The sequence below is a fragment of the Sminthopsis crassicaudata genome, chromosome 2, assembly GCF_048593235.1.
Source record: "Sminthopsis crassicaudata isolate SCR6 chromosome 2, ASM4859323v1, whole genome shotgun sequence".
NCBI classification, from domain to species: Eukaryota; Metazoa; Chordata; class Mammalia; order Dasyuromorphia; family Dasyuridae; genus Sminthopsis; species Sminthopsis crassicaudata.
The window spans coordinates 311,169,913-311,224,985 of NC_133618.1; the positions used below are offsets into that span (position 1 = coordinate 311,169,913).

General features: G+C 42.0%; 1 protein-coding gene and 1 long non-coding RNA gene across 2 annotated transcripts; both read left to right on the forward strand.

Annotated features, from left to right (window-relative positions):
• Positions 1-13,871: 13,871 nt before the first annotated feature.
• LOC141556198 (uncharacterized) lies at positions 13,872-22,401 on the forward strand. The gene is made up of 2 exons (XR_012486459.1): positions 13,872-13,981; positions 21,993-22,401. It is a non-coding gene; the product is annotated as an uncharacterized LOC141556198 (long non-coding RNA).
• Positions 22,402-25,408: 3,007 nt separating this feature from the next.
• IRF2BPL (interferon regulatory factor 2 binding protein like) lies at positions 25,409-29,539 on the forward strand. Its single transcript, XM_074289929.1, has one exon. It carries the CDS (start codon positions 26,347-26,349, stop codon positions 28,657-28,659), a length of 2,313 nt encoding a protein of 770 aa, XP_074146030.1. The 5' UTR covers positions 25,409-26,346; the 3' UTR covers positions 28,660-29,539.
• Positions 29,540-55,073: the final 25,534 nt, after the last annotated feature.

Genomic DNA, 55,073 nt, shown 5'->3' on the forward strand with positions numbered 1-55,073 from the left:
TGAGGAAAACAACCTGTGACCCTATGATCTTCTGAATATTTAATACTTTTTAGGTCACTTATGAAAGCATCATTTAGATCTATGTGAATCACCAGCAGTGGCCATTAGTCATTCTCTTGGATGTTCTCAGTTATGTCTTGGATACACGCACTAGGAACAGACCTTTCTCTTTTCTAAAGTCAACAAATACCTGCTTAAAGAAACATCTCTGAGCGGGCCAGCTACCACCACTCTTATCTTATTTCTTTGACCTTTCCTACGTGTTCTCTTCCCTGCTAGCTTCAGCAGTTCTACTTTATGAATCCTTGAAGGACATGTAGTGAAGATTCCTCTTCGAAGGGTTGAGTACTGAATTCTCCTTCAGATGGAGTCTTTTTCCTCCTTAAGTTCAGGTTTTCTTTCTTCAGTTTATTCTCAAAATCTCCCTAACTTCTCTCCCAAATTCAATATCTGGTTTCCTTTTCAAGTCCAAACCCCTGTGAATCATCTTCACAATTTCCTTTTTTATGTCAGCTTAAGTCCTCTGTTCTTCTCTATCTTCTTTTAGCACAATAGATTTGACCATAGAGTTCTCTCACAACATATTGGTGGAAGATGAAAAAAAAAAGAGAAGGAGGAAGGGAAGAAAGAAAATGAAAGAAGGGAGAAGAGGAGAAGGAAGAGAAGGAAAAGAGGGAGATGAACATAATGACAAAAAATCATATGTAGTAAATGAATAAAATATACCCAAACCTAGTAAAATACTCTAGATATTTGATGGTTGCAAGGAAAATTATTTACGATTTAAATCAGGTTATTAATACAATAATGCCAAGAGCAATTGATATAATATATGGCAATATCCATGGAGAGAATTGATTACCAACATCTCTGAATAGAATTGAGGATTGTCATCCCATCTACCACTTCAATTGTCTCAAAGATGTTTCAGTTAAGTCCATAGTGAGCTCACATCCTGATACCCTTATTTAATTCCCAAAAGTAGTCATTTTATACACCTGTGTGGCAGTTGGCAGAACATTAACTATATAAGAATAATAGCAATATAAACAATTTGTCTTTGTACATTTCCATCCAAACAAATCAAAAAATAAGAGTATGAGATAATAATAATTGTTAGTATATGCAAAAATGTTTGTGGCAGCCCTTTTTGTAGTGGCAAAGAACTAGAAACTGAGTGGATGCCCATCAGTTGGATAATGGATAAACAAGTTATGGTATATGAAATTATGGAATATTATTGTTCTGTAAGAAATGATCAGCAGGATGATTTCAGAGAGGTCTGGAGAGACTTACATGAGCTCAGGGAAGTGATAGAACCCAGGAGATCATTATACATGGCAATAAGAAGATTATACAATGATCAATTCTGATGGACGTGGCTATTTTCTACAATGAGATGATTCAAACCAGTTCCAATTGTTCAGTGATGAAGAGAACCATCTATACCCAGAAAGAGAACAGTGGGTGAATGCTGACCACAACATAGTATTTTCACTTTTTTTGTTGTTGTTTGTGTGCATTTTGTCTTCTTTTTTGGAGCAGCATATTATTTGTGGAAATATGTATAAAGCAATTGCACATGTTCAACATATATTGGATCACTTACCAACCAGGGGAGAGGGTAGCAAAAGGGAGGGAAAATTAGAACACAGGGTTTTGTAGGGGTGAATGTCAAAAATTATCCATATACATATTTTGGAAATAAAAAAGCTTTAATTTAAAAAATATAATGAGACTTTCATAAGACATAAGATTCAATTAAAAACTTGTCTTTGATAAGATTGAAAAAATAATAATTAGTATTAATCTATATTGTATTACCTATGAGATTTCTGTAAAGATAAAATATAATAATGTAAGAGAGTATTTGTAAAGCAGCATAAAACTGTGAACTGCTGTTGTTGATGATCTCTGAATTCTTTTCAGCTCTAGCATTCTGTTTTATAATCAAGAGCACTGTTCCTCCTAGGTTAGGTTTATGAGATGGTCCCTTTAGAAGAGGAAATTTCTTCGATGCTAAAACCACGGAATCCAATTTTTTGAAAAAGACCTCAGAGCTCCTCTAGCAGAGCCCATCCCCAAGCAAGAATCTTCTCTACAATATCTCTGAAAAGTGATCATCCATCTTCTCTACTTAAGACCATCATTGATAGAGCTTCCACTAAGAACCATTCTCTAAAGGAATCAGTTTCACCTATGGATAATTCTAATTGTTGAGAAGGATATCTTTAGAAAGAGATGAAATCTACTCCTTTGCAAATTCACTCATTGTTCCTAATGCTGTCTTCTGGGTCAGATATGGACTTCCTATCTTCCAAGTGACAGATAATTGAAGCTAGCTATAATATTCCCTCTAATTGTCTTCTCTAGACTAAAGATCCCAAGCTCCTTCAATTCATTCTCCTTGGCAAATATAGTTCACACCTCCAGCTATTTTTGTGCCTGAGGAAACGTCAATGAGAAAATTTTCTTTATACCTCTGCAGTGATATAATGTACTTGTCATTCCTTGTAGAAACTCTCCAGAAACTTTAGACTCCCTTGAAGGGACATCTCTGGAGGTTAGGAAGAGAAAGCCTTCTTCTCTGGCTTTTCATTGGTTCCCCATGGCTCTCTCCCTAGTGAAAATGAGAATTTCTCTATTTGGAACATCTGCGGCAGGGTTCTTTAATTGGATGGCAGGGAAGAGGGTGGAGAGGGCAAGCTCTATTCTTAAAGAAGATAAAATTATAGAATTTCCAGGCTAGAGGAGATGTCATTCTAATGTATGGGGAAAGCATACCGGATTAGAGTCAGGAGTCCAGAATTTTAGTCTGCTTGTTAGTGATAGGACTTTGAATGAGTCCTACAGGCTTTCAATTTCCTCATTTGTAAAGTGACATGTTTGGTCTCCATTACTTGGAGAACACTTTTCTAAACTTTTTAAAAAGTTCTAATTCATTGAATGAGTGGGCTTATTAATGTGGCTACTCTCCAACAGAAAACAGTCTTTCCATGGCTTTTTATACTGAGTAATATATGTTCTTATCTTTCTGTAAATCTTCCAAAGAGGAAGTCAATCAATGAGCTGAAGGTCTTTCTGTTTTGTTTTTTTCTTTCGTATTGGTGAGGGTGGGGGTGACAGTGAAGCATATGGACAGTCCATCTGTCATCTCTCAATTTCACTAAATAAATTGCCTTCCTATTTTCTGACCATACATGTCTTTGGAAGCTTCTTTTATATACCGCTCCTCGAGTACAAACCATTGTTGGTGAAATAGTGTCCCACCATGTACCTTTCCTACTGTCCTTGGTATCCCCTACAATTTGTATTTTTATGAAATTGCAGTACTCTATTGCCATCCAACATCACTGGGAGGATATTAAAGATGGATTTTGGTGGTGGAAAGAAGCTTGAAATAATTAACAGTGCTTCATAACTCCCTAAATGTGATAAGCCTGATCTCTTCTTACTATTTAATTCTCTCAGTCATGATCTATCTTCATTCTATGTCCAAGATACATACATATGCATACACATATGTGCATGCATATAATACATATCTATACTGAGATACTCAATGAGCTAGCTATGCAAATAGGATCCAAGATTTTCAGAGCTAGATGGAACCTCAGAGGCTATTTCATCCCATTGGTAACTGGACAAGGCTCCTTTTATAGCATTTTTGAAAAGTGGTCATCGAGCTTTCATTGGAAGATCTCTAATGAGAGGAAAACAAGTGACTCCCAAGGGAGTCCTTTATACTTTTGGATAGTTCTATATAAGAAAATCTCAATTTAAGATTATATTTATATATAAATAAAAGAATGTATGGAATAATTTTACATATATTTATCTATTTGTGCCTAATAGTGGGCATCTCTAGGGTGGGGGGGGGGAGAAAAAAAAGAAATGTATATGCTAATTTTATTCTATATTTGAATTTGTGCATGGTGGGTTTGCAGTTTCATGTACAATCATCTTTTTTTATTGTACTATGCGATGGGAATGCCTTTTTTATTCCATAAATTAAAAATAAAATGTAATAAAGATTATATTTTTATATATTATATATACAACATAAGTTATATATTGATTATGGGATTTTAAGAAATTTTCCCCTGACATTTGCCTGTTTTAGCTTCCTACCAATTGTTCTTAGTGCTACTCTTTACCTAAGCAGAAAGAACATACCCTCTTTCACTTGACAATAACCCACTTGAAGAAATAATTGTGTATCCTTCCTCCTTCTAGGGCTTTTCTTCTCTGGGGGGAGATTGCCATTTCCTTTAACTAATCCTCATGACCCATGTATAAAACCAAATATAATAGTTCCTTTTATGTTATTCCCAAACTTTTAACTAAGGGGGTGCACACCTATTGGAGAATAACTATATAAAGTATGGTACTGGAATGTATTAGAAAATGGTTGTGCCATAAGAAATGGATAGTTTCAAAGGAAACTGGGAAGGTCTCTATTCGCTGATTAAAAACTTATTAACTTATTCAAAGCTAAGTAAACAAAAACAAGCTATTATATAATGACAATAGCTTTATAGAGAAACAACTTTGAAAGATTTTAGAGCTTGGATCTGTTCAATGACAAGCCACTATTGGTATAGGACCCAAAATAAAGCCTGCTACATAACTCCTGTCAGGAAGGTGATAGACTTAAAATGCAGAATGAGACATGCATTTTTGTGCATGGTCCATGATTCATATGTGCTATGAATTTTTTTCTTTTCTTTTTAGGAGTTGTGTTCAACTAAGAAGGAGGGGAAATAAAATGCTTGTTAATTTTTTTTTTAAATAATTGGCAGCTAGGAGGTACATTAGATAGTATGCTGGGCCTGGAGTCAGGAAAACTCATCTTCTTGAGTTCAAATCTGGCCTCAGACACTTATTATCTGGGTGACCCTGGGCAAGTCACTTAATCTTGTTTGTCTTACTTTCCTCATCTTTAAAATGAGCCAGAGAAGGAAATGTCAAAACACTCTAGTATTCTTGCCAAAAAAAAAAAAACACCAAATGGGCTCACAAAGAAGCAGACATGACTGAAATGATGAAACAATTAAAAATAATAAAATCCAATTTAAAATATTTTTATGTTAAGAGGCACTCATGTTATATTGTAGAGAATACAAAGCTGGGAGTCAGGATGAACTTAGATTTGAATCCTGCTTCCAACATCTTACTATGTGACCATGAGCCAAGTAACAATTTCTCTGAGCTTTAGTTTTCTTTTCTTACAGATGGGGCTGATGCCTGAAGGACTCACTCTCCTTAGTGTGCAAAATATTTTACAAACACCTTAAGAACTGAAATTAGTATCTAGTATATGCCATGCTTTTAAAGACCTTTCAATACCCTATCTATTTTCCTCTGAGTATTTTCTAGTTTATCACCACTCTTCCTAAAATGAAATGTCCAGAACTGGGGACAATAATCAATCTTTTTTTTCTTTTTTTATTAAAGCTTTTTATTTTCAAAATATATGCAAGGATAATTCACCACTGACCCTTGCAAAACCTTGTGTTCCAATTTCCCCCTTTCCCCTCACCTCCTCTTCTAGATGGCAAGTAATCCAATATACTTTAAACATAGTAAAATATATGTAAATCCAAAACAGGCATATATATTTGTATAATTATCTTGCTGCACAGATCAAAAAAGAACAAATTGAGAAAGAAAATAAAATTCAAGCAAACAGCAACAAAAGAAGTTAAAATGCTATGTTGTTTATCTTTATGTATTCTTGAAGTATTATTATTTTAGACTTTTTTTTAACAGATTATTAACTATAAACAGGAATAAATTTTGCTTTTTTACCTTTTGCCACATATATGTCAATGGACATACCCTGCATATATCATTTCAACTTTCCCACTTGATGGAAGTTGCACAAACTTTTCCTTTCTTTCTTGGAAAGATTCTGTATATTCGATATAATTTTATTTTGTATTTGATATAATTTTTAAAAGCTGTTGGGCCTGGGCAAAGATAAATGTGATTCATAAGTGCAGAAATACAAACCTGTGATTTTAAAATAAATCAAAGAAATGAAATGAGAAAAATAATGATTTGGCACTAGAATCATCAATAGAAAATATAGCACAGGATATTCCAAAGCACAGTCTAGACTGCAACTGCTGTACTAAGAGAGGTCAAAAGTGATCTCTACAAAACTCTCCAATTGATGTGGCAAGAAGCCAGTACTTCAAGGACTACTGCTGCAGTGAATTTTCCTAAGCATTATTTTATAAGTGAGCTAATGTGTCATTCTTTTACTCTGTTAAAGATAATGAAAACTTAAAGAGGAACTAGTATAAGTTCTTCAAAAGGGGTGTGTGTGTGTGTGTGTGTGTGTGTGTGTGTGTGTGTGTGTGTGTGTGTATTTTATCTGAGTTTGACGAATGGAGAAACATCAGTGGGGGTTCAAAGCTGTGAACACGAATAGAGGATTACTCCAATGATGCTATAAATCAAGTGTAGTTTATCTCCCTGTCTCCAGACTTCTCTCCTCTCCAACCTACTCTCCACACATCTGCAAAAATAATCTTTGTAAAGCACTTATCTGTGTCACATACCTGCTCGGAATCTCAAGGATAAAGTTGTCTGTAATCTTGTTCCTTTCCTATATTATTTCATGTTATTCCCCTTCACATATTCTAACTTTCAGAAAAGCTGAATTCATTCTTCGATCTCAACTTGGATTGTTCCACTATCATGAAGAAATCTAACACACTCCTCCCAAGGGGGTCCCACATCAAGTGTCACTTTCTCCTGTAGTCTTGTCTCCTTTTCTCATGATCTCTCCTTCATATTTTCCTATAGTTTTTTGTCTGTCTCTTTTTTTCCTTACACATTCTACCTCATATCATTCCTGTGTGTGTATATACATATATATATATGTATGTATGTATTGTGTAGTATAGGTATACACATATACACACATGCAGATATATATGAGGGAAGAAAGAGAGAGAGACAGAGAGAGACAGAGAAAGAGAGAGAGACAGACAGACAGACAGATAGACAGACAAAGAGAGAGACAGACAGAGAGAATAATCTCCCCTTCCCCTCCCTACCTCACCATTCAGCAAACTCATTGATATTCCCATTTTAATCTGTATATTTCCAGTCCTTGGCACAGTGTTTTGCACATAACATGTCCTTAATAAATATTTATTGAATTGGCATGGTGATGACAGTGAGTTCTGAGAAGAGGATACAGTGCCAAAGCTGATCTAGGGGGAGGAAGATGCATGCATCCCCAAAGGACTAGTTGCTTATTCTCAATTCTAATATTAAGCCTTCTCCCAAGGCCCCCCAAATATGTTTTAAAATGTTTTATTGGTGTTGTTTGTTTTGGGGTCACAATCATATTCCAACATCCCCCAACTTCATGAACCCTTCACAAAGCTCAGCCAAACTGGCCCCCGAGAACTGCAGAGGGAACATTCTACAGCCATGACTCTGCAAGAGGAAGGAAGAACGCCATCCTTTGGGACTGACATTGGTCACTGGTCCACCCTGCATAGAAGAGGGACCTCAGAGATTCCTTGACCGTGGATCTTCTGGTTTAATGTAGTTTCTGGAGAGAATCCTAGAAAGCCGTACCAGTGAAAATGGAAGCAGAATTAGTTTGCTTTGAGAACTTTGACAGCTGCTAATATTAAGTCACATGCATATTGGTGAGAAGAAGCCAGGGACTAGTTCCCCCTCCACTTTACTACTGCACGAAGTCCCTTCTCACTTCTGAGATTTCTTCTTGTTTCCTGCTGCCCACAACAATCCCTGAATCACAGGAGCAGCAAATGCAGAATCCGCAGAAGGTTCCAGGGGAAAACCTGCTCTATCAGAGACTAGGGTGGGGACCTCAGCTCAGCAACTTGGCAAAATTGCAGAGTCTGCCACTGCATCACCAGTTCTGTCACCCTTTTTGTGCAAGCTGCCTGGATTTCTTTGTATTGTTAGGGCGAGGGTGGGGAGCCGTGCCTTTGTGAGGCTAGAAAAGCTCTCTGCCTTTATGTTAGAGAGCCGGATGGAGAAGGGAGCATTCCCATGAATGCTCCATGGTTTTGCTGTGCATGTATGTTCGTGCATTTCTTTATGTGGATGTCTTTGTGTATGTTCACTGCATTTATATCTATATGTCCGTCTGAATCTCTCTTTCTGTCTCTCCCTCCACCTCTTACTGTCTCTGTCTCTTTTTTTGTGTGCATATATTCCACATACACACATACATGTTTCCATATGTGTGTATATATATATATATGTGTATATATATATATATATATCAGTCTGTCTGTCTGCCCCTCTCTGTATCTTTCTCTTTATTTCTCTCTCTCTTTCTGTCTGTCCCCTTTTTTCTCTCCCTCTGTCTCTTTTTTTCACTGTGAATATATTCTATATACACACAATATATATATGTTTACATACATATATGTATCTCTGTCTGTCTGTCTATCCATCCATGCTGGCCCATCCATTTCTTGATCTCCTATAGGCTCCAGTGTCCCCTGTGATTTGGGACCGGGGAGAGGTTGTCCACAGAGAGAGTTAACTAAAGCAGACCTTTGCCCTGGCTTCCCAGGAACATTTGTCCCTCCAGCGCTATCCTTCTGCTCGGGTTCCATGTTTCCTGGCACTTCCGGATCGAATTCCTGAGGAATTATTTATGCAAAAGCTATGAATGCTCCCAGCTTGCAAATGAAGCTCAAATCCTTGTTACTGTTTACAGTCAAACAGCTGTTCTCAGCATTTCTCCTGGAGTCTTGGATACCTCAGCTCCTCGGTACTCAGCCTTACATCATACCAGCTGCAATAATAAGAAACTGGAAGAGGTCAAGAGCATGCAGGCCTGCTAAACCACACCTTTGTTTCAAATAGCTTTTGGATGGTAAAAGCTCTCCTAGGCACTGTTCCTCCCCACTCCTTCCTGGCCTCTTGCACAGGTCTTGGCTCTCCCCCAGCCCCAGTGCACTGAAAAACATGCTCAGGCCCCTTCAATGTAACTCAAAACACAGACTCTCCTTATGCATTTTCCCTGGAAACATTCTATAGACACAGTCTGGGAAACTTTCCAAAAGTTTCCTGAACCAAAGATAATAATAATAAAAGAAAGAACTTGGGTAAAAGCTCTTGTTGATTTATGTTCAGGAGCACAGGCGTGGATTGTAGGGAAGGGGAAAAAGTGAGGGTTTTCCAGGTCAATTTAAACATTTGTCCTTTTTTTTAAGCAACTAAATTATATTCAGTCTCTCCAGAGTCTTTTTTGAAACCCACCCAGAGGGTGAGATACTCACCCTTCCTTCTCTCCTTCCCTCCTTTCCCCACCCCCAATCTGGATCTCTTTCATTCCAAAGATCCTGTCCATTCCGAAGCCCATGGAGCAGGGATTTAAAAAAAAAAAATGAAAACAACCTTCCCCTAGCTTCCATCCCTCCCAGCATGCTGTTAAGGAGTGATGTTTTTACTAGTCAGCTCCATCCCAGAAGCAGCTGTATTCTAGTAATGAAACTATTGACAGAGTAAGCATTTTGCAAACCCTAGAAGTGCTACATAAAAATGTGTTGTTGTTGTTGTTGTTGAGCCTTTAACTTAAAAGGTGAAAGAAAGGCTAAATTCTGTTATATTCAAATGAAGGAATTGTGATTTCATCTGGCAATAAGCTTTTTCCCACCGTGCCCAGGGTCACACGGCTTAGGGAGTCAGAAACAGTTGAATCTTCCTTTCCCCAGTCCTCGCATTCCTTCGAGGAGCCTTAATTGCAGTGGTTCCAAACTGTTTTCTATTTCTATACTCCTTGGCTTTCTGTAGTCTTCCCAATACATCCTATTTGGTATGGAAGATAATAAAATTCTGGAGTCTACCATATTCATATAGGAAATTAGAATTCATACACTCCAAATTGGGAACCCTTGCTTTGAATCACTACATGTAGAAATAAGGGCGAATAATGATCATCTTCAGCAATAAAAAGTGCCTGTCTTTATATATCTATTATAAACAATAACTACTTTTCAACTCACAAAAGACTTTTATGGGCTGATTAGATATGAACATGTTGATAGAAAGGAGTTTCTTTGCTACAAAATACCAAGCTAATGACATTTAAAAATGTTTTCACAGATCACTATAATCAATATCTTATTTAAAGCAAGGAAAGTATTTGTTTTGATGATACACATGCAAATAATAATAGAAGTTCAGAGCTGCTTTGTGCCAGGTACCCTGCAAATTTTTTTTACAATTTTTTCACAGTTTTTACAATTACAAATTTTACAAGTTTACAATTATTAGCTCATTTGATCCTTACAATAATGCTGGGAGGTAGGTACTATTATCTCCTTTTCACAGATGAAGAAATTGAGGCAGACGTTTCCAGGGTCACCAAGCTAGTAAGTGTCAAAATCCAGATTTTTGAACTCAAGTCTTCCTGACTCCAGAACACACCGTGCCATTCAGCTGACCCAAATGGAATGTAATTCAAGTTTTTGCTAATATCTTGATGCAATTCTAAAGGTCAGAATACCTGTAACTGGAGATTATCAGAGAAGACTGATGATCTAAATCCTGAGTCATTCAGGGAATTTCAATTTCTTTCTAGGCCTTCCTGTCTGTCAAGAAATGCTGGAATAAAAAAAGCATAAAGATACCGGGTGAGAGACTAGTGAATATCCTTGAAAACCTCAGAGGAGTTAACCAGGTAAGGAAGAGCTGAGCAGGGAATTTAAAAGGCAGTGGAAGCCCACACAGAGCTGTCAAAACAACTCCTTCCACAGGTCTCGTCTCCGGGAGTTCTGCTGTATTTATCCTCAGGCTAGAGTTCCTAATACTTTCTCTTTTAGTCCTAGAAGCTTCAGACCATCCCCATGCACTCCTCTTGGGTTACCTGGCTTCGTGTGAATCAACTTAATCTGATGGTCCATACCTCTGACTGTATTCACCTTAATAATTTAGACCAGCTACATTTAGACCAAAAAACCTTCAGCTAGTGACCACTGACCGGCAGGCCCAGCAATGACAGACAATTAGCTATGACAGGATAACTCTGGGAGTCAGTAGGTATAGTCCAATTCCATTGACTGGGTGATCTTGGCCAAACCCCCACAATTTAAGGATCTCAGTTTTCTTGCCTATGAAATAAGGAGATTGGATTAAATTACCACTAGGGTCCCTTATAAACTTTTAAAAAAAATAGAGGAACATATATAGTTTATTGAAGAAACTAGGGAATAGGATGAAGAAGATAGAGTAGGATGATTTTTTTTTAATTCTGAGCCTATCTTTTCAAATATGAGGTGATACAAGGCAATTTATTATACATGTGATGGAAAGTGCCATATACATCCAGAGAGAGGTGTATGGAGACTGAATGTGGATCAAAATATAGTTTTTTCACATTTTTGTTGTTGCTTGCTTTTTCTTCCTTTCTGGTGTACCTTTGTTATTCATATCCACATGTTTTTATACACATATTTCTAACAGGATCCAAGAGTCAGGATAGCACAGCAAAAAGGGCACTCGGCTTGATGTTTACTTTGAACCTGGATTTGAACCTTATTCATGACACATTTTAGAGGTTACTTTTCCTGAACCCCGGTTTAATCACCATAAAATGGAGGAGAAGATATAATTATGCCAATTTCAGAGGATTTGAGAAAATGTAGGGGAAAAATCACTACAAAAACTTGAATGTCATCAAAGGTCTGCAATCTCTTTAATTATTTTCTTATCCTAGGCTCAGCTCTGAGATCTCAGAAGTCATCTAATCCAACACACTTGACAAAGAAAGAAACTGAGGTTAAATTCCTCTCCCTCTATAATATGGCTCCAAGCTGTGTTTATAAGATTATCCTTCCCCTCACACATGCTAAGGTTCAGCCAAACTGACTTTTTCCTCTTCATCTCCCTCTCCAGGATTTTGTCCTCATCACCTCCATCTTTCAGAATACCCTAGGCTCAATGAATACCTCCTTCCATGAGGCCTTTTCTGATCCTCTCCCTCCACTGCCTAATAATGACTTTGTACAAACCCATGTCCATGCTTGCTGATAGGAATAATTTCACTTTTGCCTTCACATCTTCTGCCCCTAAAATAGTTTGTCACATTATTATTTCCTAATAAATTGTCTTTGATTGATTGATGGTCCAAAATCACTCAGGGGAAGTCAAGGGATAGGACTGGAGGTTTTGAATTCAAATCCCTTGCCTTGTCCACTGCACCAACTGTTCCAGCTCTTCAAATGCTCCCAGGCTACAAATATCACAGTACTGGCCACTCTTTCCTCCCCTTCCGCACCCTATAATTAAAACATCACTGCTTTGGTTCCTGTAGCTTGCTCATCTTCCTAACAGACCACAGAACTTTCATTATTTGGTGGCAAGGAAAGGATATTTGCTTCTGGATTTCCATAGGTACCCTCCCAAGGCTTTGGTCAGGCTAACTTTATTAGGGTGTCTTAGGTGCTTTGAGATCCCAGAAAACCAGCATCAGAAATCCCAAGCATTCACATTACCCAAAACAATGGCCTCCAGGGAGTGAGCCAGACACATACCACCTAAAATAGACTCATTGTTGTTTTGCACAATATCCAGGAATTTGGTGAAACTCATCATTTTTCATGTTACTGATAATGCAAGTTTGGAAACTGAAACAGGAAGGAGCACAAGGCTGAAAAAGCTTTTTATCCAACCCACAGTTATTCTCCCTCCAGATGCAAGTTGTTGGCTTTTTTTTTGTTCTTTCCCAGAAGCACTTCAGTGGGGTTAAAATTAGCTTAAAAAAAAAAAAAAAACTATTCTGGGTCACATGCTAAGAAACAAACAAAAATTTTTGTTGTCCACCCCACCCCCATGTCTCTGACCTAACAACAGACCTTCCTAATCATAGATTTCTGGGAAACCTGGAAGAATAACAGGCTTTTCAGGCCTTGGGCACAAACGGGCCATGCCATGGCCTCTTCTGATGTTATCAGGCCTGTTGCAATAGTATTAAAAAAAAGAGAGAGAGAGAATGTCAAGGTTGTTTGGAATTATTACGCCTGCCACAGATTTGATGGGCACTCAATCACACCAAAATGGCTACTTGTGAATCTCCAGATTTCCCTGCCTGACTCTGGAGAGGGAGGCAGAGGAAGGATTTTTTTTTTTTTTTTTTTTTGCTAGGTTGACCTAGAAACAAATAAGCCAAGGACATCCGGAAAAGGGGAAGGTTAGGGATTAAAATGTGAAAGTTGATTGCAGCTAGGTGGGGGTTAGGAGAAACACAGAGGGGCTGACTGCTCATAGTCAGCCCAAGCATTAAAAATAAAACTGTATCCAGCCTGTCCACTCTGCTGCTGTGCAGGGCCCTTTATCTCTGGTTTCTGGTGATATGTGCATGTCATGGTCTGCTTTGTTCTTCCAGCTGAAAATTGTCACCAGAAACCCTTGATAAAAATATAGCCTCCTACTCAGAGCACACAGTCAGGTAGTGTTTAAAGCTCTGTCTCCCTGGTGCTCAATAAAGATACTCGCCTGTCATCTTGGGAAAAGAAACAACCAATGCTAAATATACTTTCTGCTATCAAAAGCTTAGCAGCAGCAAAGAGCCTCCCCTTCTCTCCCCCACCCCCCAAAAGCCTAGTTTAGCCTGGAAGGTTTTAGGTTGGGATGGAGCCGGCCTTTCTGAATTACAGTTTCTAAGATTTGCCCAACAACCCCCTTCCTTTCTATCTCAACCAGAAAGAAATATTTAAATCATGAGCCCTCCTATTCCCAAAGTGCCTCCCCATCCCCCTCTTTTTCCAGGTGAGCCTTCTGTACCCGGTAGCAAAGTTTAAACTCCGATGAATGTCTTTCTTCAGCCTGCGGGAAGGATGGAAAGCATATGGTATTTATTTATTTATTTGAAAGGGGTTACTGAAGAATCAGGAAATTCCAAGGAGACAAACAGCCTTCGTAGAGCAACCCGAAATTGCCATGACAACCGGAGGCAGGAGTCTAGAGAAAGGTGGGTAAAGAAATCCCAGTTAAAAATGATAGCAAAGTCTCACAAACTGAGCTCTTTTTCTTCCCCTTAAAAATACATACATATGCATGTATATGTGTGCATCCAGCCTGGTGCAGTGCATGGTGGGGTATCCAAGTACTATCCTGACTGCAGACGTGTGGAAGTGCCTCAGAGATCGGGGCCCTCGTCATCTAGGGGAACCAGCTACCGAAAACAGAAATTCCCACTACTCCCGTGTCCTCAAACGAGTCTAACTCCTTCCAAGGGCACCCACGTAACCTTTTGGTGGAACAGCCTCAGGTGTGAGAGCAGACGGAGGTCTGCAAGCCGAGGCCCCGAAGTCAACGGCGGGGAGCAATATATGTAGCAGATAATTTAACCGCAGGGAAATGAGCGAAACCGCATTCCTTCCCCGGTATGTTAAAGAACACTGAAGCTCGGGAAACGCGAGGCTCGGTGCAGGGGATGTTTTTCTCCCCGCTCTTGCCTCAGGACAGATAAATCACCAGGCCTTTCTGGTTCCCGGGCGGACGTCTCCCTCTCCTCATTATAAAGGGCCACCCACACAGCGGCAGCGCACATCTCACCGCGCGCCCAATGGTCAGTGTTACTCCGTGCTTGTACTCGGGCCGGACGGGCGTGTGGGAGACGTGTTACTGGTGGTCCGGGTGTTACACACACCGCACTGAGCGAGCCGAGGCAGTCAGAGCAGCCTTGTTTCCCCCGGCCCTCCCAGTGTGAGGTCCTGAGCCAGGACCGAGGAGGGGTGATGTGCACCGCTCCCGGGAACGCCGCCGCCACAGGGGCCGGGTTCCGAAGGGGCTCCTTTTCGCGTTCTGGAGGGAGAGCCCAAAACTCGGGCAGAACCGTGGTCTCCAGGCCCGGAGCAAGGAAAATGTGGGAAAGACAACAACAGCGCAGCAAGATGGATGCTGGATGACGTCAGTGGCTGGCTAAAATATCTGGCATACTCGCTGGGGGAGGTTGCCAGCTAAATATTGTTTAAAAAAGATAAAATACACTCAAACTGTGCAGAATGTGGGGCTGTTATGTTTACATCCGGGTTTTAATGACTCCAAGCCGGCTCTTGGGGTTTTTCTCTTTTGCTGAAACGCTCTACAAAAAACACAGCTTTGTATAAGCTCCAGGGCCAGCGGGAAGGAAGGGCTGATGGGAGAGGGGGGAGGAGGGAGGGAGGGGGAGAAAGGAGAAGAGGCTCCCCTCCCGGGCACGGAAAAAGGCCAAGGGGTGACTGACAGGCAGGGTGAAACCTCTGTGCAAACTTCAAACCACCTTCTTTCCATCCCCTTCCAGCTTTGTCTGGCGGATCCTCGGGGCTCTAGCTGGGAAGGGTTAAGCTTTTCCAGAACATTTGTTTCACCATCTCAAAGAAGGGAGGGGGGTGGTGGTGGAGAATGTGTGTGTGTGTGTGACAGAGAGAAACAGAGACAAACAGGCAGAGGAGAGAGAGAGAGACAGAGAGATAGAAAGACAAGAGACAGAGAGAGAAACAGAGAGACAGAGACAGATACAGAGCGGAGAGACAGAGACAGAGAGAGACAGAGACACAGAGATAGGCAGAGCGACAGAGACAGAGAAACAGAGAGAGACAGCAATAGAGAGAACAAAAAAAGGAAAGAAAGATAGAAACAGAGACAAAAACAGAGAGACAGAGGGAGGGAGGGAGGGAGAGAGAGAGAGAGAGAGAGAAGAGAGAGAGAGAGAGAGAGAGAGAGAGAGAGAGAGAGAGAGAGAGAGAGAGAGAAGAACAGAGAGACAGAGACAGAGACAGAGAGACAGAGACAGACATAGACAGAAACAGAGAGACAGAGAGAGTTAGAGAGAGAGAAGAGAGAGTTAGAGAGAAGAGAGAAAGTTAGAGAGAGAGAGAGAGAGAGAGGAGAGAGAGAGAGAGAGAGAGAGAGAGAGAGAGAGAGAGAGAGAAACCCTGCAGAGCTGAGAGGCTGTAGATCACAGGGCCATTCTGATAGCCTCCTGTCCCCATAGCAACTGTACGGCATTTATCAGTTCCTTATGAGAGCAGGCACCGCAAATCTGCATTGCACATGGCAGGCTTCCAGAATTTCAAATGAAAGAGCACTTTGAACTGCTGCCAAGTTTGGAAGAAGCAGGACTGTCAGGGCTGCTTAAAACTGGCAGTTTGTACTTGGGAGGCGTTCAGTTCCCACAATCCTTTAGGGCTGGCAAGCTGCCAAGGACTTAGCGGAAGCTAAAAAGTAACTCCCTCCCTCCCCCTTTTCCCTCCACGCTCCCCCCTACTCCTCCCTCTCCTCACGCTCCTGCTCCTGCTCCCTCCCCATACCATTCACTGCAGTGCACTCAAAATTTTCCACATGTCCTGTGTCACAAGTGCAGATTGTACAGTGAGAGCAAAAACCCAGCCGCTGCCCGGGATTCTGTTTTTATTAATAATCCGGGGAGAAGGGGGAGAAAAGGAAAAGCAGTTTCGGGTTAACTGGCCAGCTGGAGGCAGGACAGCGGAAGGCCTGGGCCGTGTGTGATTGTGTGTGTGTCTGTGGGGTGGGGTGGGGGGAGGGAAGGACGTGAGATGCGTGTTTGCATCCGACAGACCCGGTGCCTGGGATCGCGGGCAGCCCCCACAGCAGAGACTAGAAGGAGAGAAGCCGGGCAGGGGGGAGAGCTGGCTTTGGCTCGGTTGTTTACAGTATCATTGAGGCAGCATTCATCCCCAAGTGCTTCCCTGAGACAAGCGGACAGTGTCTGAGTGGGGCCAGTCTCTCCCCTTGCCCCTCCCCCCTAGCGCTTCGCCGAGATGGGGAGAATCTCCGAGACCAATCCCCGCGTGAATGCAGTAGAAAAGGAAGTGTGTGTGTGTGTGTGTGTGGGGGGGAAATGAAGGCTGGCTTTTAAATGGGGAGTTTTCATGAGAGTTTCTGACAGCCCCGCATTGCCCGGAACACTAGGACTTCTGCTGGCAGAATCCCTGAGCTGGCACAGTACTCTCACTGTTCTTAATTTTTAAAATATATAATTAAAAATGTTTTTAATGTACAGCGAGATCAAGGGCCCAGGCTTTATTTTCCAGCTCTAGTCATAAGCCTTCAGTACAAATAGAACGAAAATTGTCTGTCGCTCAGGCAGTTGGACAGACTTCAGGAAAACTATGTCTGGCATTAATTCCAAAGTGGAGGTTTTGGTGCAAGCCAGGCCCATTAATTTCAGTAAACTGTTTTCACTAGTCTGGATCCCACTGTGCAAAGACTATTTATTACCTTTTGCTAACCTGATGTCTGCAAAGTTGTAAAGCAAATGAGGGGAAAAAAAAACCCAGGGTGGAGATATCTCTATCTCTGCTCAAATGGATTTTGCACCTTTCCTTCGGGGACCATATTTTATAGCTGCTTTCCTGTTGTTTTTTCTTCGCCAGTTGGAGTATTCCTTGTTCCTTCCTTCCCCCAGCCCCCCAGCCTGTCTTGCAGTGAATTAGGGGGAAATGATCCTGAAGGATATGGGGTGGGACATCGCTGGAGCAAGCACACACCTCTGCTGCTTTTCTGGAGGTTACCTCCCCACCTCAAAGATGTTTGGTGTTTTTCTGCAAGGCTCTCTCCAGAGGACAGCTTGAAACCTTGACATGATTCACCCAAGCAATCTGGTCTAAAACATACCAAGAGAGTCAGTTTTGGCATCTAATCTCCCTTAGGAATTTTACTAGCTGCCTTAGAAGAGAAAGTAAATTGCTTTTGTTATTATTATTCCCTTACTCCACCCCTCCTCCCTTCTGTCTTTATTCTACCTACCTCACCTCGCCTCTCCTAATCTCTGCCCAACTTAATATCATTTCAAAAGGATGGAGGAAAGAGAGGGAAAGAAAATTCCCCAAATGTCTGTGCATTTGTTGGACAGTACAGTCTGTGTGTGTCCTTCCAGCATCCCTCTGACAGCCGAGAGTGTTAATCAGAATTAAAAGCCAGTCAATACTATTAAGTCATCAGATGAGAGCCTTGGTAGAGAAAGTGGGGGAGGGGAAGGAGATGAGTGTTAATGAAACACTGAATTTTCTTCTCGGTCTCACCCAAAGGGAAACCTGAAAAAAAGGAAATTCATTATATTTAGTCTTGTCAAATAACCAAAATTACCGTGTTTTTTTAAACTTGATTTTTTTTTTCACTCCAAATGCAATCATCATTCTCAAACATGGAATCTAGAAATGGGACTATATGGCTTGACTGCCGGTCAAAACAAAACAAAACAACCCCCAACTTGTCACGTAAAAGTGGATGACTGATTGGAGAGGGAAATAGAATGGGAGTTCCTGAATTGGTGGGTGTGGGGGCTGGTTCCCTATGTTGGGATAGAAGGTCCTGAGGAAGATGATATTGCTTCCAACTAATTTAATCTTTGACAGGTTATACAAAATGATGCAGCTCTAATTTGGTAGGGATAGATTTGGGAGAGGCTCATATTTCTTTCCTTTAAGTATGCGCCCAGCCAATCTTTTCATAAATTCTCTTTATTCATGTTCACTTTATTCAGGACTTTATCCTGAACATTATCAATTTTGGCATGGATATGGAGGTGGGAGCCATCTCAAATACACCTGTAAAATTTTCAGCTCCTAGCAGTGGAGTCCAATTGAATGCCCATGACAAAATAAGGAGGTCTGGCTTATTTTTCAGGCCCTGAAATCTAAGATTCTTTCTCCATAAAATCTATGAACTGAGTTCAGCTGCACAGGGAGTTTGCGCATCAGGAGGAGGACCCAGGCAGCCTTGGAAGTATCTGAATGGGATGGAGGCAGAACTTCTGTAAGATATTAAGGGAAGAAATCAGAGCTTTATGGAAGATAGAGGGGAAAAAAAAATAAAAGGATGGGAACCATTCTGCGGTGGTAAATGTAGGCTTCTGGTAACAGAACTTGTTAGGCAAGGAAGTTGGATTTTGCATTATTGAAGGTTATTGTGTGAGCAACGAGGCAGAAAACCAGTAATATGAAAAGGGGGGGAAGGGAGGAGAACGCTAGTAATAAAAAAAAAAAAAGAAAGAAAGAAAGAAAGAGAGAGAGAGAGAGAGAGAGAGAGAGAGAGAGAGAGAGAGAGAGAGAGAGAGAGAGAGAGAGAGAGGGAGGGAGGGAGGGAGGGAGGGAGGGAGAGAGAGAGAGAGAAAGAAAGAAAGAAAGAAAGAAAGAAAGAAAGAAAGAAAGAAAGAAAGAAAGAAAGAAAGAAAGAAAGAAAGAAAGAAAGAAAGAAAGAAAGAAAGAAAGAAAGAAAGAAAGAAAGAAAGATGTGCAGAGAAACAAGCTGAAAAATGTCATTGAGGAGACTACAATGCCATAGAATAAAAGGAAAACTAATTGACTATTATATGTAAAAAGAGTTAAAAAAAAAATAAAAAAGGAGAAAAACCTGCCTAATAGCTAGGAAGGGAAATTCTCTTCCCAAATTCAACCACTTACTTCCCACCATCCACTCACTCTCTGACCCCAGGACTTCCTTATTGCCTTGGGCCCAAGAAGTTCTAAAGTGTTATATACTGAATTTACTTAACCTAGAGAGTGATAAACTTAAACACATAATTATGTCCTTATACTGTCACCCACAGTTTTGACAAGTCTGTTTTTTTTTTTTTTTTTTTTAAGTCTCCGGCTATTCATCTTTAAATTAAGCAAAGCAAAAAGCAGCCACCTCAATCAAACTCATCAGTCTCTAAATACATCCTGAGGGGCTGTAAAAAAAAGAAAAAGCTTCACTCAATCTGCTTGGGAAGTGGGAGAGAAAGTCTCAGGTCTTATAATTTTGCCTTTTCTCTCTATACAGCCCCAAGGTTAAGAGAAAAAGCCCTGCGGTTAAGGGACAGTGTTTTCTTATTTGTCCTTATTTGTGCGAGTCCACAAAAAACGTTAGACTAGCCTACAGATATTTAACTCCCTGGCTTATCTTTCACAAACCTATGGCAGTCAATCTCCCTAGAAGGGAAACACTTTCTGCAGGTGCCTAACCCTAAGAATGTGTGTTTTTTGTTTGTTTGGTTTTTTTTTTTTTTTTAATACTGTTTCTCGGTTAGTGCCTAGAGAATACTTCTGTGCAATAATTTTACCTGGCAGTTTCTGGAATTGAGAAGAGAATTCATATCTTTGGTTTTTATAACGCTTTAAACTCTGTAAAGCGCTTTCGCCCACATCTCTTTTGATCTTAGAGATGAATAGAAAAAATATCTCCATTTAATTTATAGTAAAACTAAAAATCAGAAAGGAATTTCTCCAAGCAGAACCAAGAAACAAACATAAAATAGATCCCAGAACTATTCTGCTTTTTTTTTTTTTTTTTGTCTAGGGGATTTAGTAGGGGGGAAAAGTAAATCTAGATGAGCCCAGATAAGGATCCTCGTCTCAGGATTTAGATCTGGAAAGAACTTCAGGAGGTAACCTTATTGCTGAGGGGAGAGAAAGAAAGGGGAGTGTTGAGATGTGAGTGTCTGGCGATCAAGCTCAAGAACAAAATAGGGATTGCAAAAGATACTGGACGGGTTCAAGATCTCCAACTCCTGGGCAAATATCCCAATTGCACTAAAGTCACTCTAGCCTTGCATGAAGAATTTGTGTTGCTCACTGGTCTTAAACTTAAGGGGAGTCTGCAGGAAGAATGGAGAGAGTATTTAGGTGACTATCTGGGCTAGAAGGGAAGCCGGAAGCCAATTTTCCTTCCCATTCTCATTAATCATTATTTTTCACAATTTCTAGCTCTACTCGAGATTTATTTTCTCTTGTCATTCAAAATCAGCGGGTAAGTTCAAGTTAAAGAAAAGGTTGGGCAGAGGTGGCCGGAGACTGGCAGCACGATTCTGGTGCTCCTCCCCAAAATAAGGGTCCTCCTCTTCCCCCCTCCCCTCTCTGAAATTCCACCATTAGGATTCATTCCTTTGCTAAATCTCTTCCTCGCTCAGGGGGTCCCCTTTTAAGATGCAAAAAGTGAGTAGAGGAGTGTAACACAAAAAGTCCCTAACACTTCAGTGTGAACAAATTCTTCTGAACGCTCCGCCTGAGGGAAGAATATGCCGGCTGGTGCTAGGTTCCAAAGGGATGCTCTTTGCAAACCTTAATGCGCAATATAAATGTGAAATTATTGCTTCACTGTTTTGCCTAGAGCCAGCCATCCGAGTGTGGTTAACGACTCAAAAATAGTAGGTGATTAGACCCCCACTTTGGATCTAATTTGCATGGTGTTAATTTAAAATAATGGAGATCCTAAATCTCAGCTCCATCTTCCCTTCCCCCAACCTCCCATCGCCCCCATCCCTTTAAGTTCCCTGACGTCACCCTATGGTAGCCCTGGTCTGGCCAAAATAACTGATGCTTTTTTGCCACCCCTGGGGCTTTCGTAAGGGGAGACCGCGCGTGTTATCCGGGGACGGATCCTCCGTTTCCAAGTCACCCGAACGGGCAGGGCCAACTGAAGCTTTACCGCACCTACCTGGGCTGCAGCACTAGCTGCTGCTTCAGACTGTTTAAGTAAAAGGGGCTGGAGAGAACGCAGGGCGAGGAACGCCCGGGCTTCCCAGTGTGAAGCAACTCTCTTGGCCCGAGATAGAAAGACTGGGAGAAGGGCCTCTGACACCGTGACCCCGGAAATCCCCCGCCACAGAGAAGCTGTGTCCGGAGCTCATTTAGCTCCGGGGTGTTGGGGGAGTCCTTGAATCTTCGCTACCCCTCTCTCCGTTGTGATTCAGGGATCCAACCCGGAAGGCACGTGCATCGATTGCCGCCCAGCCTGTACCCCTCCACCTCTCCCCTCTTCAAAAGCCGCCCCCAGTGTTGTCTTCCCCCCTCCCCTCTCACTATCCCAGTTCTCTCCCTCCTCCTCTCCTCCCCCCTTCCCCCCCCCACTGGCCCCTCTCCTAGTGTATTTGTTTTAACTCAACCAAGCGTCTGAATAGTGTCATTGTCTAGTGCTTCCCTTTTCTCCCCGCTCCTCCCTCACCGCCCCCTCCCCCCAGCCCGTAAGGCTCATTCCAGGATTTCTTTTATTTTCAGATCTAAATAAACACGCCAGCTTTTGCTGAGGACAGCTCTGGACTCCCCCGATGCCCTGGCAAAGTGGCAAGGGGAAGAAGCTAGGAAAGGAGGACCGGGAGGCAGGAACTCGACGCGACGCCCCCTTTCTTTCGCCCTCCTTCTCTGCGTCCCCCCCCGGAAGAATGTAGTCAGAGATTTGATCTTCTCCTGCAGCTGCACGGCCAGCGCCACCATCAAGATTTCATTTTCTTCTTCCAGCCGGCTTTACCCCCCGAGAGCCCCCGCTCAGCCAGCACGCAGCCGGGTTTGGCAGATTTCGGAGGCATAGGTTCCTCTCTTCCTGGTTCTCAGATCGCAGATCCTGCTGCGAGCCCGTGTTATTGCTGGGATTTCACGCTCGAGTGGTTCTTGCGTAACCTCGGCCCTGGCCGAAGTTTAAAAAAAAAAACAACCAAAAAAAAAAAAAGACCCTGGATTAATCATTACAGAAAAGCAAACACACTTCCGCCCCACAACTTGTCCAGTTAGTAAAAGTAAATCACGGTTCGGTCTCGTCCCAGTTGCTGATTTCACACGTGTTTAATCCCCAACCTTTCCCTCCCCTCCCCCAACCTATATGTCCAGGGATGTACAGGCTTCTGCATTCATTTGCCAGGCCACTAGGAGCTGACACAGGCTGGGAGGGATCCGCGAGGCCAGATCCTATCTAAGGTGCTTATTATTTACACCCACTATAAAGGCGGCCCTTGTGAGTAGTCTAGTCGGCCTCGTTTACAGAGGGGTGAGTGTTTCCAAAAAAGGCCTTTCTCGAAGGAGCTCTCAGCCGAGCGAATAGCTCAAGGGTGACGGGAGGTTCAGGAGGAGAGAAAGAAAGAAAGAGCCCTTAAAAAAAAAAATGTATTTTTATTGGTGCTAGTCGGATAAAGCAGTGGCGCCGCGGGGATAAGTCAGCAGGAGAACACCACTTTTGCAGTAGAGTGGAGGCAGGAAGAGATGGCAGCATCCAGGGTGTCCAAAATCGGGAAAGGAGGCTGCGGAGCTAGCTGGACGTGTGGACAATCGGATAGAGAAAGGGCTTTTCGGAAGGTTTATTTCTCTACACCAAACATTAGTCCGTTTCCTTCTCCAAAAACCAATCTCCACCCCTGTCCCCGGCCCCTCCCCCAGCTCCGGGGGAAACCTTTTGCCCTGATTCTGGGCCCAAAGCACTGTGGTTTAGTTGAGTGAGTTCTCCCAAGAGCCCCATGCACGTCCGGTCCGCAGAGATCTCAATCAGCGCCCTCAGCTTTCTCCCTAGCCGAAACAACCCACTAGTTGAGTAAATAGGTTGGAGAAGCGAGTCGAAGTGTTTGACATTAAGCTTCAGATGTGGTCCACAGTCAGTTCGGGTGAGGGGTGGCTGTGGACCTTATGTCCTAAGATTCGAATGGGACTTCACTTGGTATTCCCGGAGACTGATTTTGTTAATAAGGTGAATAAGGTGCACTACTGCTGTTTAAGCTCTGGGATCCACTCCTCATTCCTTAGGCTGGAGGTGTTCCTATTTTTTTGTTCTTGTGAGAATTATCTGTTCCTAACTCCCTAATGCTACGTACCCCCCCCACCCCTCCCAAACTGAGGCAGCCTCAGACAATTAAGGTGCAGGAATGATAAATGGTGGTAATTCCTAAGGGGGGGAGGGCTTTATCTAAAGAAAATCCCGTTGTTTAAATTAAAATATTATGAGACTACCACTGAAATATGACTTGTCTCCACCTTTTAACGATGCATATATGGTTTGACTATATCTGCTTATGTAAGTACATTTATGTCCCCAAAGTTATTACATAGACACAGACCTGCATGCACATAGCCAACATCACTGTGACATGAAATGAGCTTCACACAAAAAAAATCTTGGCAAAAAGAAATTAAATTGTCATTTTCCAGCATTTTAGTTAAATAAAAGGATGGGCTGAAAACATATTAAGATACAGAAGTGGGTTAAACAAGTGAGCCAGAGCTAATGTCCTCCAGGTTCATGGGAATGTCATACAATCCTCCCCCTTCACACACCCTCATATATTTTGACTCACCCTGGGGTAACCAGTTACATCGCAATGGTTGAAGTATGTGTGAGTGATGCAATACTCTGTTTGCAAGCCCTTTGTAGAAAAATAATTGCCATGATCCAAGGCAGCCCTGGCAGTGAAAGTTTATTATTGTTGGGGAGTGGACAGCAATTTCATTGTTTTGCAAAAACAGACTGCAGAGGGAATAAAAGACAGGGGTCCCCAGAGCCATCTTTGCCCCTACTGCTCCTTCCCTTATAAAATCTTTCCCCTGGGAGTTGAAGCCCTAGGGTGGTGCAATAAGGCAGAGGTTCTTGAGTGTTCTTGAGAGTGGTGGTGGTGGGAGGAAGGCAGGAAGAGATTGCCATATCTTCTAAAGAATCCCTACCAAAAGAATATTTTCTTATTTGTTTCAATAGTGTATTTTTAAGAGAAGTCCCTTCCCCCACCCATGATTTGGCAAGAACTTCATAAATACATTAACATAGGCTAATTTGAGCAAAATGTTCTGCTGTAAGATAAATGTCCTAAGCAAAAGGCATTCTAAACAAAGAGGCAGAATGGCCTTGTTTTTCCAACCGGTAACTATGAAATGAGCTTGAGTTCTAAAAAATGCAATGTATTATTGTTATTAAATAGAGGGAATCCTGTTTCCCTTTCCATTAGCAAACACATAAATTACTCACCTGTTTGGCCTCTCCAGCCGCGTTCAGCTATACAAAGAGCACAGGTTACACAGACCCCTGGTTTCACAACTCAGCATCTGCTGAGCCACTTTGTGCCAGAAGTGAAAAAAATGGGATGGCTCAGTCTGCCTGCACTACCATCCTTCACTGAAACTCTAGTTCCTACGGTCCCTTGATCAAGACTAGGAACCATAAAATAGGAAACACAAGATGAGATTACTAAATAGCTAATTTTGTTGTTGCTGTGCATTCTGGCATTAGCAGTGGAAAATTATATAAAATACCCGCACGGAAAATGGTTTGATCCCTGTTAGAAAACTCTAAATGTGATGGGGAATGTCTCTTATGAAATTTACATCTAAAATTCTGAAATGAGACATTTGAACTCACAGGGAGGGGGGATGATGCATGTTTCCTGAATGCATTTTCACACTGGAAAGCTGGGCATCGGCTGGGGAAGGGAGGGGAGAGAAAGATCATCTTCTGTTTAATTTCCAAACATAGCCCTGGGTATTTCTTCACTTGATTTCCAGCATTAACTTGCATTGCTTCAGCTGTTGTACACACCGAGTCCGGGGAGGGCGGGGACAAGGGGGAGGAGGGGAAAGGCTGAGAGGAATCTGGGCTGCATGCCGAGCATGCGCATTCTCTACGCAACAAGTGGGCTCTACAGACAGAGGAAGTGTAAAGGGGAGGGGGGGGGACTGGTGCAGAGCATGGCGGTGACGTCACCGCTCCGCCCGGGCGGCATCCCGCGCGGCAGAGCCGGGGACAGCGCGAGCTGCAGCCCGAGCGGGAGCGCGAGACGCGCCTCTGGAACGTAGAGTAACAATCACAATCCCCACATTCCAATTCCGAACGGGATGTGACAAGAAGCGAACCGACGGAGAACCATGCACCTTACGTGAGCTACGGCAGCCGCGGCAGCCGGGGACGGGGCCGGGAGCTCCAGGCTGCTCCTTTCATCTGCTGTGCGTCCGGGAAGCGGCGGCGGCGGCTCAGCGAGTGCAAAATCTTACAGCCAGCAGGCGGAACATCCAGTGCTGCAGAAGGGCCAGGACGGTGCCAGTGGCTCCCCTAGAACCCTTTCTCCTGTTGCCCTCTCTCCTCCCTTCCTCACACTCTTCCCGTTCCTCTTGTTCCTTTTCCCTCCGGAGAAGCAGCGGAAGCAAGCGAGAACGGATACAAACCGAGGGTAGAGCACGGTAGCCTTTGCCGCCTCTCTGCCCCCCAGCCCGGGGAAGAGGACAGAAACCGTAGGGAGGAAAAGGCAGCGGTGACAGTAACCGCGGGGCACTACGTTCTTAGCCTACCCCACCCCCCACTCCGTTCCCAGCACCCTTGTCCCAGGGGCAACAACACCAGGAAGAAGTCGACAGATTTCCCCTCCCCTGCCAGAAAGCTGCAATAGGAGGCGGAGGCTAGGAGGCAGCCACTCTGCCACCCAGGTGGTGGAACAACCGCCGAGAGGCGCAGCGGCAGCGAGTGGCAGGAGGCAGAATCTTTTCCCCTTTCCTCCTCTTCTCCTTCCCCCGCCCGCCAGCCCTCCCCGGAGGAGAAAGAGCAACAACAGCCTGGGCGGGTAGGGACCAATCTGCCCTTCCCCCCTCCCCCTCCCTCCCCGGGGCCGGCATCATGTCCTCGGCGCAGGTGGCTTCCTCTCGGAGACAGTCGTGTTACCTGTGCGACCTGCCCCGCATGCCCTGGGCCATGATTTGGGACTTCACGGAGCCGGTATGTCGAGGCTGTGTTAACTATGAGGGTGCAGACCGCATCGAGTTCGTGATCGAGACCGCCCGGCAGCTGAAGCGAGCTCACGGCTGCTTCCAGGACGGCAGATCCCCCGGGCCGCCACCACCGGTCGGGGTCAAAACCGTGGCCCTTTCCGCTAAGGAGGCGGCGCAGCAGCAGCAGCAGCAGCAGCAGCAGCAGCAGCAGCTCAACCACGTTGACGGCTCTACAAAAGCCGCCGTCTTGGCCGCGCCGTCAGGCCTAGAACGTTACGGTCTGAGCGCGGCAGCCGCGGCAGCAGCCGCCGCGGCCGCAGCAGTCGAACAGCGAAGCCGCTTTGAGTACCCTCCGCCCCCGGGAAGCCTAGGGGGCAGCGGGGGCAGCGGCCACGCCACCCGGCTCCCCAACGGGTTGGGCGGTCCCAATGGCTTCCCCAAACCTTCCCCTGAGGATGGGCCCCCGGAGCTGAACCGCCAAAGCCCCAACTCTTCATCCTCCCGCCGCGGGGCACACGGGGGGCTGGTGACAGGGCTACCCCCCGGGAGTGGGAGTGGCGGAGGTGGCGGGGGTCCCCTGAACGTGCCCCCTAACCTGCTTCCTCAGACGCTGCTCAATGGGCCGGGAGCAGCCGTGTTACCCCCTCCGCCTCCCCACGGGCTCGGCAACCGCCCTCCCCCGCAGAGCTCCGGCGTGGGCGGAGGCGGGGGTCCCTCCTGCCTCGGGGGGACTACCGTGGCCACCGGCTCCTCGACTTCTTCTTCATCTTCCTCGTCCTCGACCTCTTCTTCATCCTCGGAGGCCTGCGGTGGGGGCAAGCGGCCTGGCTCGGTGTCCAGTACCGACCAGGAACGGGAGCTAAAAGAGAAGCAGCGCAACGCAGAGGCCCTGGCAGAACTGAGCGAGAGCCTCCGCAACCGAGCGGAAGACTGGGCCAGCAAGCCCAAGATGGTACGGGAGACCTTGCTGACTTTGGCCGGTTGCACCCCTTACGAGGTTCGCTTCAAGAAGGACCACTCGCTGCTGGGCCGCGTCTTTGCTTTCGACGCGGTCTCCAAGCCGGGGCTGGACTACGAGCTCAAGCTCTTTATTGAATATCCCACAGGCTCGGGCAACGTGTTCTCCAGCGCATCTGGGGTGGCCAAGCAGATGTATCAGGACTGCATGAAGGACTTCGGTCGCGGCCTATCTTCAGGTTTCAAGTACCTGGAGTACGAAAAGAAACACGGCTCGGGGGACTGGCGGCTGCTGGGGGACCTGCTGCCCGAGTCCGTGCGCTTCTTCAAGGAGGGAGTCCCCGGGGCAGACATGCTCCCCCAACCTTACCTGGACGCCAGCTGTCCCATGCTGCCCACAGCCCTGGTAACTCATCCTCGAGGCACTGGGGGGACCGGGGGAGTCGTTGGGGTGCTTCCTCCTGCCAGCGCCTCCAGCCGTGGGGGAACGGCTGGATTGCGTAAGAGGAAAGCATCCCCGGAGCCACCGGACTCGGCCGAGGGGGCGCTGAAGCTGAGCGAGGAGCAGCAGCGCCAGCAGTGGATGGCCAGCCAAAGCGAGGCCCTGAAGCTCACCATGTCGGCTGGAGGGTTCGCGGCAGTGCACGGAGCCGGGGGGCCCCCGCCGCCCCCGCCCCCGCCCTTGGGGCCCCTCTCCAACCGGACCACCCCACCCGAATCAGCCCCCCAGAACGGCCAGTCCCCCATGGCGGCCCTCATGTCTGTGGCCGATACGCTGGGTAATGCTCACTCGCCCAAGGACGGCAGCTCAGTGCATTCCACTACGGCCACTCGAAGGAACAGCAGCAGCCCCGTGTCTCCGGCCTCCGTGCCAGCCCAACGCCGCTTGGCATCTCGCAATGGGGATATAAACTTACAAGTGGCACCCCCACCACCCAGTGCTCACCCGGGCATGGACCAAGTTCACCCCCAAAACATTCCTGATTCCCCCATGGCCAACAGCGGCCCCCTCTGCTGTACCATTTGCCATGAACGTTTGGAGGACACACATTTTGTTCAGTGCCCTTCCGTGCCCAGCCACAAGTTTTGTTTCCCCTGTTCTAGGGAGAGCATCAAGGCCCAGGGGGCCACCGGCGAGGTGTACTGCCCCAGTGGCGAGAAATGCCCCTTAGTTGGTTCTAACGTACCTTGGGCTTTCATGCAGGGGGAAATCGCGACTATCCTAGCTGGAGACGTTAAAGTGAAAAAAGAGAGAGACCCTTAAAACCCAGCAAAATCCCCCTTTGGCCTCAATCTTACCCCTCACTCTTCTCCAAGCCAGATCCCTCCCTCCCCCTCCCAGTATACAACCCTTCCTCCCCCTACCGCGAAGATGTAGAATTGTGAATATAACAAAACTGCAAAAAGTTAGTCTTATGTATAGACATTATTTTCGTCGTATGTTTCTATATTTTGAAACAAAGGTATGTAACTCTTCTTCATTTGAAGGATAGAGCTGGTTTTTGTTAAACAGAATATAATATTGTTTGGTTACTTACACAATACTTGTTTTCTCATTTATTTGGTGGCAGTGTGTTTGCCTAGGTACAAGATTTAGTAGCCCTTAGCAATTACCTGCTGCTGTTGTGTATTTTTGTAAATGTTATGCACTTCTCTAAAAGGAAAAAAGAAGATATTAAAAAAAAAAAACCAAGAAAAAAAAAAACATCTTTTCCTTCTTGCCAAGGCCAGTGTTGATGCCTACAAAAAAAAAAAAAAAAAATTGCTACAAAAATGGTGATCAGCTTCTGTTTTACCAAGCCCTGAGTGTTTAGTCTTCACTTAATTTTGTTTTGTTTTGTTTTGTTTGCAAAACAGTGAGGGAGGGGGAGTCGGGAGTGGGGCTGGGGGGAGGGTGTTTTTTGTTGCAAGTTTGTAAGGGGGAAAAAACTGTTTTCAGTTTGTTTCTATTGATCTGAACGTTTTTAATCTTCATGTGTTTTTGTTTTTGCTTTATTGATGCACGGATGCTTTTGAGCAGTAGAGCAAAATGCTGTACATGGAAAACATGCTCTGTTTGTCCTTTATACATTTCTGTAGTTAACAGAACACTGTAATGTGCCTTGGAGCTTAGTAACTTGTAATAAATTCAATTGATATTAATACTTCCTGAGTAGCAAGTTTATTTTTCTCAGTGCTAAGGCGACTGCTCCAAAACAAGGGCTGCCCCCTCCCTCCCTTATTTAAAAGCCTCCAAAGTATGCCACAGAAACATGTCTGCCTTTGAGAAGTCCTTAATTGTGGCAGCTATGAAAAGCTGTGCTGGTGTTATCTAAACTTATCTACATCTTGGCACCCTGCCTATTTACATTTCACCTTTTAATGCAGCAGTAGCAATTGCTGACTAAGCATTTTCTGTTTACTGATTTCTCCACTTTGTTTTATCCTGAAGCTCTCCAGTTGCAACTGGCCTTGTCACTGGAGCTGTAGGGATTTCTCAACCTGTGGTTGTGATGGTTATCATCATCATCATCACCACCACCACCATCATCATCACTATTAGTAGACTACAAGAGAGCTCTAACAAATCTGGGACAACTAGGGTGGGTCTAACTTTTGATGTGTCAGGAGGTAGGATTGGAGCTAATTTATACACTGCTTTTAAAAACAAAAGGATTTCAGAGCTGAGAACTGACAAAAGAATGGGGAGAGGGGAAAGAAGGAATGCAGACTACTGAGAAGCATGTAATTGTGCTAAGCCCAAGAGGGGGCTCTTGGCAGCTTCCAGCTGATACAGTTTGTTCCTTGATAGGAAGGAGCAGTTTTCTCCTTATTTATTAAACTTTAGTTCTCTTGCTGTGATAAGCATTTCTTAAGGTGGAAAACTCAACTGACCAGGAAGTGGGATGGGGGGAAGGAAGTTGGAGAGCACTTCAAGTGGAGAAAGGTCACTAATCAAATCCAGTGAGATCCTTTGCTCTGGGCTGTGAACAAATGTGATTTTTCACTGATTAACTTTTTAGTGACAGTTTCTTGGTGCTGGTTAGGAGTGAAGGAGGAGGACTTTTTAGGAGACCTGAGTTCCTAACACAGTATATCCTGAGGCTGATCTCCCTTTGAGCTCTAGCCTAAAAATGGCAAATCTAGTTTGAAACTTTCTACTTTTCCTGGGAAGAAGATAGAAAACAACTGCTAGGAAACAAAAATAAAGCCCTGAGATAGTATCTGAAATGCATCACTCAGCACTCTTCACTCCTCATTCCTGGGGATGGGGGGAGGGGAGAGTAGGGAGCACCAAAGTATCCTCAGCCCAGTCAGTTGGAATAAATAGAGCCTTCCTTGAGTTAAGGGGTGGGGGGGAAGGGAAACCTTCCTGGGGGAGAATTCTGTGGGCCTTCCAGATGCTTTAGGGAAGAAACTGAGTTGGCCTGAAGGCTCACTTTTAGTTTCTGTTTCCCTTAACCTTTTTTACTGGAAAGGATGGCAATTTCGAACACAGAGCTTGATGACTATGCATGCCCCTTATACATCAGAGCAGGGCACTATAGCTCCTGCTTTATAATTTGATTTCTTTTTCATTAAGTCTCTTTCTCATCTCTTCCACCAATAGAAATAGATGTGTGTATGTGAGTATTCTGAGATTATGTCCTTGCATTTTTATTTGATGCCTAGTGTTTTATAGTTGCTTATGAGTCACAAAATCTATTTTCATCCTTTGAAATAATTAACTTGGAGTGACAGTGCATAGCACACAGTTAATTTGGAAAACCCGTTGGCTTGATTATCAATTGCACCTTTTAACTTACTAAGATCTGAACTGGTTTTTCTTAAAAGTTAATTAATTAAAAAAAAAAAGCCCATTTGACCTGATAACCTTGGAAAATGACCCCCCCCCATAAAAATATGCTTATATGTAAAAGTACTACAAAGGGAAGCCCAATAATATGAGTATGGTTTACCCACCGTGAATTGCAATTACTGACTGGTTATGAAGTTTTTAGCCACGCATATTAGCTGAAATAGACAAGCTTCACATATGTATCAAGTATATTTAGTGGGAAGCAAAGGTCTACGGGTATATGTATATGACTGTGTGACCAGTCTTTTCAGTGTGAGCTCTGCAATCTGCAAAGCATTCCTAAAAGCCATGCTTTAGTGCCAGTCGATAGTAAACGGGAACAATCACTAAAGCTCCTCAAGAACTTTATTGTTTTTTCCCCTGTTATTGGCATAATTAAAAAAGAAAAAGAAAACAAAATATTCCAAGGAGGAAGATGGTTTGATCAGACTCAGGAAAGAGATGAGGAGTGAGGGAGGGTGGAACCTGAGCTGGAAGTGAATTATAATACTGCAGTTAATTAAAGTTAACCATAGCTAGAGGGCAGTTGTTGTAGGGAGGGTTTTTTTTTTCCTTCCTTTTTTGTAACCATGTGACCTTTCGCTTTGCTCTGATCCATTCAGCAGCCGTTCTGGGCATTTTAACCAGTCTTTCTTTTATCCCTTTGACATAGTTGTTTCCCCCCCCTTCTTCTTCCCCTCTCCCTCCTTTAAGCAGCTGACAAACAAGCAGTATATTTTCCCCTCTCCTGACACAGAGAATATTCTTGGTTACAGGATCAGCCTGGGCCTCATTCAGCTTCACTTCTTCCTTGTATACAGTGACATTCAGCAAACATTTATTAAACATTTACTAGATACAGAGCATAGATAGGACTCTTGCCAATGCTTCTCCCAGCAGCCCTGCCAGTTCTTTATCAATATTCGAAATTACTCAAAGAAGCACCTGAAAGTGATATATAAATGTGTCATTAATCAAGGTTTTCTTTAATCCATGTAAGATTGCTTTTAATAAATTAGTGCAGCAGGCCCAGATTGGGTTATTTCTTTCCATAAAGAGAAAAGGGGTGGGATAATTGTGAGCATTGACTTAAACTGTTTTTGAGGAATCTTTTTTTGGATGCTTCTTTTAGGTGATTTTGGACCAGGTAAGTGAAGAATAGATACAGCAGTCAGAAAAATACTTTGCACACATATAAGCAATATGAACGTTCCTAAACACATATTTTGCGTGTGTACATATGTATTTTTAAAGGTATATTTCATTTATTTAGAGTTGTAAAGGGCCTCAGAGGTCATTTAGTCCAAATCTTTAATTTCACAGATGAAGAGACTGAGGCTCAATGATATGTGATAAGGTCAGACAGATAATGAATAGTGAAGCTGGATCTTAAAAACAAATCCTCTGACGTCAAATTCAACTCTGGCTATTTGCAGTAAGAAATTTAATCAAATCAACTTTGTCATCATCCATCCTAGAAAGGATATGTAAGTGGGCTGCTCAGTTGTTCCAATCATCATCTTTGTGATTTCTTTCCCCAGTCAAAACTTCCATTATAAGTAGCTTCTCCCATTAAAATATAAACTACTTAATGGCTGGGGCTGTTTTGCATCCCTAATGGCAATCAGTCCACAAGCACTTATTAAGCACCTAATATATGTCACATAATGTATTAATTGCTGGGGATACCGAGAAAGACAAAAAACAGTCCTTGATTTGAAGGAGCTCTCAGTCTAATTAATGGAGGAGAGAACTGCAAAAAACTATGTAAAACAAAAACACAAACAAAATAAATTGGAGATAATCAATAGAAGGAATCGGGCATTAAGAGAGGTGAGGAAAGGCTTCTTGTTTGTTGTTGTTATTGTTCAATCGTTCATGGGTATCCTAGTTTTCCTGATCCTCTGGATCATAGCACCCTAAGGCTGTCCATGGGACTTTCCGAAAAGATGGTGGAAAGGTTTGCAATATCCTTCTCCAGGTTTTTTCTATAAGGTGGGATTTTAGCTGAAGGAAGCCAGGAAATGAAGTGGGGAAAGAATTCCAAGCATCAGGGACAGCCAGTAAAAATGTCCACTGTTGGGAGATGAACTGTTTTGTTTGAGGAATAGCAAGGAGTCCAGTGTCAATAAATCTTAGAGTTTGTGGGAGGTGGAGGGGTGGAGAATAAGGTGTAAGAAGACTGAAAAGTAGAAGAGGGAGCAGGGTTATGAAGGGCTTTGAATGACAAATATACTTGGTCAGTGACTAATAAATGTTTTTCATTCATTCATTCTCTAGGAATGTTTCCCAATCGCTGATACTACAGTGGTAAGTATAACACCAATGAGTATTTTTCAGTAATGTTTATCTTTATACATTAAAGAATTCTAAAACAGGAAAGAAATTTAGAAAATGTTCACTAATCCAAATTCCATCATGTTTCTAATGAGGAAACTGAGGTCTAAGTAAGTCAGTCAGTGGCAGAGCTGAGAGTAGAACTCAGCTGTGTAGGGGTTTGTTGGGACATAACTAATGTTAATTTTGTTCACCAGAATTTCATCAGGGAAAGGTTGCTGCTGAAGATAGCAAGAGGAGATGGGGCCTAGGTGTAAATGCAACTCAACAAACATTAAGGAATGTGGTTTTTTGAAAGCTGTGAGAATTTTTTCTATAGTTAGTTACCTTTTTTCTTTTCAGTATATGGTGGCAAAATCTTCCTGAGTTCAAATCTGGCCTTATTAGCTGTGTGTCCCTGAGCAAGTCACTTAAGTTTTCAGTTTCCTCATCTGTAAAATGAACTGGAGGAAGAGATGGCAAACCATACCAGTATCTTTGCCAAGAAAATTCCAACATGGGGAACAAGTCAAACATCCCTGAAGTGATTTAAGCAACAAAGACCAATCTCAGTATTATAATGTACCTTTTTATCACTTTTGGCTCCCTTCTGTTTTGGGTGGAATATTTGTTGAGGCAGTGTGCTGTGGTGGAAAGAACACGTCAGTAAACTAGATTTGGGGTCAAAGGCCCCCTTTCCAATACTAATTTTGCCTTTTAGAACCATTATCACCTGTGTGATCATGGGAAAATCACAGTTTTGGGGGTGCTTCTAAGCTAAATAATTTCATTCCCCTGGGTCTCAGTTTCCTTATCTGTACAATGAGAAGATTAGACTAGATGAGGTCTCTAAGGTTAGAGACTTATCATCCCAACTCTAAAACTTGTGATTCTAAGCTAAATTCCATGAGGATTATAAAGATAGCTTGAGTTACAGCTATTGGTGGCCTTTCCTCAGAGGTGTACTGGTGAATGTTTAACAATCAGCTCTGGAGGGGGGAGGAATACATACAGTAAACACTTTTAATTTTAATCTGCATTATTAATATTTTCTCCATCACTTGATGATGTCCAAATAATCAATAAAACCACAAATCTATATAATCTGCAATTTGCAGATTTCTGAGATGTAAATGTTCAAACTGAAGATTTAACCGTCTGCTGGGTACATTGGGAAGCAGACTTCAGTATACCGTTGAAATCCCTAAAACCTAAACTTTGTCCTCACTCCTGCCTCCAGTCCAGCCCTTCACAAGTTGGGCACATCTCATGTTAAACTCGGACATGCTGCCCCCTTTTTCTAAAAACAGGCTGGTTCTTCCAGGGGCAAAAGGAGGAGAGATGAAGAGAGAGAAATTTCTTCTGTTGGTCCTTTCTATTTGAATCTTCTTCTGCTAAGAAAAAAGAGTTGTCAAGTTTTTCTTTTCAAAAGATTTATCCAGGTAATAATAATCTGAGCCCTGCCTGAGACTATACTTCTTGATTTATGCTGGTAGCTTCTCTCCACTCTCTCCATGATAACAGACCTCAGGGTGGGTATGAGTTTGTTTTTCCCAGTCAAAGGGGTGATATTTTACTCCCCCTTTCCTTAAAAAAAATATTTTTTTTCAATTAACAAAATCTATTTCCTTTCTCTCCCATTCAAATTGAAAAAAAAAAAAAAGAAAGAAAGAAAAGAAAAACCTAATCCTTATAGTAAGGATGCACAGTCAACCAAAACAAGAATAATAATACTTAGCATTTATATAATATCTACTGTGTGCCAGGGCAGCTAGGTGGTACAGTGGATAGTGGACCTAGACTTAGGAAAACTTGTCTGCCTGAGTTTAAATCTGTCCTCAGACACTTACTAGCTGTGTGACCCTGGGCAAGTCAGTTAACCCTGCTTGCCTCAGTTTCTCATCTGTAAAATTAAAGGGATAAGGAAATGGTGATTCACTTTAGCATCTTTCCCAAGAAAATCCAAAATGGGGTCATGAAGAGTCGGACATAGAAATGACTAAACAGCATCACAACTAATGTGACAAGAGTTTTTCCCACGTGATCTCACTTGGTCCTCACAACCACTCTGAGGTGCTGTGATTATCATTATCATTTTACTGCTAAGCAAAGTGAGGCAAACAGAGATTAAGTGGTCTGCCCAGGGTCACTCAATTAGTAAGGGTCTGAGACTAAATTAAACTCGTCTTCCCAATTCCAGATCCAGTCCTCTACTCACGGTACTATCTGGTGCCCCAGAAAACAGTTTCCCATATTGACTATGTTCATATATACGAATACACATGCACATAAACATTATATCTATGCACATATATCCACACACATTTGTACACATGCAATACACAAACATACAGCAATGCAATATACACACACGCACTCACATGTAACATATACAACACAAATATAACCCTGTGCAGCACATGTACATTGCAAACACACATGCACATGCACACACAAACATACACAATGCAGACCTATCCACATGCACACTATGCAATACAAACATGCACACAAACACACATGCATATGTGCAATACACATGCACACACATCACATGCACACACAAATCACATACAAACACATTGCAGCGCATGTATTACATGCAAACATGTAATGTGCATGCACATATATATTCTTATATACATAGATGCAAACCCATACGCACATGCAAACACATAGATATACATAATACATACACACATATACACATGCCCACACATATACATAAGGCATAAACAGATGTACATGTTTACATGCATGCACATATGTATATACACAGGTAAGTGTACATGTGTGCACATACAAACATGCACAGACACATTTCCTTCTGTGTCCCAAGTCTCTTCTCTTCTAGGAGGTGGTTAGCATGCTTCAGTATCAATCTTCTGGAATAATAGTTCTTCATGACATTAATTAGATTTATTAAGTCTTTCAAAATAATTTGTTTACAATGTTGAAATTGTATAAGTTTCTGGCTTAATTCTGTATCAGTTCATATGACTCCAGCTTTCTATGAAACCATCATTTTCATAATTTCTTATCACACAATAGAACTCCATTATATTCAAATACCATATTTTTTTCATCCATTATCCAGTTGATGGGAACTCCTTTAGCTTCCAGCTCATTGTCACTATAAAAAGAGATGCTATGAAAGCACTTTATGTGGAAATCATGTAAGTGACTTACCCAGGGTCATGGAGCTAAGAAGTGTCTAAGACATGAACTTCCTGCTTGAGATAGTCCTCTATTCATTATAGCACACAGATGCACTAGACTTTTAATGTATAGCTCCCACCTATAATCGTAGATCCAGTTTTTGCTTTGAATCCTTTTTATCCTCTTCCAGAAAGACCTTTTGGAAAAATATCTTACAAAAAATCTCCTCCCCACACACTAGATAAGAGCCCCTGATAGTGGGAAGACTAAGGCAAAAGGGAGATGATGGCTGAAAATCTTAGGAAAAAAATTAGAAAGAAAAAACACATAAAGTTACTAGTTCAGCATTCTTCAGGGCACTGGGCCTTGTCCTTGAACTGTATTTATAGACTGGGTATTCTCAGCAAAAGACTTTTCCCACATTTGTTTTGGGTTTGTTGGTTGGTTGGTTTTGAGACTGGTTCTCCTTATCTTGTCCAGGCTGGAAATACAACTGGTATCACTGCTGTATCCCATTACTAACTGGCACAGAACTTTTGCCCTTGACCTATATTCTGTTTCCAACCTGAGCCATTTCACCCTTCCCTGAGCTCCCTGCTTGAGGGAGTTCACCAGACTTAGTGTGGTTACTCAACTAGCTTCTGGACTCAGGAAATCCACCAGCCCCAGCCTCCTGGGTAGTGGCAATTATATTCTTTTTTTTATTTTATAATTATAATATTTTTTGACAGTACATATACATAGGTAATTTTTTACATTATCCCTTGTACTTCCTTCTGTTCCGAATTTTTCCCCTCCTTCCCTCCACCCCCTCCCCTAGATGTCAGGCATTCCCATACATATTAAATATGTTATAGTATATCCTAGGTACAATATATATGTGCAGAACCGAATTTTGTTATTGTTGTTGTTATTGCAAAGGAAGAATTGGATTCGAGGAGAAATAACCTGAGGAGAAAAACAAAAAAATGCTCACAGTTTACACTCATTTCCCAGTGTTCCTTCTCTGGGTGTAGCTGATTCTGTCCATCATGGATCAACTGGAATTGGATTAGTTCTTCTCTATGTTGAAGATATCCACTTCCATCAGAATACATCCTCATACAGTATTGTTGTTGAAGTGTATAATGATCTCCTAGTTCTGCTCATTTCACTCAGTTGATGTAAGTCTCTCCAAGCCTCTCTGTATTCCTCCTGTTGGTCATTTCTTACAGAGCAATAATATTCCATAACATTTATATACCATAATTTACCCAACCATTCTCCAATTGATGGACATCCATTCATCTTCCAGTTTCTAGGGTAGTGGCAATTATAGATATGTACTACCACATCACCCCCAAAAGACCCTTTTTGGATGGTGGTTTCTCACCTTCCCTGTTTTCTTACGTGTTTCCAATCATTAATAAAAGAGCAAATAACTTTCTCTCAGAAATGTGAGTAAGATTTTGATCCCTTCTTGTTACACTCAATAGAGAAAAGCTTCAGCATCCAACGTGCAATATTAGGATGGGGAAAAGAGCTTATTCATAGTGGATGAATAGAAAATTTTATCCATAGTCCATGAAGAGAGCACTAATAGGGAATTGGGGAAGATGGGTTTTAGCACCTGACTCTCTTCCAATCCCTATGTTGTGGCAAATGAGGAAGTTGGACTCAACTGGGTCTAAGATTTCATCTATCACTAAAACTAATATCTTGTTTCCTAGATTGTTCTTTCTGGAGATTTGGGGATATGGAGCACAGAAAAAGTGTAAAGTGTACACGTGTAATATCTCTGTCATTTATAACTGCAATGGCTCTAGAACCACTCTGGAGGCTCCCAAGATGGACTGGGCTACAACACACAGCTAGAATCTGGCCAGGATTATGGCATGGAAATCACCTTGAACTAGTAGTAAGGAAACTTGCTTTCCTTTTGTAAAAATTTAATAGCATTTTATTTTTCCTAATTACACATAAAGACAATTTTCAACATGCATTTTTATAAGATTTTGAGTTCTGAATTTTTCTCCCTCCCCAAGTCAGCAATCTGGTATATATATATATATATGAAATCTGCTTTCTGATATGGCTTCTGATATTAAATAATAGTGTGATCTTGGCCAGGAAAAAGTTGTATTGGACCATCTGTGATACCTTTGCAAGGTAGAGATTCTGAGTCCAGCATCCAGTTAGCCACCACTGTACCTTGTCTTCATACTGAAAGTCTGGAGCCTTGAAAGGTGATGATAATTTAAAAAGGATGCCACTTAAAGGTTCTTTCTCTTCCCCTTCTTGTTTTTCTCCTCTGACCTCCACCTTAAGTCAGTCTCTGCTTCCCAGAGTAGACTAGGGAGAGTAGCAGCTGAACTTAGGCATCTTTCACACACTTATTTGTGTGTGTATGTATGTATGAATCCACATACAAATACATACATACGCAGAATATACTTTCCTATAGCTTCTTAAACTAATCTGCCTTTCTCTCTCCTCTATCAATGTTCTGGAGTCCCATAGTTGGAACCCAATACATCTTCACGTAGCCTTCTGTCTCCCCCTACAAATGTTCTGGAACCCCATAGTTGAAATAGGACACTGATAAACTGAAGAGCATTCAGAGAATGGTAATAAGGATGTACAGGGATTTTGAGACAATGTCTGAGGTAGTTTAAAGGAACTAGAGACATTTAACCTGGAGAAAATTGAAGAAGAACTTGCAAGGTCACATACTGGAGAGCGTGCTACTTAAAGTCCTGAAGACCAGAGTTTGGCTCTACTCTCAAACACTAGTTATTCCTCAGCCTCAGTTTGGCCGTGTGGATCAAGTCAGTTCCTTGCAAACCTCAAAGAACTATGGAAATATTCGCTAGCAGTATTGCCCTAGGGGGATGTGAGACCTACTGTCCAGTATCTGAAGTGCTGCCATGTGGGATTCGGATTTATTCTGTTCGGAACCAAAGGGCAGAACTGGAGTGCGCATTTAGGCTGGAGGTCAGGAAGCTTCCAGAAATGGAAACGGGGTGCTTTTAGAACACACACACACACACACATACACACAGAGGGAAGGTTTTCTCAAGTACCTCTGTCTGCCTCAGTTTCCCTACTGTTAAATGGCCATAACAAAAGCAACTCTTGATATTGTTGTGGTGATGAAATATATTTGTAAAAACATTCTGTAAATTTTAAAAGTATCACATAAGTGTTAGCTAACAAGAGTAAAGATTTGAGCACTGTGGGTTGGGCCGGATAGCTTCAGAGTCCCCTTCTGTCTCTAAAAGTTTTTGGTTAATATCCATGTGGGGAGTTGCACTTGTGGTTTCTTTTGAGGGAGACATTCCGGGCCTGGTTAGGACTGCTAGGACTAAGAGAGGTGGGCCTTCTCTGGAATTCTCATTTGTTGTGCTCCAGAGGACATTCTCTAGCTGGCTCCCCCTTGAAACGGCCCCCCTGCCCCTTGAAAATTCTCTCCCATCGAAAACGATTTGGGGACAAAGAGAGTATGGGAAAGAAGGAAGTGTGTAGACTCAGGGAAAGAGGCCCCCGGGAGCCGATAAAGGTGGAAGTTCTGTCAGACAGAGTTTTCTTGCTTTGTTTTTGTTTTTCTTTGAGGAAAGTTGGAAGGCTGCAAGCCCCACCCCGCGTTTCTGGCTCGGGTGGGGGTGGGGGAGGCTGAGGTAGTTGGCCAATGGCGGCGGCGACGGCCGCGGCAGGAGCTGTGTAGCCGAGCCAAAACTCTGGGAGAGGCCGCTCTGGAATGCTGGGGCATGTGAACACAGATGGAATTAACTCCGTTTGACTGGGTCCCGGCCTAGACAATCATGTGATGCTCCGGAACCGCCCCTCCCTTCTTCCCTCGCCCTGGATCTGGTCCCCTCCGCCTTAGGCCCCTCTTGCCTCCAGAATGGGGACAACGTGGAACTTGTCTGCACAGATCTCGGTCACAAATGCTCCGCTCCTTCCCTCCACCCCCATCCCTCCCTCGTCCCGTACCCCTCCTCCTTGGTGTTAGGCGCAGGGACCGGTGGCAGCGGTCCAATCCCTGGCCCTGTGATCTGTATAATGGGACCCTGGTCGGGGCAGGAGCGGATGGCGGCGGTGGATGGAGCGCGGTGGGGGAAACCCGAGGGGCGAGGCTGAAGGTGAGGGGGTGGCAGTGGAGGAAACGTTCCCCAAAGTCAAAAATAGCCCAGTGACTCAGAAATGGAGCGGTTCGGAGTCAGGGATTTCTGAGGAGAGGACAGGGAGCAGCTGCTAAGTAGGTGAAAGGGGGAAAGGCAGGGAGCCTACAGCAGTGAGGAGGAGAAAGCAGTGGAGATGCTCCCCGGTGGGCAGGGAGCAGGGTCCCCGCTTGGGTTAAACACTAACTGGCTGGGCCACCTGGAGAGAAAGCATCAGGGACTCCCATTCCATCCCGGTGAGTCAGAGCAACCTGCCTCAGCTTCTCCCGCCTCCTTCCAGACTCGGGCCAAATCCTGCCTTCGTGTCCTATTTCCTTTTGAGATGTTTTTTTGAAAGTTTCTAATTGAGGTGGAGGGGACAGGAAGCTGGGACGGTTGGCTATTGGCAGGGGCATTAGCACTTTGTACGTACATTCTGGGTCACAGGGAGGAGCTGGGTGGTTGGGGCCTACTGCATCCCACCATATCACATCTGGGGCCCTGTTAATGTCTGAGGTGAAGGGCCTGAATTAGTTATTATCCATGAAGACAATCTCATGACCCGAGTGTGGCTGGCAGGCAGAGGTCAGTGAGGCTACCGAGTGAGGAAAACGTGAGGGGTTTACCTCTCCCTAGACCTTCTAGCTTTTGTCCAGGAATCTCTAGAGCAAGAAGATTGGGCCTAGTGTAATGTCATGAGGATAGGTTAGACTTAAGAGTCTGAAGCCCAGTTCCATTACTTATTAGTTTTATGATCATGGACAAATCATTTAATTTCTCTGAATTTTGGTTTTTACATTTGCAAATGGGGATAATAGTATACTCTCACTACCTACCTCTTAGAACACTAAGAACACTAACTTTAGAACTTTAGAACACTAAAACATTTTTATTGAAGTTTTTATTTTCAAAACATATGCACTTGTATTTTTTCAACATTGAGCCTTGAAGAACCTTGTGCTCCAATTCCCCCCTTTAAGTCCCCCCCTTCCCTAGATGGCATGTAATCCAATATAAAAACAACCACTTTTCAAACCTTTAAATGGAATAACCTACATACATGTACAATTTTTTGCCATGACATCTATACTGTTAGAATGTGCGTTTTTGAGGGCAGGGATCATATCTTTTGCCTTTATTTGTATTCCCATTGCTTAGCATGGTGTTTGGATCTTAGTAGCCACTTTAAAAAAAAAATGTGTGTTGCTTGATTTTTATTACTTGAGATCCAAATGAAGCCCAATGGCTATCTTCTTATTTGTCCTCCCTATCCTCCCTAAGGTTCTGGGCTAGAGGGTATCCTAACCTATATGTTTAAGAAAAAGGGCATGGATCCTTCTTGAAAAATTCTATTTCTTCCAGAAATGAAGACAGCAGAGATAGAAATTTAGAGAAAGACCTTACCCATTAAATAAAAATAGAGGTAAAAGGAGGAAGAAAAAAAAAAAAAAACAACTTAAGGACTAAGTGATGATAATCCTGGTGGAAAGGTAAACTGGTGGAGATAGAGGGAGGGAAAACCTTTTCAGATCAGCATCCCTGATTATCCATCATGATTGTTATCTTCAACATTCATCCAATGTTTTCACAGACCTACTTGTGTTTGTGACTAGAAAACCCTGTTTCCCTTGTTACTAAATAAAATAGCATTTCAGGGTCAGAGTCTGGTCCCCTGGCCTGATTTATGGTCATCTAAGTCACCCACTAAGCTGGACTATCTAGGTGATGGAATGGATAGGGCACAAAGTCTGGAATCAGGAAGACTCGTTTTCCTGAGTTCAAATCTGGCCTCAGACACTTACTAAGTGTGTGGCCGTTGGGAAATAACTTAACTCTGTTTGACTCAGTTTCCTCATCTGTAAAATGATCTGGAAAAAGAAAATGCAAACTTGACTCCAGTGTCTCTGCCAAGGGAAATCCCATATGGGGTCACACAAGATTGAAGCTGAAGTAATTTAACCACAAGCTACAAAAAGTAGTTGTTCACTTCATCTAAACTTAGGCTCCATCCAAGCACTTACTCAATTATAGCTTTCTGCCTCTATATCTACAAGTCCATGAAAATACTTAGAGCAGCTACTATCTGAACTTGAATCATGAAGAAGCTGACACTTTACCTTTCCTAGGCTTAGTAGAATGAGGAAGTTGAACTAGCTGTTCTGGGAAGTCTTTTCCAGGTCCTTGGTTTGTGAATACCCCCAGTAGAGGTCGGCCCCAGGTTTGCGCAGCCCTATTTTAGCACTGTTTCCATTACACCAGACTGAGCCTAGGAACATATATATCAGCCCTTGTAAAGTGCTTGGCACTGCCACTGGCACATAACAAGCATTTAATAAACGTTTGTTCTCTTTCCCCTTGGAGATTGAGAAAGATTATTTCAGAAAGAACTTACAGAGACCTTCATTATGACTTTTTTAAAAATAAGAATAATAATAAAAGCAGTACTGAGCTCTGGTTTCTGTGTCATTCTTCTGTTACCTCTTTTATTTAGCCCATTTCTTTTTTAAAATTCTTCTTAAGATTCTAAACTTAAATAACATACACACACACACACACACACACACACACATATATATAATATATACAAATAATATTTCTATATAAAAATAAATCAGAAAGGAAAAAGCATATTTGAACCCGTAAATCTATTACGGGCAATTTGCTTTGAAAACAAGTTTATAAATGTACTATATATATACTGTATATATATATATATATATATATATATATATATATATATGTATACATATATACACATACTATGTTTGTATATGTAATATGTTTCTATATATGTATATTGTGTATATGTACTAAATTCAATGTATTACTTTCAAAGCTTCCTTCTGAGCTTTGTTTTGTTTTCCTCTGTGCATTTTAAAAAATCTTCGATGGCCCTTCCTTCCTTCCTTCCTTCCTTCCTTCCTTCCTTCCTTCCTTCCTTCCTTCCTTCCTTCCTTCCTTCCTTCCTTCCTTCCTTCCTTCCTTCCAGCAAAACTATTGCTAGCTCTTCACTCTCAGCCAAACCAGCTCCCCTCATACCCTAATGAAAAAACCCTTGTAACAGATAGTCAAGAAAAACAAATCTTCACATTTGCCATGTGCAAAAATTTATGTCTCATTCTGCACCTTGAATCTATCACCCCAATTTCATGAGGTTGGCAACGTGCCTTGTCCCTGGAGTTGTGACTGGTCCTTGCATTATCCAAAGTTCTTAAATTTTTCAGAGTTGTTTGTTTTTACAACAAACAGCCTCTTTGCTGTTGCTTGAACAGGACACTCCATCTCCTGATTCCAAGTGTTTTCATTGGCCGTCCCTTATGCCAGGAACATTCTCCCTCTTCAGCTTTGCCTCTGGCCTTTCCTGGCTTCCTTTAGGTATTAGCTAAAATACCCACCTTTTGCAAGAAGCTTTTCCCAGTCCTCTTTCATTTCACTCTGAAACTATCCTCAATATATTATCTTGTTTGCAAATAGTTGTTTATATCTTGACTACCTCATAGAATGTGAAAACAAGGGCTGTTTTTGCTTTTTCTGTATCTAGAATACCCAGAACATTGTAGGTGCTTAATAACTACTAACTGACTTGACTTTACAATGTAGATCTGTATACATTGTTCTCCTGGTTCTGTTCACTTCACTCTGCATTCGTTGGACCTACTTCTAATAGGCTATGGATCAGGTGTCTTGGCAGAGGTTCAGGTCCAGTCAAAGAGGTTAGAGACTGAATTTGGCTTAATCAGTGTTACCTGAATACAGGAATAAAGGGAAAGGAAAAAAAAAGTTTTAATTATTGGCTATTGGATATATCCATTAGTTCAATGGAAAGGACTTTGAACTAAAGCTCAGGAGACTCATTCCAAAGTGAGGATCAGTCTTTGAAAAATTGTGAGCTGATCATAGAGATACTCACTGACCAAGACAATGGCTTCATATTCTGATGACACAAGAGCTATTGATTTAAACTTCATCTCCGTGAAATAGGGATTGTTAAATTTATATGATGCAAATCAATTAAACCAGTCAGCCAGTCAGCCCCACTGAGGGCTCCCACTACGGATGACAAGATTAAGAGGTGGCCCAACTGCTGCTCTTTATTCTGCTAGGAGGGCAGGTACTAAACCCTCACTCTTCATGATGACTGCAAACCATTTTCTACCAAAGGCTGCCAACTCCACCCTCCAAACTGGCACAATGCCAACATCTTCACCCACATCTTGCCAAAGGCTTTGCCAACTTAAAAGGGAGGCAACGTAATACAAAGGGCAAAGTAGGGGTGGAATTCCCAGACTTCTGGGCTCTGTTCCTAGGATTTCCATGTGATTTTTGGTGACTCATTTCACCACCTCCCTCTTTGTGCCTCAGTTTCCCTCCACTTTTTCTGTTTCTGACTTCAGATCTCCTTTTTGTTTTAGGGTAATGGTAGAGGGGAGATGTGTTAATATAAGAAAAAGCCTCTTAACCTGGGAGGTAATGTGGTATTGTGGAAAAAAGCAATTGGACTTAAAACTCTAAGAGACCTTAGTTCAAATCCAGGTTATGACTCTAGCTGTGTAATGGAGAACAAATCAACTTCCCATTGCCTCAGTTTCCTTATCTGTAAAAGGGCGATGATAATAATATCAGTAGAACCTAATTCATTAGGTCTTTATGACTATCAAATCAGATAAGATATGTAAAGTGCATTGTAAACCTTAAAACTTCCTTCTTCTGTAGATGGGACTAGTGATTTCAGAAACTCTTAGCTCAGCGTCACTGCCTTTCCAGTCTTTTTACACCTCATACACTAATTCCCCTCTTCCTCCCAAACTATTATTTAACCCAGTGGGGTTAAATCTGATCTCATGCTGTTCATTGAGCAGGATATCTTATCTCTCAATTCTGGGCCTTTTCACTACATCCACCGTGCCTGAAAACCTCTCCCTCCTGGCTCCTTTCAAATCCTAGTTAAAATCTCATTCTTTCCCAAACCCTCTTAATCCTAGTGCCTTCCCTTCATTAATTATTTCCAGTTTATCCAGCATATATATGCATGTTGTTTATATATTATCATATAATACATATTGACATATAATAATAACTAACATTTATGTAGTATATACTATGTGCCAGACACTGTGCTAAGTGTTTTACAATTATTATTTCATTTGATCCTCCTAATAACCCTGGGAAGTAGATGCTATTCAGGTGCAGAAACTGAGGCAGACAGGTTAAGTGACTAGACAAAGAAAGTCATCTGCTCTCCGGCCCCACAATCTAAGGGTATGTACCTAGATCATGCAGGGACAAAGCATGGGGCCTGGATCCAGGAAGACCAGAGTTCAGCTGTGACCTCACATACTTAGTAAGTATATGGCTGTATTTTACTTCTCTTTGTATTCCCCTCCTCGGTATACTACCTGGCACATAGTAGACCTTTAATAAATGCTTTCTATCTCCATTTTCTCCTCTTATCCTTGCACTGCCCTTCCCTGAGATCTCACGAGTATCTGTACTATCCTCAGCAATGTCCGGGTAAATGGATTGGGATCCAGGCCTGGGAGCTGGCCCGTCCTGAGTTTCTGCACAGAAACTTTCTCAGGAAAGAGGAAGTTGGGGGGGGGGGGGGGGGGAAGGTGGTATGGAGTCCAGAGTCCATTGGCCCAGAAGATTAAAAGGTCTTCCCTCTGCCCAGCATTGGGGGTGGGAGGTCTCCCCTGCAGAAAGTCTGAGTCAACAACAGAGTGCAAGCCCTGGCCCCCTTCCAGCCTGCAGATGCACTAGGCGTCTGATTCACTCAGCCTGATTGACTCCCTTCACCCTGCACCTGGCGGGCATGTCCCAGCATCGCCTGGGATTGCCCCTGCAAAAGGGGTGAAGAAGGGAGGAGCCCTGTCCCTCGGGATGAAATCTGCTGCTGCACAGCAGCTCCCACTTGTAAACTCCTGAGTTAAAAATAAAATTATGAGTCCCGGCAATGAGAGGGAAAGGGAGGGGGGAGAAGCCCTGGAACAGGGAGACAGCCCTGTCCATGATGGAAACAGCACGAGATGGTCTCTTGGCCAAACTAAACATCTTGGGCTTTAGATCTTACAGGAACTTTACAGATCATTTCATCCAAGGGTCCCATTTTACTGATGAGGAAACAGACCAGAGGGGAAAACTAGAGCACAGCTAAGTAATGGTAGAGTCGGTAACTTGAACTCAGGTTTTCTGAAGCCTCTGAAAACGTCGATTTCCATGTCATCACACTTCCTCTCCTATTTTTCTGCTCTCTACCTAGGATTTAGATTTAGGTCTGGACGAATTTTAGAGGTCATCAAGACCACGCCCTCCCACTTTATAGTGGGAGGCACAGATAGGAATTAAAAAAAAACAAAAAACAAAACCAAACCTTTTTAAAAACTTAAAAAAAGAGTTGGCTATAGCTAAACAGCCATTAATTATCTTAAGCAGGAGTTGAACTCAGATTTTCCAAGTCCTATGCTTACAACCCTCAGTACATCTAGCTGTCTATCTTTTTTTGTTTGTTTGTTTGTTTATTAATAGCTTTTTATTTACCAGATATATACATAGGTAATTTTTCAGCATTGACAACTGCAAAACCTTATGTTTCAACTTTTCCCCTCCTTCCCTCCACCCCTTCCCCCAGATGGCAGGTAGACCAATATATGTTAAATATGTTAAAGTATAAGTTAAATACAATAATGCATATATGTCCACACAGTTTTGCTGAACAAAAAGAATCGGACTTTGAAATAGTGTACGATTAGCCTGTGAAGGAAACCCAAAATGCAGGCGGACAAAAAGAGAGGGTTTGGGAATTCTATGTAATGGTTCATAGTCATCTCCCAGAGTTCTTTCGCTGGGTGTAGCTGGTTCAGTTCATTATTGCTCTATTGGAACTGATTTGGTTCATCTCATTGTTGAAGAGGGCCACGTCCATCAGAATATGTCTTCATATAGTATTGTTGTTGAAGTGTATAATGACTTCCTGGTCCTGCTCATTTCACTCAGCATCAGTTCATGTAAGTCTCTCCAGGCCTTTCTGAAATCATCCTGTTGCTGCCTATCTTTTTAAAAATAGGAATAATCATTGTTATAAGAGGGGTAACTAAGTTCATAAAGAGGGAAGGAAAAATGTAATTCATGAAACTTTCATAAAGTCTGCTATGGGCCAAGTATTGTGTTAGGTAGTGGGGAATATAAATATAAAATGATGAAAGAGTTTGTGCCTTTAAGAAACTTACATTGTACTTAGTTGGAAGAGGATAACCTGTTTATAAATTAGAAATTCTAAATTAGTATATGCTCTGTAATGCAAATTAACTTCAATGGGGAGAAGGTGCCAAAAACAGGGGGAAATCACTAAAGGCCTCATTATTTTTGCTCCCTGTTAGTCTACCTATTGGCCCTGTCTTCTTTTCTCAAATTCCCCAGCCTATGGCCTCTGCTCATTAGGTCTGCCTCTTCACTACCCTACAAACAGGTTATATATACCATTTCTCAGGCCTTTGCACTTTCCAACAATAGATTTAGGAAGGATCTTAGAGACCATCCAATCTATCCCCCCACCTAAAGCATGAGTTCTTTCTACAAAACTTCTTCCATAAGGGGTCATGTAATCTTTATTCAAAGACCTCTATGACAGTACTAAGCATAATGCAGCACTTGACATTTTGGACAGTTCTAATTGTTAGGAAATTTTTCCTTAGATAAAGCCAAAATATTAGACATTGGAAATAGCTTCTCTGCATCTTCCATTGCTTGGTCTTAGTCTTGCCCCCGAGGCCAAGAAAAACAAGTCTAATACCTCTTCTATGTGATAGCCCTTGAAAGTAGTTATTAACTCTGTTGCTTCTTTTCCTTTCCTCTCATCCCCAAGGCTTTCCTATGTTCCAGGTTAGTCATCTTCCAGTTTATTCAACCAGTTCCTGTTTTCTTTTTCTTTCTTTCTTTCTTTTTTAACAGCACTTTATTATTTTGTAACTACATGTAAAGAGAATTTTTAACATTCATTTAAAAAACTTTTTGAGTTATAATTTTTCTCCCTTTCCTCCTCCACTCCTCCTTCTTTAAAAAGGGCAACCAATTTGATTTTTTCTCAATAATACTTTATTTTTCCAAATACATATAAAGATAGTTTTCAACATTCATCTTTGTAAAACCTTATGCTCCAAATTTTTCTTCCTCCCTCCCTTCCTCCTCCCTTCCCTAAAATAGCAAACAATCTGATATAGGTTAAACATGTACAATCATTTTAAACATATTTTCATATTTGTCATGTTGTGCAAAAAAAAAATCAGACCCAAAGGGAAAAAATCATGAGAGAAAAAAACAAGCATAAAACTAAACCCCTCAATAGGTGAAAATAATATGTTTCAATTCACACTCAGTCTTCACAGTTCTCTCTCTGGATGTAGATGGCATTTTCCATAAGGGCAAGCAATTTTATATGATTGTATATGTGCAATCATGTAAAACATATTTTATATTAGTCATGTTGCAAAAGAAGAAAAGACCAAACACACACACACACACACACACAAATAAAGTAAAAAAAAAATATGTCTCCATCTGCATTGATTCCATCAGTTCTTTCTCTGAAGACAAATAGGATTTTTCATTTTGAGTCCTTTGGAATTGTCTTGGATCATTATAATGCTGAAAAGGGCTAAGTCAATCATAGCTGATCATCAGCATTAGGACCAGTACCAATACCAGTACAAAAGGAGGAGAGATAAATGGAAAAAAAAGATGAAACTGGAGGGTATTTCAGGAGGTGGTGGGTTGGAGGTGAGGCTGTGGAAATAGTTAACAGAATTTTGCAAAATTTTGCTTGAAAGGCTGGGATTTAAAATTATGCTTAAATTATGGGATAAAAGAGATATGACAATTTTTTATTAATTTTATAATTATACATTTTTGACAGTATATATGCATGAGTAATTTTTTTTATAACATTATCCCTTGTATTCATTTTTCCAAATTTTCCCCTCCCTCCCTCTACTCCCTCCCCTAGATGACAGGCAATCCCATACATATTAAATGTGTTACAGTATAACCTAGGTACAATATATGTGTGTAAATACCATTTTCTTGATGCCTGTTAAGTATTGGATTCCGAAGGTATAAGTAACCTGGATAGAAAGACAGTAATGCTAACAGTTTGCATTCAATTCCCAGTGTTCCTTCTCTGGGTGTAGCTGTTTCTGTCCATCATTGATCAACTGGAAGTGAGTTGGATCTTCTTTATGTTGAAGATATCCACTTCCATCAGAATACATCCTCATACAGTATTGTTGTTGAAGTGTATAGTGATCTTCTGGTTCTGTTCATTTCACTCAGCATCAGTTCATGTAAGTCTCTCCAAGCCTCTCTGTATTCCTCCTGCTGGTCATTTCTTACAGAGCAATAATATTCCATAACCTTCATATACCATATTTACCCAACCATTCTCCAACTGATGGACATCCATTCATCTTCCAGTTTCTAGCTACAACAAAAAGAGCTGCCACAAACATTTTGGCACATACAGGTCTCTTTCCGCTCTTTAGTATTTCTTTGGGATATAATCCCAGTAGTAGCGCTGCTGGGTCAAAGGGTATGCACAGTTTGATAACTTTTTGGGCATAGTTCCAGATTGCTCTCCAGAATGGCTGGATTCTTTCACAACTCCACCAACAATGTATCAGTGTCCCACTTTTCCCACATCCCCTCCAACATTCATCATTATTTGTTTCTGTCATCTTAGCCAATCTGACAGGTATGTAGTGGTATCTCAGAGTTGTCTTAATTTACAAGAAATAAGACAATCTTAAAGGCACTTGAAGAAGTCTAGGCCTGGAGTTGGCTATTATGTCCTGTTCCTCAAAGGAAAATAGTTTTTCCAAACCTTTTTAAGTTCCCATCTGTGTGTCCTTTTTTGGCTTGTCCCAACAACAGAGATTAAGGACTTAAACGTTTGACACTGGGCTTGAGCATTAAAATACTGTGTCCTGATGACAGTCCATGGACAGTGCTATCATTCCATTGGGATAGGGACTGGTTCAGTTTAGCATTATAATAGCTAATATTTTTATAGGACTTATTATGTGACAGACACTCTGCTAAGCACTTTACAATTATTATTTTATTTGATCCTTACAACCATGGGAGATTATCCCTAATTTACAAATGAGAAACTGAGGGTTGCAACAACCCTAGAATATAGGTGCTATTATTAGCATGCACAGTTTACAACTGAAGAAATTGAGATAAACAGGGGCTAAGGTATAGGAAAGAGATGAATAGAATAGATGTAGGGGAAGATTTTCTTTTTTTGCTCAACAGTCACCAGCCATAGAAGGATAACCCCCTTCACCTATTCCCTTTGACTTCTTGGGGCTGGAGGGTTCTTCTTCCCCCACTTAGTTAAGTATGATGGGAAATCAATGTCAACCAGTAAGCATTTATTAAGTATTGACAATATGGCAGACACTGGAGATAACAAAGGCAAAAAAATAAAAATGAAACAATTCTAGCCTTCAAGAGATTTTTATTCTTTCAGGATATATATCTATATCTATATCGATATCTATCTATACACTTTAACAACAACAGAGTTGTAATCTTCTCAAGGAAACTCCATCTTCTAATGTAGCTCTACAGAAGTTCTGCAATGTATAGTCTTAAGGGGGTTGCCTGGGGTGCACTGGGAGGTTAGGGTCACCAAACCAGTATTTATCAGAGGGGAAGCATGAACTCAAATCTTGATTCTGAAGCAGGTCCTATATCCATGAGGAGATGCTATGTCCCTGATGAAATATCAGGTTATTGGCAGGAGACAGATATTAGCAACTTGGAGAGGGGATAATGAGGAAATGTTTCATATAGGAAGCAGTATTTGAAGGAAAAGGGATTTCTAAAAGGTGGAAGTGAAGAGAGTTCATTCCAAGCACAGGGAACAGTTTGGACTGTTTGACAGGTTGATTGTGGAAAGCAGAATAATGTATAATAAGGTTAGAAAAATAGTTTGGAGCCAAGCTGTGAAGAGCTTTAAAGGCATTTTTATTTAGTCCTAGAGGCAATAGGGAGCTATTGGAGTTTACTGAGCAGATTAGTGACATGCAAGACTGTGCTTGAGAGGGGGGGGGGGCAAGTATTAGGTCTTAAACTATGAAAAAACCTTGAAATATTAGGAATAATCTGTGAATTTCTATCTCACATGACTTACAATGGTAATAAGACAACTTTACTGTGTGTGTAGATTCCTTTTGACTATGACCACAGAATTTCTTAGGAAAGAAATTTACCCAGCTGAGATCATAAAATATGGAATTGCCCTGCTCAAACTGGTAAACTTGATCATCTTAGTTTAATGGATATATATATATATATTGCAGAAGAGACAAGAGCGAGTAATTGGGGGCCTGAAAGAGGGACACCTGGGTTTTGTTCTTTCTTGACTAGATAATTCTGGGAATGTCAATGCCATATCCAGATATAATTTTCTTATGAACTACAGGTTAAAAAAAAGTTTGTATATAGAATCAATATGTTTTGGTAAGATGCTTTAAAACCTCGGCATATGACAGATCACCACCTAAGAGAAAAGGTTAGCTACAGCCTCATGAGAAACCTTCCTGATACCGTATTACTGATTAGTACCATTTTAATAATAGCTGAAGAACTTTACTGGACTCAGAAGCGAACTTGGGGTCAGTGGCCCCAGAGCCTTTACCACAGAAAACCTATTAAATGACCAACTCCCCAATAGCAAGAAGAGCAGAGGTCAAGGGGGAATATCATAGCAGCATTGCAGAGATTCAATTGATGAGCTTAAGCCTTTGCCTCGGGAATAAGAAATCTCCCTGACAACCAGACAGATTCTTTTTTTTTTATTAAATAATATTTTATTTTCCTCCCAGTTATATGTAAAGACAATTTTTAACATTCATTTAAAAATTTCAAATTTTCTCTCTTTCTCATCTCCCCCCTGCCTGAGACAGTAATAAATTTGATATGGATTATACATGTTCAATCTTGCAAAACATATTACCATATTAGTCATATTGTGAAAGAAGACACAGTCTCAAAGACACACACACACACACACACACACACACACACACACACACACACAGTGAACAATAGTATGCTTTGAGCTGCAGCAACCAGACTCCATCAGTTATTTTCCTGGTTTGTGGATAGCATTTTTCATTTTGAGTCCCTTGGATCTCTTGCATCATTGTCTTGATAAGAAAAGCTTATTTATTTATCATTGATCATCATAGATATTGCTATTACTGTGTAAAATATTCTCCTGGATCGGCACACATCACTTTGCATCAGTTCATGTGAATCTATTCAGATTTTTCTGAAATCCATAAACCAGGAGTTCTTAATGCCAACATGATTAGACATAATTTGATTCTTCTGAAGGGAACATTTTCTTGCCCACAGACCAGACATTTCTGGTGGGTATATGAGAATGGGACGCTTCCTTTCCTCAAGACATTTAGCTGTTACTACCTCTCACCTAGAAGACAGAGCATTAGGAAGTGAGATCAATCTCTGGAGAAAAGTCAAGATCAAGAGAGAACACTTGGAACAGAAGGAATTTCAGAGAGCATTGTGGTCAATGCTATGTATGATCAGTCACAACTCTATTTTGATGAAGCTTCTGATAGATAATAAGCTCAAGGTGGATATGACCAATGTGGGCATTTGTTTTGCTTGACTACTCATATTTATCACAAGATTTTGGTTTTGGTTTTTCTTTTTTTCTTCCTTTTTTTCCCCCAATGGTGAGAGGAGGAAGGGAGTATGAAGATTCAAAAATTAATTTTTAGTTGAAAAAAAAAAGAAAAAAAAGATTCCATTTCAAAATGGGCAATATAGCTCAGGTATAGTTGTTCACTCTTTCAGAATTCACTAATTTAGGTTCTATATCTTTTGTGGAATGGGCAGGGAAGGAGGAAGAAATAGATAAAATATTGGAGACTGATTTTTGTGTGTTTAATATGGATAGGAGAGAGAGAATTAGAACAAGAAGGACCTGAAAGGTCCTAGTACAATCTCATTCTTTTATATGTAAGGAAACTGAACTTCATACAGGTTTTATGAAATGTACAAAATTATCCAGATAATTAGTAGAGCCTGAGAGTTGTGCAGTGAATAGAATACTGGGCCTCTGGTCAATCAGAAAGACCTGAGTTCAAATCTTGACACAAATACTTACTTAGCTATGTGATAGAGGCAAGTCACTTAACTTCTGTTTGCCTTAGTTTCCTCATCTGGAAAATGAGCATAATATCACAGAGTTGTGAAGAATACATGCATGAAATACATGTATAGAACTTTGCAAACTATAAAATACTTTATGAATGCTATTATTATTAAGTATAGTTATTCCTTCCACATTGAGGAGGTTAGGGGCATGGTGCCCCCTCAATCTTGAAAATCCAAATACACTTTTTTGATTCTCCCTTCACACTAGAAAAGAAGTCTGAATTACTATGACATTAACAAATAGAATATAATTGGATTACTTGTAGTTTAGATTAGGGGGAGGGAGAAAAATTTGGAACTCAAGGTTCTGCAAGGGTGAATGTTGAAAACTATCTTTGCACGTATTTTGAAAATAAAAGGCTATTATTTAAAAAACAAAAATAAATAGAATACATTGACATTGTATAATACCCTCTACCTATCTATTATGCAATTCTTAATATTTGAACTTTTTCTGTTATCTGCTATCCTGTCCCTGCTCAAAACTTCTCCAAAATTCTGATTTAATTGTTTGTAGTCCAAAGTGGTGAATGCATTTTACTCCAATGACTCTTGTAAGAACACCAATCACCTTCCCTGCCTCTCTGTTCCAAGCTGGCTTACATTCAAAGTATATCTGAAGCAAACTACTCACTATTTAGCTGCAGTGACTTCCTATAAATTTCTGCAGGCCAAGAACAGTCCAAATTCAGTGGCAGTTATCGCAAAACTGAAGGACAAACTATCTTTGCCCAGTGGTCAATTTTATTCCTGAATTCTAAGTCCTAGTCATTACCTCTCTCTACTTAACTTCCTGGATTCTAGACCCTTTTCCATCTGGATTACTAAGGCCTCCTTTTATCTCTAGTTTCCCAGACAAATGATACCTTGAATTCTCTTTCCCCTGCCCTGACCTCTTGATCATCAGACCTTTGACCTGTCCTTAATCATACATAACACAGATTCCTTGGCTTCCATTTTGACCTCCTTGATTCCAGAGCCAACTTTGTTTTTTAAAGT

Coding starts and splice junctions, on each gene's coding strand:
- IRF2BPL (XM_074289929.1), top strand. CDS start 26,347: ATGTCCTCGGCGCAGGTGGCTTCCTCTCGGAGACAGTCGTGTTACCTG.